This window comes from Pyrus communis, chromosome 12, assembly GCF_963583255.1.
Source record: "Pyrus communis chromosome 12, drPyrComm1.1, whole genome shotgun sequence".
Taxonomy (NCBI): Eukaryota; Viridiplantae; Streptophyta; class Magnoliopsida; order Rosales; family Rosaceae; genus Pyrus; species Pyrus communis.
Genome location: NC_084814.1, coordinates 16,743,418 through 16,815,506, shown reverse-complemented (window position 1 = coordinate 16,815,506; position 72,089 = coordinate 16,743,418). Strand labels below are relative to the sequence as shown.

The following is a 72,089-nucleotide window of genomic DNA, read 5'->3' as shown; positions in this document are numbered from 1 at the left end:
GGCTACCTCCTAGACTACTTGCGCAACTGCTACCAGTTCCTGGGCCTGGGCTTCGTCTTGCATTTGGGCTGCTTTAGTGGCAGAGCATAAGGCCATGGTCTACTGCCATGGAGCTAGCCTACTCCCCACTGCCACGGTGGTCCCCGTGGCTTTCATGATGGCAGTGATTCGTGGTGGCAAGGTTGCTCCTCTTGTCCCTGCGTTGAGCCATATAGGTCGTCGTGGTAGGGTTATGTCTCATCCTCCATGATTTGATCCGGATCTTTGAACGTAGGAAGTTTCGTTCGTCGTGGTTTCCGAATTTCTTGTTATTGTACTTTTCTTTTACGTTTATTCAAAGAATATTTATTAAAAATAATAAGAATGTATGAAAAATCTATGAATGAACAAAAAATGAGAAACCTTGAATGCGAGAGTCTTTTTTGAGCGTGTGAATCAAACCTTTAATGAAAGCACCAATTTGTGGATGCAAGATATTATGTAAAATAATATCTTGAAATTAGTTTGGCAATTAATCAATTAATTAGGAAATTAATCAATTGATTTTGACAATTAATCCTAATTTGGAATGGATGATTGGGAGTTACCTTGTGGGTGAGGATTTGATGAGGAGTGATAAGATGGTTTAAAAGAATAACATTTTGATCACCTTTGACCTCGATTGAGTCGTTATTGTCTGTTACATACGCGTGGGAATCCCGGTGTGCCTTGAGGATAATTTTGTCTTCTTAACCCAAAAGTCCACATGTCGCCTCTGTGAATTTCTTGATTATTTTTGGCTCCACAATTTGAAACATTAAAAAACAAAATGACAATGTTCCTACCATTCCCTATAATATTTTATGAACATGGTAACTGATAATATTTTACTTTGGTAAACAACATTTTTGCTTTCTTATATTATATGGAAGAGTTAATTACACTTTTGCAACCCCCTGAGATTTGAGATTAGGAACAATTTGATTCATGTCTTCTAAAAAAGTTCCACAATCACTCTGTAAGTTATAAAATGTTGCTTGATTAACCTCTATGTTTGTTCTTTTCTAACATGGCTCTCGCTAGACTCATTGAGGCCTAGAAATCCATCACATAGAACGGGTATATGTGAGATTGTTCAAGATCGTCATGTAAAGTTGGTATAATTTTTTACTTAAAAAAGGTGTTTAGCAATAATAAACATATTATGATATTTTGTTGCAGAGATCATCAGTGTTTATTATGTCATCATTATATCATTGTATTATCGTTATGTCATCGTTGTGTCATCGATAGATGATCACTATGTCGTCATTGTTGGAATAATGATTATTTTTTTTATCCAAATGTCAAAATATGACTATTGTAGCTAATAGAAAACCCAACCAGCTAAATATATAAATTGATGAGAAATGACGGCACAACACCAATTTAAGAGCATCTCCAAGAGACTCTTCAAATTAACATTAGTTAGCTATTTTAGCAAAAAACCCAACAAAACTTTGCTCCAAGTGGATTTTTAAACTAACATTGCGAATAGTTACTATAAAATTAGAGGAGGAGAAAGAATTTAACATTTTCTTTAAAAAAAAGGGTTATAGGATCAAGAACACACATTTTGACACACATTTTGAGGAAGCTCACTCGATAATGTATTTTAACGATCCAACCGTCTATCTTTATATCTTATCTCAAAGATCGTGTCTATCAAAATTCACTCCAATCCAAAACCATACCACTGTTAAATTAAATTTAGTGTTTCTCCATATTCGTCAATTTTCTTTACCACAAAAGAATATCTTAATAGTTTTGGATTTGTCTAATTTTTTTTTTTTGAAAGGATGATCCATGAATGATATACTAAAACATAGACAGTTCAAATTGTTGAAATACATTACAAAGTAGCCCTTACAAAATAGATGTCAAAATATGTGTAAAAAATGTCTTTTTGCCTAACTTTATTAAAAAATATTAAAACTATCTAACTGTTCAACTCTTTCTCTCTTCTCTTAAGGAAAGGGATCCTCTCCGGATCCCTTCCACCTAATCCACATAATCAACTCATCCGGACCCTTGAAATTTGATCCAACGGCTAAAGTTATTATAACTTTTAAAGGAAACCCGTGTTTTTAGCCATTGAATCATATTTCAAGGGTCCGGATGGGTTGATTATGTGGATTAGGTGGAAGGGATCTAGAGATGATCTCTTTCCTTCTCTTAAAGCTCTCTTTTGAAGAACTAATAAAATATTAAAGATATATTAAAATACAAAGAGTTGTTGGAGATGAGTAGCTAAAATAGTTTTTTGACACTATTTACTAGCTAATTTAGCAAAAATTAGAAAAGCTCTTAGAGATGCAAAAGAACAATCTCCCCGATTATCAAGTCAAAAAATAGTAACTAACTTGATAGCTAGATGGATGAGGAGCCAATAGTATAACATTTTGTAACTTAATTTTTTTTTTCTTTCTTCAATTTGTAAAGACAGTGACCTAACTATTATTGATCTCAAATCACATAATTGCTAAGTTTTAAGTACACACTTATTTTGAACAAATTAAAAGGTAATCAAGTCCATAGTTGAGAAAGGTATGCATTAATCATTTTCTCTATATACAATATTGTTAAATTTTATATTTTCCGGACAAAAAAAAAAAACGATAAGATATAGGGAATCTTTTCAAATAAAATTCTTATTTTATAGATATAGAGAGTAAGATAAAATACAACCTAAGTTACATCATCAAAGGTACATCTAAGTAAAATTTAGGGCAAGAAATTGTTGTATTTTTATGTGCAAGTGGAAACTAATTTTAATAAAGTACCAAAATTATTGTCGTAGGCAACATCTAAGAAACAAAAATCTCAAAATAAAAATACAAGAGACTAACATGGTTTGGCGTAAAATCTATCCACAAGCGAAGCACGGCAAGAAATTTCACTAAAAAAATGGAGATTCAAAAAGAGTGTATAACTCTCACAAACTCAAATCTCACAAATTACAAACCCTAAACCAAATGAGTAGAGAACCTAAACAAATGTAGAAGTCTCTCACAAATTGTTCCCCAACTCACAAATTCACAAATTGACTCTCACTAAATTGCTAAACGAATGAGTCATTTGTCACACACTCATGACTCCATATAGTGACTTCCATCCAAAACACAATTAAAGAAAACTCTCTAAACCAATGGTGATGACAAACAAAATAAAATAATCCTAAGATCCTATCTATCGAGTACAGGACTTAGGCTACAATGAGAATTCTAATCCAAATTAGAAGTAAATCCAAATCCTAATCAAATAGGTAATTAACAATATCTCTTCAACAAGTAAGAAACCCAACCAAGAAGTCAAATCCAAACCCAAATAGGACACCAAAACGAAATAGGTAACACAAGCCTAATTTATGTATCATCCTAATTGTGAGTCGTAAATCACAATATCTACCTCAGCAAGAAATTAGCAAACTTCTAAATCAAATAAAATTGGGATAACAAATACAAACGCAAACGTGCACCAAATTCTTGCGAAAACTGATATCCAGCAAGACTAAAAAATGAAAAAGTCTTCAAAACTTGAAATTTCTTCCATCTCCTTCTCCAACAAAATTCCATTATTAAAACTAACAAATACGAGCAAAAAAAAATCTATGCAAAGCTCGAACAAACGAACCAAAAATGCGAACTAGCACTTCAATAAAGTCTCGAACATCAAACTCTAGCTTAATACAATGCATAATTAACAAACATTGTAGAGTGAACAAACATTGCCTTAAAGAGAACCAAAGAATTTCGTATACAAACTCAAAAAATTATTCCTCTCGTCGAATTCTCCAAATTTCAAATTTCACCAACGACACAGAAAGGTTCATCATGAATAGCAAATAAAGCCCAAGTCAAAACCTAGGACTCTGATACCAGTTGTTGTACTTTTATGAGCAAGTGGAAGTGAATTGTAACAAAGTAAAAAATATCAACGTCGTAGGCGAAAGTGAAGAAACAAAAGAACACAAGAGACTGATGTGGTTGGGCATAATGCTACGCCTACAGGTGAAACACGACAAGGAATTTCATGCAATAAATAGAGATTACAACAAAATGTTTAACTCTCACAAAATCAATCCTGCAAACTACATCCCTAAACCAAACAAGTAAAGAACCCAAAACAAATGGAGAAGTCTCTCATAAATTATTCTCAAACTCATAAACTGACCCACCAAATTGCTAAACAAATGATCCATGAATTTTTCACATAATCATGGCTCCAAACAATGACCTCCACCCAAAACCCATTAGAAAACTCTTTAAACCAATGGTGACAACACACAAAATAAAACAACCCTAGGATCTTATTTATAAAGTATAGGACTTAGGTTACATTGAAAATCCTAATCCTAATTGGAAGTAAATTCTAATGCTAATCAAATAGGTAAGTAACAATATCTCTCCACCAAACAAGGAATCAACACCAAGAAGTCAAAACCAAACCCATATAGGGCACTAAACGAAATAGGTAACACAAACCTAATTTCTGCATCATCCTAATTTTAATTGACCATTGTTTAAAGAGACGAATGACTCATTATTTTCCCGTATCCTTATAGTACTCGACAATATGAACACGTAGGCAAACGAAATCGAATTTGGAGCTACAACGAAGATTTTATGGACTTACGAAGTTCAAGGGCATTTTGGTGAATTTATTATTCTGGATTAACACCCTTTATTATTTTATTAATTATTCTATGTAGATTTTCTGCATGGTGAGACCCACTCATGTGGGTTACCTATCACCTTTGTCCCTGTGTTCCTCCTTCCCATTCTCCCGTGTTCCATTTTCTCCTAAGCCACCATACATTGGCTACCACCTCACCTTACCACACTCTCACTCTAACTCTCCTCATCTCTCCCTCAACTCTCTCATCCGTGCTCCCTCTCTGCAAGTGCAAAGAAACCTGCAACTTGACCATCACTCGCTAACTCCGGTGAGCATCACAGCTTAGATCATCACCTCACACTGCTCCTTTTCTCTCAAAGACTCTTCTGCCCTCTCATCCCTCTCAGTTTGCTCCCTCTCACCTCTAAATCCATTTTAGTTCTCTCTTGTCCTTCTGGTGAAAACCCAAAAACCTAGCTAACACCATCGTCGTTTCGACGAGCTTCAACCACAAAGCAGCACACTACATTCTCTCCCTCGGATTTCACACTTTCTTGACTCTGTGCACACGGCATAGAAACACAATGGGGGATGTCGCTATGTTTTTCGGCGAATTTGCTCCACTTACGACCAAGGTGAGCTTTGAGACTCCTCAAACCTTTGTTACAGCTCGATCTAATCCTACTTAACCATAAATGTTGTCTTGGTGAAGCTGGGAATGCAGAACACATGGAGGAGGAACTTCTATATTTTTCGGCAGCTTTCGAATTGTTTTATGGCCAACTCCGGCCACGGTTGAGGAAACAAAATGTACATTTCGATTCCTTGTCCTTTGAGCTTCGATTTCATATGTTGGAAGGCTAGGTTTAGTGAAGCTTTAAGGAATTGGGTTTATTCCAGAGGTTGTAGCGGCAACCGGTTAGAGAAAAAGAAGAAGAGAGAAAGAAAAAAAAAGGGCCTAAGCCCAAACCTGGTCCAAACCTGGCCCAAACAATTGGCCACGATTCCTGCTCAGCCCGGCCCAATTTCCAAATGAGCTGAGAATAATCTAAGAATATTCTTTGGAATATTTTTGGAATATTCCTTATGTAGATTATTTTCAAAATTTCTCGAAAACCCTTATAGGCTAATTTCGACATCCCAAGTCTGTTTTTGACATCCATTTAGTGAAATTTCGAAGTCTTAATATAGTTGACCATCGGGGCATCGCGGTTGACTTTTTAGGGTTGACCGTTGACCTTTTACAAAAAATTTCATGGATCCTCCTTAGCGTATTTTGACGCCCTGATTTCAAATCCGCTGTACATTTTTGAAATTTGACCATTTTAAGATAGTTCCTATATTAGTTGTACTTTGTATGAAAATACGTAATTACATTACTACGTTATATTTACCAAAATGGTTTCGTTTCTAGGCAAAAGGCTTTTTTAAGGACTCTTGATGCTACGAGCCAGGTTCGACTTGACGACATGATCTATAAGTGGGTCTTTAGTTGATATATATTGGTTAGTTTCCATATATACAATTATTAATAAATTCTCTACGTGATTGCCATGATTAAACTTACATTTATAAGAAATACCTTATTGTTGGGAAATGATGAAATAATCCTACGGGATGCATATGTAAGCTTAATATAAAGGGATGCCTTAATTATATTTATGATCATGAATAGTATGATATTGACTAGAATTGTTGAATGGCTGTGGCATGATTATAATTATGTTATTTGCTCATCGTTTGCTGCACCGGTGTTAGTGCTCGCCTAGGGCCAGGCTAGTCTTTCACGTGTATGTTCACATCAGCACCACATACTCGCCTTGGATCCAAGTAGGTGCCAGTCCTGTCGTACAGGTTGCAATAAGCAACTCCGACTCGTATGTGACCTCGAATAGCGCCAGTCTTCATGTGATTGTAGCACTAGAGTGTATATTATTGTTACAACCAGTCTTGTTCATGTCAGAATACCTTTACATGAACTCATGTATTAGCATGTGTCGATAAGCACCTAATACGATATGTTTGCTTAGGCGAGATTATGTGTTATTGGTTGTTATATGTTCATTTACGCAATATTTCGACATATGGCAATCTTGTGATTTTGCAGGCTACGGTAGGTATTTTCTTACTACATGTAGTATGTATATTTTGAAAACTATACTTGTTTTACGGCGAGGGGTTATAATGTTTTTCAAAAGGTTTTTATTAAAACCTTATTTTCAGGCCCACTCACCCTTGTTTTGCGCCCCTCCAGGTCTTAGCAGCTTAGTTTTCATATCGACGAGGATTCTTGACAAATCTTGGTGTAGACGATTACCCCCGATGGTATAATTCTCACCCTATCTTACAGTAATGTACTTATGCTATGACATCACGTGTGAAATGAGTTCATTCCCGCTCACCAGCGCACTCTTATACTTAGGCACTTTTAGGTTTAAACTTATTCAGATTTTCCACATCACTACACTTTATGGCTTCATCACCACAGCTTGATTCGGAGTCCAAGTGGACATTTCAAGCCGGGATGTGTCACCCATAATGCGAATACACACGCCCATAAACTGAAGACCACTGCACCCTACTTTCTAGCACACAAAAAATCTACATTGGGTGGGATCCACCAATGACAGCTTTGTCTGCCACCTTATCTCATCCCAACGCTTATTTTGTAAGCCGATGGTAGTAAAGATTAGGCCGTTGGTTAATCCACCGGTTCAAATTCAAAGTTTTTTATTTTGAAATATAATATAAGTACATTAAATCCAATTGCTGAGATTCAATATGATCAAATCTAACGGTAAAAAAAAAAAAAAAAAAAAAGATTTAACAGTCCAAAATTAAATTCAATTTATTTATCGAAATTAATATTTTTAGGTTAAAATGTTCATAAAAATACATAAGGATGATCTACCTAAATTTTCTTAGCTAAAAGTTTAGGTTTTAGCCCCAACTTTATACTAAAATCTTGCTAAGTGGTTCTCATTCTTACACATGTCATATTGGAAGAAATATTTGTGGATGCAAATTTCCGCCGTCTTCTCCTTTGATGAAAATGCACCTGCAAAATAATAACACCTAAGATTACGGCCAAAAGCCTCAGGTGCCCACGATGAATAGGGGCTTTAGCCGAAGAATCTCCGATGCCAAAGTTAGAATTTGGAAGAGAATGTGTTTTAGAGTTTATGGGTAGCCAATGGGCTAGCTTTTTAGCTGGAAAATAGGGCTATTTCTAAGGGAGTGACCGGCCCTATTTGGAGAATAGGGACCGGCCATATATGGTCAAATTGTGAGTATAATTACAAGATATTATTTTTCCTTGTCTTCTACACTTCCCTATGCAAAAGATTGTCTTTCGTTGCTTTCTTCGTCTTCACTCTGCACCAAGGTAAGAAAAAAAATTAATTTTTCCTTGTCTTCGTAATTTTCTAGAGCCTCGAGGCTTGAAATTTGGCTTGACGAGGGTCAAGGATGTGTGAAAAGGTGGCTTGGAAAGGCCACGACAATGTTGTTGTGGGTGGCATGGTGCAATGGCGGCACGTTGGGCTAGGTGCGACACAGCTCGAGCTAAGCTGATTGGAGGGCTAGGGGCTCTGCGCTAGGCTTAGCGCGGGCCAGACATATGAGTAGCGGGTTGGGCTTTGGGCCTGGCTTGTTGAGGTGGGGTTAAGGAGGTGTGTGCCTCCTGGTTTGCTAAGTTCATGCTCGTGTGCAGAGACAGAATGTGGGAGAAGCGGGGGGAGCTTGCCTCTCATTCCAGCTAAATTGGGCCGAGGAAGAAGGGATCAGCCCGTAGAGTCTGGCATGACTTCTGGGCTCCTGCGGTCTTGGGCCTGTGGCAGGTTAGTCCTTAGGCCATGGGGCCTGGTGCGCTTGTGCTTTATTTTTTTATTTTTTTATTTTTTTGTGCAGCCGCCTAATGATCTTCCTTGTATCTTTGTAGAATTTCTTCGAGTATGTCTTCTTTAAGCCATAAGAGTGACAATGGTGTGTCGTCGTTGTATCGCCAAGAGGGATCTTTAAGTCAAGTGGGCTACTTCAAGGCTGCTCATTTCAAAATTAGCTCTGATGACTCGTTCAAAGATTTCCTTGAAACATATAGGTATGTCATTCTGTTTGGGGTGCGTGTGAAGCATGTCAAGGAAAGTAGCAGTCGTGAGCCATGTAGTGGGGCTCAAAGAGCCATTAAGTTTCACCTTTACTACTTCGTATCGGGATTTACTTTTCCCATGCCGCTTTTCTTCCAAGAAGTGCTTTGCTCCATAAAGTGTGCCCCCGCTCAATGTTCTCCAAATGCAGTCCGTGTGATGGTGGGATTCCTCAATCTAAGCCAATTCTTTGACTTGGATATGACCATTAATGAATTTTGGTACTTCTTTGGCATAAGCCACATTGATGGAGTTGGGCAGCTGCGATCCCGCCATAGGCTCTTCAACATTGATGGAGTTGGAAGACTGCACTAGTTATCGAGTCGTTACATCCGACTATCTTTGCCTTCTCTCCTTTGAACTTTTTCATATAGTTGCAGAACAACTTCTTTGGGTTCTTTTTCATGTTGAATAAGTGGTCGGACTTCTTTTTGATCGAGCAATAAGATGAATACTCATTGGTGAAAACCAAAGAAAGCTCATCGAAACTCTGGATGAATTGTGGCAGCAAGATGTGGAACCAATCTTACGCCTCGTCTTGTTCACCATTTGGGTTGGAAGAGCTTAGACGCTATGCGTCTCCTTGAGTAGTGGAAGTGTGATGGACTTTGGGTGTGAGATTTGAATTGGGACATGTCAAATCTGAGGAGAAATAGGGTGAAGTACCCCCGATTCAATCGTCGGTCCAAAAATTTGAAGCCGGGATGGTTGAACCGGTCTGGCCAGAGCGCCACGAGAATGGGTTGGACCTTGAATTGGACCACAAAAGCGGGTTGAGTCACCTGAGCAGGTTAGGCCGCTGGCATGGATTGCCCAGCGTGCGGTGCACATAGGCGCTGGGCCTAGGCTCGACTCATGAGCGTGTTGGGCTCACGCCTGCGAGCTCTTAGCTGCTTCTCCTGCCACAGTTGCCTAGGCTTGCGCTGCTAAGGAAGTGACTTGGGCCAGCTTGTGCTGGGCTTGGCTCGGCTGCCTTGCAGCGTGGGCTGGAGATTGGGTTGTGCGCCAAATGGATGAGGCTTAGGCCTGCGTTGCTGGGGCAGTGACTTGGGCTGCTTCTAACGCCTGGCCTTGCTGTTATAGAGCTGACCCACTCCTCACTGCCACGATAGTCCCCGTGGCTGCCATAGTGGTGGTGCACCTTGGTGGCAAAGTTGCTCATCTTGCCATCGTATTGAGCCTTGCGGATCGTTGTGGAGGGGCTACGTCTCGTCCTTTACCATTTGATCCGAATCTTTTAACGTAGGAAGTTCCATTCGTCGTGGTTTCCGAATTTCCCGCCATTGTATTTTTTTTCTTTACCTTTGTTCAAAGAATTAAATAATTCTAGCAATAAGATAGTATGAAAAATTTACGAACGAGAAATGAGAAACTTTGAATGTCAGAGTCTTCTTTTAGCGTGTGAATCAAACTCTCAATGAATGCACCAATTTGTGGATGCAAATTTTCACCGTCTTCTCCTTTGACGAAAATGCACCTACAAAATAATAACACCTAAGATTGAGGCCAAAAGCCTCACGCGCCCACAAGGAATGATGTGGCTTTGGCCGAAGAATCTCCAATGCTAAAGTTAGAATTTGGAAAAGGATGTGTTTTGGAGTTTGTGGGAAGCCAATTGTCTAGCTTTTTAGTGGGAAAATAGGGCTATTTGGAGAATAGAGGCCGGTCATATATGGTCAAATTGTGAGTATAATTGCAAGATATTATGTGAAATAATATCTTGCAATTAACTTGGCAATTAACCTAAATTGAATAGGAAATTTGTGAGTTACCTTTTGAATAAGGATTTGATGAGGAGCGATGAGAGGGATTTGAATAAATACCATTTTGATCACCTTTGACTCTTCCTTGATTGAGCCGTTATTGTCCGTTGCATGCGTGTGGGAAATCCGGTGTGCCTCGAGGGTACTTTTGTCCTTTCCACCCAAAAGTCCATGTGTCACCTCCATAATTTTCTTGATTATTTTTTGCTCCACAATATTTGTCTCCAAAGATAAATATTTTCAATACACATCTTAAAAAAAAAATAACAAAACATTATATTTAAATAGGTACAATAGTATTTTAATTAAGTTAAACAACACCTAGTAGTTGATGTGTGAGTGTTGTATTATATTATTTAATACAAAAGAAGAACATGATACCAATGAAAACACATAGTAGTTGATGTGCGAGTTTTGTGTGTATTGGAATTAGAATATAGTTCATTGTTTCTCAGCTTTTGTTTTAAGGAAAACACGATATATATTTCATTCCTAAAAGAGGAACATAAAAGATTCAATACAAATGAAGAACATGACACCAATAAGAGGGTACTTGCAGACAAAAATCTGAAACTATAACATATGCAAGAAACTGAAAGAGACGAAAGATTCGTAGAAACCAATAAATCTCGTACTACATGATCATATGAGAGATCCAAGCTCTCAGAGCCAATTAGTTGTTAGACAGAACAATGTTAGGTTTTTATTTGGACTCTACGAAGAAGAACATCAGCTTCATTGGCTTGGACACCAGACCGCTCGTGCCCGCCCATTATGTCTCGTCCTAAATGAAATGGCTCTCTTAGTTAGGCGCCCGAATCACCTTATGATTCCGAATTACCATTTATAGTCCATACCCAACAAAACTCAACCAGCTTACCTCAAGTACTATATACCATACTATAAATGAAATTATTACAAAAAAAAAACAAAAACTAGGGTATATGTAAACGAATAACTAAAAAAATATAGGTGATGGGCATTTCATGATGCAAGGGATTGGTGGTAGAAGTGTCAGTACATGGCAACATGAAAGGAAGAAAGAATATGAATAACGTCCTTTAAATTCTTTAAATAAATATAGTATATGTAATGTCTAATTAAATTATAGGGTTCTTTATATATAGACCCTTACAACTCTTATTTTCTAGATAAAAGTTCACCTAATTTTAAATATCCAAATAAAACTCAAATTTGGAAAGGACTGCCAAATAGAAAAGATAATTATTACACATACTATTACCCCTAACATATATATACATACATTCAAAAGAATACAGTACTACTATAAATATACATACGTTCAAAAGTATACCGTACTACTTTTTATAAATACATTCAAAAGTGTATTACTATAAATATACATACGTTCAATAGTATTTTGTACTACTAAAAGTTCTATATATATATATATATAATTTACCTATGTGTATATAGTACTACTATTGACACATGTTTCAGATCTGTCGCATGTGATATCTCCTCAACCATTGGAAATAAATCCGGATTTGACTTATGACGAGGAGCCAATGACTATTCTGGATTGGAAAGAAAAGGTTCTGAGGAATAAGACTGTGAGATTAGTGAAAGTTTTGTGGAGAAATCACTCAGTTGAGGAGGCTACTTGGGAGACAGAGGATCGGATGAAAGAAATGTATCCACACCTGTTTTATGATTACTAGTGATTTGTTTGTTGTTGTTGTGTAATTTCGGGGACGAAATTTTCTTAAGGGGGGTAGGTTGTGACAGCCCGTCCCGAATTATTTTATTGATGGCGTGGAATGATGATTTTGCCCTTGGACGTTAGTTGGTGTAGTGGGTGATTTGGTTTTGGTTGGTTGTTTTGTTGCCAACTAGGACCACACACACACACACACCCAAACAATCCCGTGGACTCTTTCTCTCCTTCCTCTCGGATTTTTCTACATTTACGTACAACCCGTACGGACAAACCTTCAATCAACCATTTCAGGCACGGATCGAGATCATTGTTGGTGTTTTTGAGTTCTTTGCAAGCTCAGGCACCCATTGATACCTTGGTTGGACGTGAAGCCTTCGTTTTCCCGAGAAACCAAGAATCCCAATTTGGTGCACTGTTCATGCAATTATGATCGCGAAGTTTTTAGAAGTTTTTAAGCTTCTAGGGAGCTTTAGAATGTCTTCACGAAGCTCGGAAAAGAAAAACAAAGTGTTTTGGACGTCGGGAAGTTGAGTTTGGCAAGTTTCAAGTTTGGCCGGATTATTGTGGGTTTTTCCGACGAAATTCCGTTGGATTTAAGTTCTAAAAGTGGTATGATTATGTTCTTCTCATTGTAAGCTTCATTTGGTACAAATTTCATGAATTTTGGTTGAAAATCAAGTGAGATATGAAGCTTTGAATATTTTTCCAGTTTCCGACGACGCAGACAGCGGCCAACGGCGGCTCCGGCGAGGATCACCAGAGAAGACGAAGAATATTCCGTCAACTCTGACGAAATATACTAATGGTGTTACTAACGATGTCAAGTATATATAACGGTATATTCTATTTTTGGATGGAATATTCCCTAATGCCGTTAGGGTTTCCGTACATGTGCCAGGCACGTGCCTACACGTGGCTGGCGCGTCTGGCCGTGCCTTGGCCGACGTGTGGGTGGTCGGAAAATTTTTCTAAAAATATGGGGATGTTCGTGGTGTTAAATAGATCACGTTGGTATATTCAAACACCCCATTTGAGCAATGTATGAGAAGTTATTAGCTAGTTTCATTTTTGTACTTTAAATTAACGTTTATATAGTTGTTTCGCATATAGGTAAGACCTATCCTCAGGACGAGGCCAGTTAATCGAGGCTCGGGGGCTACGACCCTTCCACATACCAGTAAGTGGGCTTTTGGTTTTCCGTATATACCTATATACTTGGTATTTTTCCCATAAAATGAATTTGAATGATTATACGTCTTGAAATGCCATGCAAAGTATATGCCTAATTTACTCATGCATTAGTAGTTGCATATATTTATGATTGGTGCTGCGGACGCACAGGTAAGTGCCAGGTAAATTTATAGATTATGGTTGTGAGATTGATGATTATGTGAGATGTGTTAAGAGTTCATAAACCTGCACCTCGGTGTTAGTGCTCTCGCCCGTGGTTAGGGCACAGTCCTTCACGTGATGTTCACCTCCCGCACCATACACTCATCTTGGATCCAAGTTAGGTGCACAGTCCTGTCGTACAGACCACTATAGGTGGTTCCGACTCGTAGGTGACCCGCGATTATTCGCACAGTCTTCACGTGATCGTAACACTTGAGCATATTTATTTACACTCAGTCCTGTTATACAAACCACTTTAGGTGGTTCCGACTCGTGTGCAGGTATATTTGTTGAGATGTGGATTTGAGCTGTACAGGTCACGTTAAGTGACTCCGGCTAGATGGATGAGCTCTAGATTCAGCCGTACAGGTCACGTTAGGTGACTCCAGCTGACATATCATTTGCGTTGATTTATATCACCTAGTTTACATATATTTTTATGCTGAGATATCTGACATGGCATATTGGTGAATTTTGCTATTCTGAGCATGGTTGTGATATAGATATATATATATATATATATATATATATATATATATATCCTATTTTCTGGGAAATTATACAGGTTTTACGGCGAAATGTTAGAACTTTTGAGAAATGTAATGATTTTGAAAAACTTTGTTTTTGCCCACTCACATTTTTTGTTTTGCGCCCCTCCAAGTTCTAGTTAAGAGTGCCTTTTTGGTGGCTTGCGAGGAATCCACGGCAGCTCTAACAGATTATCACCATTGTATGGTCACCTTTGGGTGTTGTATAATTAGTATTTGTCCTCCTGGACTACACTTAGGTTACTTATGCTCTAGTTGTGTATTTCACACTTAATCTCGCACTAACACCTTATTTTAGCCAGTACTTTTAGTAGTTGGTTTTTATTTATTTGTTTTTCCCTATATCATTTTGCTTCCGCACTGTGCACACGGTTACGTCATTCTCACGTGACGACCAGCACGCCCCTAATTAGGTCGTGGTTTGTCAACTATACGTTCATATATATATATATATATATATATATATATATATATATATATGCACAGTACTAACATATATTAAAAAATTATTATATGTAATTAATTTACCTACATGTAAATTTATGATTATCAAATAATATAATTTGTAAGTAAATTAATAATATTTTGTAGGTAAATTAGTATTAAATAAAATAATATTGTTTTATTATGTAGGTAAATTATTTTTCATGTATTTTACATAGATATATAGGGTAAATTATTTTGAGCAATCTAACATTTTAAAATTTTAATAGTAGGTGCACTATTTGAACCAAATAACATTATTTTTTAGGTAAATTATTTTGCATGAATTTTTACATATATTAGGCATTTTTTTATATATGTGTGTGAAATAATTTACCTACATTAATATGTCAAATATAATTTTAGTGCCTTAATTAAGCATGTACATATATTAGACATGTTCTATATTGTTATTATATATTAGACAATGAATTTATAACATTAAACATTATTGCTTTTTTAGTAAAATCATTCATTTTGCCTTATAATTCCCATGACATTAATTTTTTACATCAAACATTCAAATATGGGTATTTTAGGCATCCATAAAATTTTAAATTTGTTAAGTCAAACATAATTAATGAATTTGTTGATATGAAATCTAGTAAACGAGTTTTATTTGAGTAAAAACACTTATGTCGGGTTTTATTTGGAGAAAATTAAGTTTTAGGGGTTAAAGTTATATTTTCAGTTAAATATAGGGAACTTTAACGAAAAGCTCTCCGTATTGTTTACTTTAACGAAAAACCATATTTTTATTCTAAAAAGTCAATTCTAGTACTATTCACTTACAACACATTTTTATCATTTCCGTTAAAACTTAAAGTTTTAATTAGTTTTCCTTTAAATATATGATAAAATATTTCTACTCTGATTTCAGCCTTTCTTTTTGCTTATATAAAGCCATTCTCCTCCACCTGAAGATCTATGACTCTTTGCTTGAGGTGGCAAAAGTCGTAGTAGAAGAAATATCCACGACCCCTCAACCCTAGTCTTTACTCTCTCTCTCTCTCTCTCTCTCTCTCTCTGAAGTAGGGTTTTATGGGACATGGGCAATCTTCTATCCTCAGATTTCATTTTTTGGTTATATAGTGGTGAAGAGAGCTTTCTTTAGTCCATTCATGGGTGGCGACAGGATTTAATTAGCTGCCGAGTCATTCATCCAAATACTGGGTTATTAGCTCAGGACGACACCCAGTAAATGTGTGAATGAAGCGGGAGACAAATTGAATCTTGAGCTTCCTGTACTTGGACTGAAGGGAGCTCCCTTAATTAATTACTTCAGTTCCTCTTTCTTTAATTTTTATCATGCTTTAATTCGTATATATACTTAATTAATTGCTTCAATCTCTTTAATTTTTTTCGTTTACCTTATATTATTACTAATATATGAGTTATAAAATGTTTAATAACTCCATAAAAAGATTCATCTCAGTTCCATCTATCCCTATTTGATATGAGCTATGATTAATGAGCTTGAACTTATCCCTTGAGTATTTTTAGCCCATATCTAGATTAGCTTGACTTTTCGCTTATATGAGTTTATCTTGTCGGTTAACTAAAAAGGATCTATATATATATTACTGCCTTATATAAAATTAATTTAGTTAGCTATATATCTACTAATGTATATATCTATCTATTTCTATATTAGCTTTGGATATATGGATAAAGTAATTATTATCGTCAGTTTCAGCTAGGGTTATGCTATATATGATCCTCTTTCTAGGAGGATTTATCAAAACATGTCAGCTGGATTAGTTGAGTTCGATTTCCATTGCACCGAATCTTTTTTGTTCAGTTCTGCCTCTGCTTCCTCACTCACAGAATCCCAGCTGAAACTCTAAATTTATTTATTTTTCTTAACTTGAAATCCAACATATTGGTCGACAAAGAAGCACTTGTAATTTCTTTTTCCCCAAAAAGTCTATATATCTGTGAGTTCTATTGCAGCTAGGGTTTTGTGAATGATGCTGCTAATCTGTGGACTGCAGTTGAGAGGAATAAAATATTGAAGGCAAGGCATGAAGAAGAAGAGAGGAAGCCTACAAATTAAGCTCACACGCTCACACGCTTTACAACATTAGCTTCTTGGTTCTTGATCTCCCACAGCAACAAGTTCCCAGACATGTCTCCCACAGGCTCTGCTTCAATTACCAAAATGTCCTCTCATATATGCGTGGACACGTTTTTATTCATTTAGAGCTGGCTAAAAACTATTTATTGAGAAAAGATTTTGTTGTTGTTGTAGAGCTGACTAGAAAATTGTTAAAAATAATGTTCACTTAATTTCTTTGGGTTTTAATTTGTATATATATTTTCTTCAATGCCTATATTCTACTATACACGGTGCAGATTTAGTGTTCTTTTTTTTCTCTGTGTTGGAGTAGCTGAAATTGAAAGAAAGATGAGAGAAAATCGATTACGGCGGTCTGGACATGTGAAACGAAGGTCTACTGACGTTCCGATTAGAAGATGCGATTACGGAACACATGTTCAGGATCGAAAGGATAGAGAAAGATCGAGAAGGATTTTGAAAGACTCTAAGAAAAGACTTAGAGTACTTGGATCTAACGGAAGATGTGACATAGAACCGTGCGCAATGATATTCTAAGGTTCATATAACGGACCTCACTTAGTGAAAAAAGACTTTATTGTTGTCGTTGTCGTCAATAGTCAAGATCTATAATACAACTCTCTCTCTAAGCATAAATTCACGCATATGTTTTTTTTAAACAAGAAACTAATTACAAATCCAATTGTAATCGAAAAATAATATTGTTTGAAGAGAATCAGCAAATCATACACAAGAATGGTCGTATTAATGTGATTCATGTGTTTTTGTTAAATTTGGGCAAAAACATGTTTTGTTTCTTGTGTGGTAGCTAGAAAATCTCATGCATCTTACACCTAAAAGAAGGAACAATCGTATGGACTTCTTTACAACGCTTGTCACGCAGTGATCAGTTATTCGGCTAGTGCGGTGAATCTTATGTCCCCATTATTCTTATTAAGCGCGTGTGTATCTCCAAATCATAAACAAAAACCATAATTATGTTGTGCTCTATGTATGTTAATGTATACATGAGCGTGAGACTTGAGGGCTTAGTGTTTAATTTCATCAGGTACTTCATAACAGGGCCTGGCATAGTTACATGCAAATGAGTGACAGGTGCCTCACCTGCTTTTATATTTAATTACCTTCCCGAAAACGAATCTCTGAATAGAAAATAGGAAATTTTAAAGAAAAGCTTTCGGTACTGTTTATTTTAACGAAAAATCATATTTTTACATTAAAAAGTCAATCTTAATACTATTCACTTTACCCTTTATTTTGTACTTATCATTAAAACTCAAAATTTTCAAAGCTTTTTCATTAGTTTTTCTTATAAAATACTCCCTAAGTTCCAATCATAGATGTTTCTACCAGTACAACGGCTGCCTTTCATTTTATTTCTTACCTCTCCAACTCCACCAAATATGTATACAAGCTTTACCTCTCTCTCTCTCTCTCAAAATCCATCGGTTCTTCTCTCATGCTCTTGATTGATTATTGTACCATCTTTAACAAACATTACCAATGCCTTTTGTCATTTCAGTATATATGCAAGTGACAATTTATCACAGTGATGAAAAGAAATTGTACTCTTACATAACAGCATAGGTTCGAACCCCGTTAGTGGCTAATCTAAAATCTAATCTAACAAAATCTATCGTTTGACAAAAGAAAAATTTATATACTTTGTGAAAAGGTTGTTTTCACAAATCGTTTTTATGTTTTGGCAACGTATCGGTTTGGTCTTTTATGTTTTAACTCATCAGTTTGGTTATTTATTAGCTTGCACATCACTATTTTCCTTGCTGTCATTTTTTGTTAAAAAAATATGGTAGTGTGTTAATGTGGCATTATGTAGGGCCTACATAACTAATCATGTGTGATGCCATTTGTATTATATAAAAAAATATAAAACTTTTAAGAAATAGCGTTAAACCTTCAAACCATAAAATCATTGAACAAACTTCAAACAAAGGGTGGTCCAGATCAAAATCCCAATTCGAATATGGTAACGCAAATTCCGAATTAATCCCTTTTGGGACGGGATTCTAAAAACTTAAATGGAACTGAAATTTCGGTATTCTTGAATTTCAGGATTCTTGAAAAAATTTAGAAATTGCAATAGATTTGGGATCCAGAAGAACAAACAAAAATGTGACAGCCCGTTCCAAATTTTCGAACCGTAGGGGTGAAATGACGGTTTTGCCCCTAGTATGGTTGTTTCGTTGTGTGGTTGTTTTTGGGATTTTTGTTGGAAGGTTCTGGACCACACACATTCCCCCACACCTCCCTCACCCTTTCCCTGCCCTGCACCCCTGTCCCGAGCCCTTTCTCTCTCCCATTTCCATCCCCATTTGTACGGACACACCCCAAAACCCTCCAAATCTTCACAGATCGAGGAAACAAAGTACATATTCATGCTCGTGAGGTCCGTAGAAGTTCAACCATACCCATTTCAGGTAAGGATACCTTCGTTTTAACGTCGAACTCGGGATACCCCGATTTTGTCACTATTCATGCACACGTTAATTCTTGTGTTTTTTGGAATTTCAAGCTTGTAGGAAGCTTGGTGAGGTCCTTAGGAGGCTCGGGGTGGTTCGTTTGAAGGTTTTGGACGTCAGGATCGTGAGTTACAAGGTTGGCGAGAGTTGGTAGTGTTTTCCCGGTGAAATTCCGTGTGTTTTAGCACTTGAAAGTGGTATGGATTTGTTCCTCTTGTTGTAAGCTTCATTTTGGTACCAATTTTGTGAAATTTGGTTGAAAAACGAAGAAAATATGAAGACGACGGAGCCTCGCCGGAGAAGACGACGGAATATTCCATCAGTTTGGACGGAATATTCCTAACGGCATTAACGAAATCCGTTAAAGTTAACGGAATATTCCTGACGGTGTTAACTGACGCCATCAGTGTGCCAGGCACGTGCCTGCGCGTGGTCGGCACGTGTGGCCGTGCCTTGGCCGGCGCGTGGGGGCGCATGTGGCGGTGGAAAATTTTTCTAAAAATATGGGGATATTCCTGAGGTTGAGTAGATCACGTTGGTGTATTCATACACCCCATTTGAGCTTTGTATGAGAAGTTATTTCATAAGGTTGGTTATGTGTTTTAAAATTAACGTTTTTATAGTTGTTTCGCATATAGATGAGACCTATCCCGAGGACGAGCGCGGTCACTCAAGGTAAGGGGGTTACAACCCTTCTACATACCAGTGAGTGGGCTTTTGGTTTTCCGTATATACCTATATACTTATGTTTTTCCCAAAAATTGATTTGAAACATTATACGTTTATATGCCATGCTTATTGTTTGCCATTTATTTACGCATTATGAGTCGCATATGTTTATATATGTTTGGTGCTGCGGACGCACAGGTAAGCGCCAGGTGAGTTATGATTTATGTTTATGTTCAGTAGTGATTTGAGATGCATAGAGAGCTCGTAACCTGCACCCCCGGTGTTAGTGCTCCCGCCTAGAGTCGGGCATAGTCCTTCACGTGATGTTCACCTCCCGCACCACACGCTCATCTTGGATCCAAGTTAGGTGCATAGTCCTATCGTACAGACCACTTTAGGTGGTTCCGACTCATAGGTGACCTGCAATTATTCGCCCAGCCTTCACGTGATCGTAGCATTTGAGCGTACTTATATTACACCTAGTCCTGTCGTACATACCACTTTAGGTGGTTCCGACTCGTGTGCAGGTACAGTTAGTGAGATGGAGATCTGAGCTCTAGATTCAGCCGTACAGGTCACGTTAGGTGACTCCGGCTGACAGATTACATGGCATTGGTTTTGACATTACCTGAGCACTTGCATTTTACTTCGAGGCATTTGGCATGGCATATTTCTGAGCATGACTTATATATATATATATATATATGTATACTCTATTTTCTGTGAAGTATACAGGTTTTACGGCGAGGGGTTAGAACTTTGTTTATGAAATGGTTTTTGAAAAGCTTTGTTTTTGCCCACTCACACTTTTGTTTTGCGCCCCTCCAGGTTCTAGTTGGCTAGCACTTTTGGTGGCTTCCCAGAGGATTTCCCCGGCATATCTGACAGATTATTACCAGTGTAGGACCACCTTTGGGTGTGTTTTTGTAGCGTTATTTTCTTCCGGACTGCATTAGGTCTTCGAACTCTGAACTTTGTTTTCACACTTACGCTTGCATATGTATGTTCTTACGTTGTGTATAGCTGATTTTTATTTATTCGTACTTTTATTATTATTTTATTAGCTTCCGCACTGTGCACATGGTTACGTCACTTCCACGTGACGGCCAGCATGTCATGATCTCGATCAGGGTGTGTTAGTTTAAATTGTCACATCCCGGCCCGGGGTGGACCACTTCCCGAGCCCGCTCCACCACTATAGCACGATATTGTCCGCTTTGGGCCCCAACCACGCCCTCACGGTTTTGTTTTTGGGAACTCACGAGCAACTTCCCAGTGGGTCACCCATCATGGGATTGCTCTAGCCCTCTTCTTGCTTAACTTCGGAGTTCCTACGGAACCCAAAGCCAGTGAGCTCCCAAAAGGCCTGGTGCTAGGTAGGGATGAGAATATACATATAAGGATCACTCCCCTGGGCGATGTGGGATGTCACAATCCACCCCCCTTAGGGGCCCGACGTCCTCGTCGGCACACACGCGACCAGGGTTAGGCTCTGATACCAAATTGTCACATCCCAGCCCGGGGTGGACCACTTCCCGAGCCCGCTCCACCACCGTAGCACGATATTGTCCGCTTTGGGCCCCAACCACGCCCTCACGGTTTTGTTTTTGGGAACTCACGAGCAACTTCCCAGTGGGTCACCCATCATGGGATTGCTCTAGCCCTCATCTCGCTTAACTTCGGAGTTCCTACGGAACCCAAAGCCAGTGAGCTCCCAAAAGGCCTGGTGCTAGGTAGGGATGGGAATATACATATAAGGATCACTCCCCTGGGTGATGTGGGATGTCACAATCCACCCCCCCTTAGGGACCCGACGTCCTCGTCGGCACACACGCGACCAGGGTTAGGCTCTGATACCAAATTGTCACATCTCGGCCCGGGGTGGACCACTTCCCGAGCCCGCTCCACCACCGTAGCACGATATTGTCCGCTTTGGGCCCCAACCACGCCCTCACGGTTTTGTTTTTGGGAACTCACGAGTAACTTCCCAGTGGGTCACCCATCATGGGATTGCTCTAACCCTCATCTCGCTTAACTTCGGAGTTTCTACGGAACCCAAAGCCAGTGAGCTCCCAAAAGGCCTCGTGCTAGGTAGGGATGGGAATATACATATAAGGATCACTCCCCTGAGCGATGTGGGATGTCACAAAAAAGCACGAAAAAAGCCTCCCAAAAAACATGTAATTGTGGAGCCAAAAATAATTCTAAAAATCATGAGGGCAACATGTAAATTTTTGGACAAGAAAGACGAGATTATCCTCGTTAGATAGACGAGACACACCTGAATTCTCATGCGCATGCAACAGACAATAGCGGCTCAAGATTCCTCCATCCATGGAAAAGTCAAAGGCGATCATTATGGAATTTATTCAAATTCCACTCACCAATCCTTCATTGATTTCATTCAACAAGGTAACTCCAAAATTCTCCTATTTAATTTGAAATAATTACCATAATATTTCAAGTTATTATTATTTCTCATAATATCTTGAATTATTTCACCCATTTCCACCATATATGACCGGCCACCCTCCTATAAATATCTCACTTATTCCATTAAAATGCTAAGTTATTTGCTACTCACAAACTCTTAAAAATACATTTTTTTTCAAAATATTAACTTTGATATCGGAGATTCTTTTGCCAAAATCTCCCCCATTTTACTGTGCGCACGTGAGGCTTTTTGCTTTAGTACATTGTGTTATTATTATTTAGGTGCATTTTCGTCAAAACAAGAGAAGAAGAAAATTTGTATCCATAGTAATCTCTCCCGATTCTTGTCTGATTCGCCACCATAGGTGTTTAAAGAGGGACGGCGTAGCCTGGGTTTGATGCCTAATTGGAGAGGAAGCCAAACTCCTGGCCAAGATTGACAATGTTGTTAGTTGAGTTGCTGCCATTTCAGTAAGATCAGTCGAGAGAGAGATATAGTCGGTGACTCACTGATGTGATGTCGGCGTGGTGTGATCGGATTCGAAGACGTAAATAGGGTGCTTCATGATGGGTTGAAGCGTTTTCCTTCCTTCTATAAATTATGGTTGATGTTTGGACAGCTAGAGGAACGCCTTGGTCATTTGGAAAAGGTCAAGGAGGCTTGTGATTCAGGTCAAAGGCACTGCTCAAGTTCTATTCCACTGTGGTTTTCTCTTTCTAATCTTGAAGAGAAGATGAGTGGGCTGATTAAAGCTCGTGCAATTCTGACGATGGCTAGAAAGAAGGAAAGAGATAGAGAGAAATCGGCGGAGGATGAGAGTGATGAGTGAGGTTAGGTTGAGAGAAACCGAGGGTTTCATTTGGATTCAACGGTTGAAATTAAATGTCAACCAAATCCGACAGCTATTATAATTCCAAATATATATTTAAAATTATATATATATTTTTTTTCAGTTCAATTCAAGATTACTGAAAAATGAAAATGTGAGACCGATTTTCATACCGAACGGTCCAGGATCAGGTACCAAATTTTTCTAGATTTTTGGTTTGGGATTTTCTTGGTTAGGTTTTGGGATTTTTCGAGAGGTTCAGAATTTTTAGGATTTTTTTCTAGCTTTACTTCAAACCAAAAAAGAAAAGAGACACCATCTCTCCTTTCAATGGCAGATTCAGTATTTGAATCTTGGGGGTCCCAATGTTAAAAGTCCATGCTTTTTACATAGAAACATAGCGCAATACGCTCAAACAAAACTTCAATTCATTCATGGAGGTATTTCACCGAACACTTGGTGGGCTTATTATCATCAGTCAAACCATGTTAGGCATATGTCAACAGATATCAACATTATCGAGTGTTGTCGATGCAACTTATCAAGATATGTCTAGCAACCATTACATCAAACACTTAGTGGTACGAAAGAAACCCGTACCAAACTTTTGAAGGGTCCCTCGAAACCTTCACATACTTGTTTCCTAGTCTCTGAATCGTAATCAACCACCTTGGTCCTATTGTGCATCCGCCTTTGTCTCCATTTGTACTTGAATGTCACCCCCAACCCTCAAAAAAAAAAATCTCGGTGCATTTGTGTTGACTTCACACCCCAAATTTAGTTATGCAATTCATCGTAATTATTGTTGTCTTCGAAACGACATCGTTCAACTAGCCTTGGAAAAGGGAATGTACTTGTGCATGAGGACAGGAATTTTGGAAACTCCATGTTCTTTTTCTTCTTTTTCTTAGTTGATGCAACAATCACTAGTTAGTTTTAGCATTAATAATTGGGGTATGATATCCACACACCCTTTTTTACTTCTCACACACTTTTTTAATTTTCGGCCGTCGGATCAGATAAATTGAAGATGATCAACGGATAGAAATTAACAAGGATGTGTGAGAAGTAAAAGAGGGTGTGTGAATAGCACACCCCTAATAATTTTCACATTTGGGATAGGACTTTGCCGTTGCCAGTTGGTGGCCAGGCAATGGCGGAGCCACATAGAGGGTAATAATGGCCCAGGCCTATCCCAAAAGTTTAGGTCTTATAAATACTGTCTGCAAGGCTTTACAGAAATAAGCATGCAGCTCAATGCCCATTGCTGTTTTGCCATATCCAAATGGCCTTGCTTCGAGACTTTGGTTGTGTTTAACATTTTTTTTGATATTTTTTAAAACTGACAGAAAAAATAAAAAAAAAATTATAATAATAATAATCTTTATAATTTGCCTTATCTTTTAGCATAATAAGACTAAGCCCTCCATTTTTTTGTTATAATTAGCCTTATGTTTTAACATATAAAAATCATACTCTTTTTCTATGTGAGTTAATATAAATCAAATACTAGTAGTCGAGAGCAAAATCTAATTTTAAATTATATCTTAAATTTTTGTTCAAATCGTTTTTTTTTATTCTTTTTTTATCAAAGCTTGTAACACAAGTATTTTACTTATGATTGAATTTTCCACGTGTCAATTGCTGATTGATACTTCTTCAGGGTTCTAAATTGTGTGCTCATAGTTGGGATTAACGGGGAATTATGCATTAACTTATTAAAATCCCAAGTATTATAAAGTACTATCTTCCCTTTATTCTCTGGGTCCTGGATGTTCCAACCCCTTTGGAAAAGGATTAGTGTCGGTGAACAGGATTGATTTCTTAATCACAACTAATTGGTTGATTAGCATCTCTTAAGATTTGAAGCAAATTAAATATTTCTGGAAAAGAATGAGATAGTGATGCTTCTGTCTTTGTAATAGATGGGATGCCCAGCATATCTGATGAGGAGTCTCAAATATTAATATAGATATTTATTAGCTTTTTTTGTTCTAGTTAGTTCGCTCATAGGACATCGTAGTAGGTTTTTTTTTTTTTTTTTTCAACATGGTACATGCCTTATGAAAACTAGCCATATATGTTTTAATTCGGAGGTGCAAGAGCTATCCACTCATTGTACCTTGATATGTTAAGCACAATCTAATTTTCATTGAGTGCTCTCTAATTCGATCTCAGCCTTTTAATTCTTCATATTTTGCTGTCAAATCTTTAAAAATTTCATGGTATCAGAATAGACTATAGGTCAACATCATTTGATACGAGTGCTTCCAAGAACATACAAAAATCAACTGGCAATGTAGGAGACTAAATTTCTGGGCCCTTCAAGTAATTAATACTATATGCCACTAGAGAAGTATGACACCACCTTCACTTGCCAGCAATAAAAAAAAGAGAGCGTACATGCGAGAAAATACTGACTTTAAAGTATGTACCATGTTTGCCTTGGCCAAGAGGCCTTGGACATGAATTCGTGCATGCGTGATCCTGGGTAGATTGGTGAGTTTGTTGTTTGAGAGTAGTTCAACTTAATCGAGGGGCTCAAGATATCTTATACACTGGATACTTTTCTGCTTCTGAAACAAAGCCTTTGACTTGATCTTATTACTTCAAGAGTTCTCATGGGGTATTTCTTTTGAGGTGAAAAAAGAAACAAATCTTTTGATATTAGAATTAAGTTAATCAACTTATGCTTCAGGAAAACGTCGATGAAGGGATAATTTGGCAAGTAATACTAACTTTAGTTGAAGAGGAAAAATGTTGGTACCTAAATTGGTTCCCAGTTTTGAAGATTACTTCAAAAGAAAGTAATGGCCTCAGACCTCATTCTTCACAACCAGCTCCTTCCTTTTGCTCAAACCCCAGAGTTTCAGCCATTTTCTCCAATCTCTGACAGAAAATAACTGACAGATTTCCAAGATATTGTGATGAGCGCGTTCCTTGTTGGCACTGCAGATGGAAGTGGAGTTCCTGTTCTTGATGTAATAGCGATGCTCACTTCTGCGAGTTTTCAGGATAACAGTAGTTACTGAGGCTTCAAAATAGTCATAACACTTATTCTTGAACTGTTTAATCTCATTTTTCGCGGGGTAACTGTTACCGGTATTTTCATGGAAAGAAGAAAAAATGACTATTTTGGAATGCGGATAACATTTTAATTGTCCCATTAATTAATTATATCGGTGGCATTATGATTGTTTGATTATCATGTGTGCAGATAATTATAATCCACTTCAGGAAGGAGATTCTTCCGTTTCTTCCAAAGAGGACGCAAATGCTGTAGTGATTCCGTGGCGGTGGTTGCACCCAATGAGGACGCAAATGTTGCCCACGCTCACTTCTGCATTTGATTCTGCGTCAAAAGAATTGGGCAAACTATTTATACAAAAAGAAAAAGAAATTGCAAAAACTTGTGACGATAATTCACATTTTTTTAACCATTTTGCAGCTATTTGATAAAGGGGACTCTGTCAAATGGGATATCATTCATTGCCTACACTTGCGCAGGAGAGCTACCTAGCTGTGCATTTGGACCCAACACTCGTGGACTGGTAAGAAATGGCCAAAACAAATTGTTCCAACCACTTAAATCAAATTGTGCTTAAAAAATACGAATGCTTAAACTGTAGGCTTTTACACTGAATTAAGTACCCCAATTAGAAAATGAGATTGGTGCCGTGTATTATTATCCGAGAGGTAGGCCAAAAACTCACTTCTGACAACACCGATATTATCTCCAATTTGGTAATTACCAACTATGCAATTCATCAAGTGTGAGGTTTTTTTCACAAAATGCCTCGGTATTAGTTGGAGTTGGGTTAGGATATTTAAATTCTTCTTTTCTCAAATATACGGTCCATGTGAGATATTTCAACATGCCACCTCACGTGGGACCCAATTAGTGGGTCTCACGTGGGGGATTCATACATCAACAACCACGTGGAACCAAGGAGACTCACCCTATACGAGGGGCCAAGGGACACACCATCATCGCGCAGGGCCAAAGGGATCCACCCATCACCTGATAATACGGGCCCGCTCCCTGGCTCTGATACCATGTAGAATCATTAGACAGACGGGTCAAAGATCCACTTCCAACAACACCAATATTATCCCCAACTTGGTAATTACCACATACACAATCCGTCAGGTGTGGGGTTTTAGCACAAAAGGCCTCGGTATTAGTTGGAGTGAGGTTATGATGTTTAAACTCTTTTTTTCTTATAGATACGATTGATGTGGGATATTTCAACATGCCGAAGACATTGGGAGGAACTTCGTTTCATGAGACCTCCTTGAAGCATCAAGCATCGACCACACATTATGTGTTAAGACCCAGTAGTCTAAGTACTCTTTTATTGACCCATGTTTGCTTGATTATTGGCGGTTATAATAGAGTGGATTTAACTTTCAGAGAATTAAATCATCAAAAGTACTGTCGGACATAGGTACAATCTGATCGACACAAAGACGCGCAGAATATTAAACGTAGAAACTGCTTCCAAACAATGCGTTTCGGTTATGAGGTTGGAGCAACACCATTCTTCCATGCAGATATGTATCTTCTGATAACCATTCAGCAATTATGCAAAAAACACAAAAATGTAGAAGAAAATTGAAGAAAAGATATGAGAGAAATGTGATCTTTTGTATTGATGAATCTTGAGTGAATTACATTTACGTAGCTTGGTTTGTTATATGGAGCTGTGGAGACTTAGCAGTCAAGCTACAGTTCTAACTAACACAACCAACTTCTAACAAACTCTCTTAAGTCTTAACAGCCTATGCTGACATGGCACTCAACACTAATAGCCTAATTCAATTATATTCAACATCCCCCCTCAATCTCAACTAGGATTTCCTAGCTTGAGATTGTAGAAGTGTTTAACAAAGGAAGGATGCGTAATCCTTTTGTTAAGATATTTGCAATTTGATCTTCAGTGGGAATATACAAGACCTCCAAATCTCCTTGTTGTACACATTCCTTTACAAAGTGGTAATCTGTGTCAATATGCTTTATTCTTGAATGAAACACTGGATTGGCACTGAGGGAAATGGCAAACATTACCACAGTGAATGCTTGCTGGATTAGACAGAAAAACTCCCAAATCCTTCAATATCTTTCTCACCCAATCTATATCAACATCAGTGTGAGCTAGAGCTTTGTACTTAGCCTTTGTCGAGAAACTGAGGTTTGCCTTTTAGACTACTGTGAGATGGGATTGTTACCTAAAAACACTATATAACCAGTGACTGACCTTCTTGTGTTCAAGTCAGCTGCCCAATTAGTATCTGAGAAAGCATTCAACTGAGGTAAAGTATCTGCAGAATACAGAACACTAGTAGTCATTGTCCTAAAATGAAATTCAGTTGATGAAGACATGAATTGACTGCATAAGCAATATTTGGCCAACAAACCTCCTTAGAAATGTGGGATTCATTCTCATCACGCATCCTCATGTGTGGCGAATTAACACAACGGGATGACGTAGAGCGCGTGTGACTGTTTGACTTTACACATGGGATAACCTGCTTTGATACCATGATAACATTCTGCAATTATGCAAAAAACACAGAAATGCAGAAGAAAACTGAAGAACAAATGAGAGAGAACAGATGAGAGAAATGTGATCTTTTGTATTGATGAATCTTGAGTGAATTACATCTACATAGCTTGGTTTGTTATATAGAGCTGTGGAGACTCAACAGCCAAGCTACAATTTGAACTAACACAACCAACTTCTAACAAACTCTCTTCATAGCCTAATGCTAACATGGCACTCCAAATACTAACAACCTATGATGACATGGCACTCAACTCTAGCGGCCTAATTCGATTATATTCAACATCTCCATCTCCAAGTTAATCAAGTGAGTATATTCCACAAGAAAAATCATCAAATATTATAAAAGGGTAAATTACACTTTCACACCTCAGGTTTAGGATCTATTTCAATTCCTTACAACATCTTCAAAACATTTCACTTTCATACCTTTAGTACTATTTTATTTGAAAATAATACACTACCGAAACCCTATCCCTTTCATCATCATCCCCATTCGTTGTCCCTCCCTGCAACCCAAATCCAAAACCACTCCCACCCATCATCCACATCCTCCTCCGCACCTATCCTCCGCGCACCCATCTTCCCATCCCCCCCAACCTGCAACCCAGAAGAAGGGAAAAAAAAAAAAACCCACCCCTTTCTTCTCCCTCCCGTCTTCCCCAAACCCACTGTGCACCCATCCTCCACGTCCTCCTCGGCACCCACTACCTGCAACCCAGAAAAGAAAAGGAAAAAAAAAAAACATATCATTTCCCTACAATAGAACGTTTACGGAATCAATTAAATTCTATTACTTGTTTAGAAATATATATACATCAGTACTATTATAGTTTTACAAGGAAACAAATAACATATACACAAACCTACTTAATAAAGGACTCCTATTATTTACATTCCCTATTTTTCCTAATATTGACTCACGCTAACACTCCCCCTCAAGTTGGTGCATAGATATCACACATGCCCAACTTGACAAATGAGTCATCAAACCTTCGACTACATACTGCATGAGTTAGAACGTCTGCAAGTTGCTCCTCTGACTTCACAAAAGGTATTGACACAATCTTCCTTTCAAGCTTCTCTTTAATAAAATGTCGATCAACTTCCACATGTTTTGTCCTATCATGCTGTACCGGATTATCAGCTATATCTCTTGCTGACTTATTATCACAGTATAGTCTCATGGTTTCCTTTGGCTTGAACCCAAGCCCCTCAAGAAGCTTTCGAAGCCAGAGGATCTCACAAATGCCGTGAGCCATCCCTCGATACTCGGCCTCAGCCGAGGATCTTGATACTACCTTCTGTTTCTTACTTCTCCATGTAACCAAATTTCCTCCTACAAACGTAAAGTATCCCGAAGTAGATCGTCTGTCACCTACACTTCCTGCCCAATCAGCATCCGTGAACCCCTCAATTCTCAAATGTCCATACTTCCGATATAGAACTCCTTTCCCAGGTGCAGACTTTAAATATGCTAAGATACGCATAACAGCAGCCATATGATCTAGACTTGGTGAATGCATAAATTGACTTACTACACTTACTGCATAGGCAATATCAGGCCGTGTATGAGCCAAATAAATTAGTCTCCCTACAAGTCTCTGATATCTCCCCTTATCAACTGATTTCTGATTCGGATCCACACATAGATGATGTTTTTCAACAATAGGTGTATCTACTGGCTTGCATCCCAGCATACCAGTTTCTTTTAGCAAATCCAAAACATACTTACGTTGTGACAAGAAAATACCTTTCGAAGATCGAGCAACTTCAACTCCAAGAAAATATTTCAAATCCCCCAAGTTCTTCATTTCAAACTCAGCCGCAAGATTCTTCTGTAATCTTGAAATCTCATCACAATCATCTCCAGTAATAATCATGTCATCTACATAGATGATTAAAGCTGTCACTTTTTTCTGTCTCCGTTTAACGAACAATGTATGATCAGAATGACTCTGATAATACCCAATCTTTTTCATAACTTGAGTAAACCTATCAAACCATGCACGAGGCGATTGCTTCAGCCCATAAAGAGACTTACGCAACCGGCATACTTCAGTACTTCTACCAGCACTGTACCCAGGAGGAAAATCCATATATACTTTTTCCTCCAAGTTCCCATGGAGAAAAGCGTTTTTCACATCAAACTGTTTTAATGGCCAGTCCATATTAGCAGCTAAAGAAATCAGAACACGTACCGTATTCATCTTGGCAACCGGAGAGAACGTCTCTTGATAATCTACACCATATGTTTGGGTGTATCCTTTAGCTACCAACCTTGCTTTGTACCTGTCTATTGATCCATCGGCTTTGTATTTGACGGTAAACACCCACCGGCATCCAACTGTTTTTTTTCCCTCCGGCAAGGACGTCACCTCCCAGGTATTATTCTTCTGTAACGCCAACATTTCTTCATCCATTGCATTTGCCCACTTTGGATCCTTTAGAGCCTCATCCACACGAGTTGGTACTCGAATAGCCTCCATATTGTTTATCAAGGTCTTACGCTCTGGTGCAAGACCATTGCATGAGACATAGTTGGCTATCGGATACTTTACTTTGCCTTCCGGAGAAAACCTGTCAGGTGGCACACCCCGATTTTGTCTCGGTGGCAGCTTATATGTATTTACATCAGTACTTGCATTAGTTACATAATCATCCACAATACTTACCTCAGGTTTATTCAGAGAAGAATCATTGGGCATCACCGTGGAGCTAGAGAGAGAGGGGGTTACACAAGTAGGCTCGACAATGAACTGTCCTGACTGCGGATCACTCTCGGCATCTTTTGCTTCTGACTGCATGCTAGCATCTTTTGCTTCTGACGGCATGCTGCTCTCGGCAGCAACTTCTGGCACGGCATGTATGATCACTGCCGCATTAGGCACGGCACCAGCATGCACGGCCTCAACATCAACCACAGTATTTTCTCCCAAGTTCAACCATTCCAGATCACCACTAGAGCTATCCCCCTGGTGATCTGAAGATGAAGATACGGGGGCATAAAAAAACTCCGATTCAGAAAAGGTCACATCCATAGTAACATACATATGCCGAGTCTCAGGGTGATAACATTTATATCCTTTTTGGTGAGATGAGAAACCAACAAACACACATCGAAGGGCACACGGATCCAACTTAGTGCGATGAATTTTCGGAATATGCACATAAGCCACACAACCAAATACCCGGGGCTTGAGAGTATGAGTAGACATCACCTGAACATGTTGAGTGAGAACTTGAAGAGGAATTCGAAAGTCAATCACCCGAGAGGCCATACGATTAATCACGTAGACCGCATAAGTAACTGCTTCAGGCCAAAAAATCTTAGGAACAGACGCGCCCAGAAGTAGAGCACGTGCCGTTTCTAAGATATGGCAATTTTTCCGTTCAGCCACTCCATTTTGCTGTGGAGTATAGGGACAGGTTGTTTCATGGAGAATGCCTTGATCACAAAGAAACTCCGACAACTCACAATTAAGATACTCACCACCATTATCAGAACGAAGAACTTTAATTACAGATAAGTATTGTGTCCGAATCATTTGAGAAAAGGTTCGGAATACCATACCAACATCACTCTTATTTTTCACCACATATAACCACGTCATACGAGTGCAATCATCAACAAACGTAACAAACCACTTAATCCCAGAAGAAGTAACAACAGGAGATGGTCCCCAAACATCAGAGTGCACAAGTTCAAACGGTAAAGCTCTTTTATTCATACTAGGAGGAAACGAAGCCCGATGGCTTTTAGCAAGAATACATACTTCACAATGTAAGTCTGATTCATTTATTCCACTAAATAGACTAGGTAACATATGCCGTAAATACCCAAAAGATGCATGCCCTAACCGACGATGCAACAACCACACTTCTTGTAAATTACTAGACCGGGACGCTCGAACCGCATTAGCTCTGCCAGAAACGACGTCGTCCACATAGTACAACCCCTCTCTCTTAGTGACACGCCCAATTATCTCCTTGGTCTGAATATCCTGAAGGAGACAAAATGATGGATACATTAGAACAACACAATCCAATTGTTCAGTAACCTGTGGTATGGATAACAGATGATGGGATAAAGAAGGAACAAGCAAGCAATGATGTAGGGGAAGTGTAGGGGTAAGATGCACAGTGCCGGCACCACACACGGGTGCCAAAGTACCATTGGCAGTTGATATATTTTTCCTGTGAGATGTGGTCATGTATTGAAACATATTTTTATCATATGTCATATGATCCGTTGCACCAGAATCTAAAATCCAACCTGTATTTGCCATTTAATAATACGCAAAATGACAATCACAAGTACACGGCAATCACAGCACCCTACCAATTACGGAACCACAATTTGCAAGAACAAACAAGCAGCAGCCACTCACGGCAATTACCCACGGCAAAACAGACAGCAAGCAGATTGCAATAGTAGAGCAATATTTCCACGAGGCACAATACGAAATATAATACACGACACACTTACTGCAATAAATACAGCAGCAAAGACACAATACGCTGCAACAAAAACACACAGCACACACGCAGCAGTTGTCTCTTCCTGCAGTCTTTGTTCTCCTTCGTTCCTCACGACACCAGCAGCACGCAATACACAGTAGCACGCAGCAAGTAACAGACATGGTACAATTGCAGAAAAACACAGCAATTTGTACACAACCCTCACGGCAGCAGCAAGGTATTGTGCTGCACAGCAATATACAGCAACAGACTGTTTTTGCAGAAAAATTGCAGAAAAAACCACAGCAGAATCGCAGCAATACCACACACACAGCAACATTGTTTGCTGCAGAAAAATTGCAGAAAAAACACTGCAGAAAACCACACTGCACTGCTGCACACGCAGCAAGATTACACACACACACGGTACCACTGTTTTCTGCAGAAAATTTGCAGAAAAACAGTCACCCAAGCACAGCGGAAAACAACTAGGGTTTCGGCGCTCTTGATACCAAATAGAACGTTTACGGAATCAATTAAATTCTATTACTTGTTTAGAAATATATATACATCAGTACTATTATAGTTTTACAAGGAAACAAATAACATATACACAAACCTACTTAATAAAGGACTCCTATTATTTACATTCCCTATTTTTCCTAATATTGACTCACGCTAACACCTACAACCCAAATCCTCCCAATAGGTGTGGATTTAAGGAGTGGAATGTGTAGAAGAGGGTGGGTTTCTGGGTGAGGTGGGTCATGGAAGAAGGTGGGTTTGAGTGGGTCGTTTGTGCGCCCCGCCGGGGGGGGTGGGGTGTGGGGTGGCGTGGGGGAAGGAATAATGGGCGGGGTGGTTGATGGGGGGATTAATGGGTTTTGGTTTTGGGGGGGGGGGAGGAATAATGGGCGGGGGCGGGTTGCAGCTTTTGAATTTTTTTTTTTTTGTTTTTTTGTTTTTTTGAAGATTAAGGTTTTTTAAAAGAAAATTAATATTTTTTTTTGCCATTTTGCAACCACGTGGCAGCCACATCAGCACTTAATGAATCAATTGATGAAAAATGTAACGGATGTATTATTTTGAAATAAAATAGTATTTAAGGTATGAAAGTGAAATGTTTTGAAGATGTTGTAAGAAATTGAAATAGACCCCAAACCTGAGGTATGAAAGTGTAATTTACCCATTATAAAACTGATGGTTCAATTTCTTCAATTCTTACAAAGTAAAAATGTAAAATCATGTTGTTTTAATGAAGGTACAAGATGAGAAATCAATAACAAGGCAAAGCAGAGTAACCGTGCTACCTAAAAGATCAAACACGATGTCTACATGATACGTAATCTAACGCAAACTAAAACCTTGATTATGTTTCCCACCAAAACACTAGTGGTAACCGTGTAGGCCGTGCTTCCAGGTCCATTGCTTCACGCTCTGTGCACAGCCGTGATAGATTTGGACGAACAAACACTGCCAATTATGCCATAACAAAAGCTCCAAGCAGAATACAATCTTCATCTAGTTGCAATACAAGAAATTTTGTCACGGTTTGATTCATGTCTGTCACTGTGAAAGACACAAGTGAAGGGTACCGTATATCCCATTTCCTTCTACGTTACGTGATCACTGTAAAACTTGATTAGCAGCTGCCATTTTTTAAAAGAAACCTAATAAAAAGGATTTGAAAACTCTGAGTTTTAGTCAAAATGACAAAAAGATGTTGTAAGTGAATAGTAACAGGAGTGACTTTTTAGAGTAAAAATGTTCTTTTCGTTAAAAATGAACAGTACCGGAAGTGTTTCATTAAAACTCCCTTTCTTAAAATTATAGATAAATTAAAGGGGTTTTTGAACATTAGTCCTTCCAAAAGATTAAAATTTAAAAAACAAATCTGGTGCTAGATTACATATTCAATTTAATCCCTTGAAGTGTACTTTTATCAAAATTTATATTCAATTTTTTTTATTTAATGTGTATTTTTATTTACTCTCTCCACATTAAATTTTAATTTTATTAACATATTTAGTTCTTTAATTATAAATGAACATAAATGAGAAAATATTAAAAGAAATTTGTGATACAAAAATATATAAATACACAAGTGTACAAAAATGATTGTGCTAAAATATATATAATTAATTTTTTTTGTACCAAAATATTTGTAACTACATGATTGTACCGAAATATATTATAATGAACCTAAATGTATGTACTAAAATGTATTATATTAAATTAATGTACCTAAATGTCAATACCAAAATGTATGTACCGAAATATAGTATATTGAATTAATGTACCTAAAAGTCAATATTCAAATGTGTGTACCCCAAAATGTAGGTACAAAAATTTGAATTAATGTGCCTATGTATCGATGGATATACCGAAATATTCAAATATATTAATGTACCTAAATGAAGAACATTACAAAAAAATTTCGGCATATATCTTCTTAAAAAATTAGTTGCCTAAATGTAGACATTTAAATATATGAAAAGGGATATTCTCCGGATGCCTTCCACCAAATCATACCAATCAATACATCCAGGCCCTTAAAAATTGATCCAACAGCTAAAGTTATTATAACTTGTAAAGGGGTCTCCTGTTTTTAGCCGTTGGATCAAATTTTAAGGGTCCGGATTTGTTGATTGGTAGCTAGGCTTTGGTGGAAGGGATTCGGAGAGATTCCTTTCCTAAATATATTATGATGAATGAAATAAAAATTAAATTTAAATGTAATTAATACATTAAAATAAAAATAAAAAGATAAATAAAACATCAAAATATAACAAATAAATGAGATGATTAAATGTACTAGGGACTAAAATTGGATTTTAATCTTACACAAAGTTATAGTCTAAAACTCGTCTTTTTTAAGGATTAAATTGAAGTTTTCTATAGAATGACAAAAATTTAAAACATTTTTCAAGGCCATGGTGAGTAAACAAGCTAGCTCAGCCCAGCAATCAGTACAGACATCGACGGTGAAGTCCAAGCCTTGTGCTTAGAATTGGGCAGCTTTCAGTACATCCGTGTGCAGCCGCAGTATCTACCTGGATGACACGGTTGCTGCCATCTCTCTCACAATGAGGTAATTTAACGTAAAATATTATACTGTTAGTGAATCAATAGGATGAAAATATTGAGGTAATTATATCATTTTAGGCATATTTTTGTGATAACAAACTTATAAAACAAAGAGGAATATTTAACACATAATGTGTATCAAAAAGTTATATAAGTATGGTAGGGTTGGATAAAGAGAGTATTTGAATTGAACCAACTCGAATTGTAATTAATTTGCTCGTAAGTTTGGCATTTTCTTATAAGCTAGTATTATGTCTCACAAGTCACAACGCAACGATATCACCATCTAAGAGCATTTGCTCGTAAGTTGGATATAGTGGTGGAGGATTACATATGCGATTAGGCCTGGCAATTTCTGACACGACCCGATAACCCGACACGACACGACACGAAATTAACAGGTGTTTGGGTCGACACGATAACGAATCGGGTCTTATCGGGTAACCCGATAAGCACCTGTTAAGATAACGGGTTGGGTCGGGTATACACGTGGGTAAACACGATACACGATAAGCAGAATATTATTTTTATAATTTTATAACCCTAAAAAAATACTGTAATAATTATATACATTAATTTTACAATTTTATACCCCTAAAAATTATAATAAATAAATATATATATATATATATATATATTAAATTAACTATAAAATTTATAATAATTATAATTATTATATATACTATAATAATTATACCCCCAAAATATTAAGTCTATCTATACTAATTATATATATATATATATATATATTAAATTTTATAAAAACTATAATGCATATTAATTAATAATTTAATATGCATGAATCATGATCATGCATTTGCCAACTTGCCGCCTTTTTGAAAAAAAAAATGGAGGGAAAATGAAAATGTTAAGAAAAGTTGAAAATAAAACAAAAAAGTGAGGGAATTAGGGAAAGATGTTGGAGGGAAAAGTGAAAATGATAAGAAAAAGTTGAAAAGGAAACAAAAAAAAGAGGGAAAAATGAAAATTAATAGAAGTGGTGAGAAATTTTTTTTTTTTTTTTAAGTTATTAACTTTTTATCACACACATGACTGTCATGACATATCTCACTATTTTTATAATGACACGTGATGTATGTACTATTCCGTATACCAATCAATTATAATTTATACGTACAAAATAAATAGATTTAAATCTACTTAATAAATATATATATATATACACACACACACACGGAACTTGATTGATGGCATACGAATTCTCCAAAACTAATTTCAACGATCCCAACCGTCAAACTTGTTTGTATATGCTTTGAGATCACATCAACAAAAAATCATAAAAAAAAAACATTCAGAGATCAAGTAACGGGACAAAGCTTTTCAACGGTTATAAACGAAAAATCACGATTTAACGGTTATTTTAACTCCGATTTTGATGATTTTTTATAACTACACTCCTTGACCCTATATGAATACAATGAATGAATTCGATCTTCAATTTAAAATATTTACACAAGTGGATACCACAAAATCTTTTGTTATACTTAATGAAAGTATAAATAAACTCTAAGTGTTAGTCAATCTATCGTTTTACGAATTCTCCAAAACTAATTTCAACGATCCAAACCGTCAAAATTGTTTGTATATACTTGGAGATCACATCAGCAAAAAATCACAAAAAAAAAACATTCAGAGATCAAGTAACGGGACAAAGCTTTTCAACGGTTATAAACGAAAAATCACGATTTAACGGTTATTTTAACTCCGATTTTGATGATTTTTTATAACTACACTCCTTGACCCTATATGAATATAATGAATGAATTCGATCTTCAATTTAAAATATTTACACAAGTGGATACCACAAAATCTTATGTTATACTTAATAAAAGTATAAATAAACTCTAAGTGTTAGTCAATCTATCGTTTTACAAATTCTCCAAAACTAATTTCAACGATCCAAACCGTCAAAATTGTTTGTATATGCTTGGAGATCACATCACCAAAAAATCACAAAAAAAACATTCAAAGATCAAGTAACGGGACAAAGCTTTTCAACGGTTATAAACGAAAAATCATGATTTAACGGTTATTTTAACTCCGATTTTGATGATGTTTTATAACTACACTCCTTGACCCTATATGAATACAATGAATGAATTCGATCTTCAATTTAAAATATTTACACAAGTGGATACCACAAAATCTTATGTTATACTTAATGAAAGTATAAATAAACTCTAAGTGTTAGTCAATCTATCGTTTTACGAATTCTCCAAAACTAATTTCAACGATCCAAACCGTCAAAATTGTTTGTATATGCTTGGAGATCACATCAGCAAAAAATCACAAAAAAAAAAACATTCAGAGATCAAGTAACGGGACAAAGCTTTTCAACGGTTATAAACGAAAAATCACGATTTAACGGTTATTTTAACTCCGATTTTGATGATTTTTTATAACTACACTCCTTGACCCTATATGAATACAATGAATGAATTCGATCTTCAATTTAAAATATTTACACAAGTGGATACCACAAAATCTTATGTTATACTTAATGAAAGTATAAATAAACTCTAAGTGTTAGTCAATCTATCATTTTACGAATTCTCCAAAACTAATTTCAACGATCCAAACCGTCAAAATTGTTTGTATATGCTTGGAGATCACATCAGCAAAAAATCACAAAAAAAAAAACATTCAGAGATCAAGTAACGGGACAAAGCTTTTCGACGGTTATAAACGAAAAATCACGATTTAATGGTTATTTTAACTCTGATTTTGATGAATTTTAACAGCTACACTCCTTGACCCTATATGAATACAAAGAATGAATTTGATCTTCAATTTAAAATATTTATACTAGTGGAATTTATATACTTAATAAAAGTATGAATCAACTATAATATTAATAATTATATACATTTAATATTTGTAATAGATTAGTAGTGTATGTATTATTTTTTTTATTAGGCTTTCATTTTCGAGTGTAGATATAGTACTTGAACGAGAAATGTTTTAATGTTTTCAAGTAATATTTATGTCGCAATGTGTGGTATGTGCAAATTGTAAAAAAATATATATTTTTCTTAACGGGTCATAACGGGTCATAACGGGTCGGGTCACTTTACCCGTTGGGTAAAGTGACACGACCTGTTAAGGACCTGTTAAGATAACGGGTGTGACACGACACGACCCGTTAAGATAACAGGTGTTACACGAAAACGACACGAACACGACAGACACGACCCGTTTGCCAGGCCTATATGCGATGGTGGTAGTGCTCTAATACAATCAAATTGCGTTTTGTCGCTTGGATTATTATAGAGATTTAGAAACTAAGAGATGCAGTACTAAAGTTTTTGCTTGAAACTGGTATTGTTACGTTAATGATTTTGTTTGTCCGGCGTTGCTAGTGAAATCAAACCAAACCAAAGGGTGACGATAATTACACTCCGAATTTGGTTCCTATTGAGTCCCAAAACACTTGCAAAAACATACAATTTGGAGCGAAGAGGCTACAATTACTAGAAAATGACTACTTTCCTTAACTCTTTCCAAACTACAAACATGGCACGTCAGGCGGCCCGAAATTGTTGGGTCTTTCACCTCTTAACATTACACTCATTTACAAACATTCTTTTCAAAAACTACCAGAGAGAGAGAGAAACAGACTAGTGAAGGCATAGATTTTCATACCCCGAGATTGTGCGGCGGCAATATTCACAAGGGTTATGAAAACTCCCACCGGCAGGTGACGCAGGATCAGTTTACCCTTTCAGAGGATTTAGACGTGTTTTTGGAAGCTTTTGGACGTGTCCGTTGTCCCCTGGACCTTGCTTCAAGAAGCTTTGCCTTCAAGGTGTTCTCCCTTGTCCGTGGAGGCAACTTTGAAGAAGACTCGGGCATGTCACGAGCAGGAGATGCTAGTCTCGCCATCCACTGTCTTACTGGACTTGCCTGATTCCTCCAGCCAGTATTACTGCAGGAAGCCTCATTGTAATTGTTTTCGGAATGTACATTCCCCCCACCATCCGGCATCAGTAGTTGACTTCTTATAAGGTTTTCAGCCATGTGATTCGAATTCGAAACATGGGTTTCATCTTGTTTATTTCCTTTTCTGTAAGCATTATCTTCAGTGGCTTCACAATGCTCAGATTTTTGGGATGTGCTTATTTCGGGCGGCTTCCCTTCGATTTTCTCCTGTTCTGGATTCTCCATCTGGGACTTCTTATTTCCATTACAAGACACGGCCCAAGACATCTGTTCTTCAAACTTCACTTGCAAGCTGGAGGGACTCCGACTTCTTACCCTTTCAGAAGAGACCGGCTTTTTCTTTGAGGGATCTGATTTCACCTTTTTCCCAATATGATTTTTGGCAGCTTCATCACCAACCAATTTGAAGTCACCGTTGGTAGGTTTATTGAGCTCAAAACAATTTGAATCACTGCCAAAAGAATCATCTTCTTCTTCACCCGCGTCTTGAGGCGCACTCACAACCTCATTCAGAGGGACAGATTCCATTGAATTCCTACGATTTCTTGTCATCAGATTTTCAGTATGCTTTGGAGAGTTCATATGTTTAGCTCTAAGGAAAGCCTCTATTTCAAGGCTTAACTTATCCGCTATTGAGTTATTTCCTGAAACGCCACACTCGGCTTCATCTAGCTGCATCTGCATCCGCTCATCCAGCCACGATTCAGATACATGGAGAATCAATCTACCATGATCAGATCTTCCTGTCCAATCCTTGTCAGTCTTCTGTTTCAAAGAATGCACCTCTTGTTCATATTCTTTTATTCCCGTAGCAAACTCGTCGCACAGGTCTTCTAACAACCTCCTCGATTTTCTCTCTCTTTCAAGCTCTTTCACAGAATTAGCAAGAGAAGATTTCACCTCAGCAAGCTCCCTCGCCAACTTCCTGTGCAGACTTTCTGATCGTTTTCTTAACTTTCTCTCATCTTCTAGCTCATCCCTCATGGACTGAACTGCAGCATGGATTCGATCCTGTTCTTTGCTCTTTCTAACTAGTTTATCTTCTGAAATTTGTTTCACCAAATCATCTAGCTCATGTCGATCAGCTTGCCGAACCCGTAGCAACTCTTTGATCTTAACACGGGCATGATCTAACTCTGTTTTCAACGCCTTTATCAATGCTATATTAGATGTATGTTGTTCCTCCAAGCTCCAAATCCGGTTCAAAACTTTTAGCAGTTCTGTAGATGTTTTAAGATTATAGTGTGAATCGCCAACCCTTCCCTTAAAGTCTAAAGAACTGCTAGGGGTGACTGCAGGGTTATACGGAGCCACCTGAAAAAAAGGAAGTGGATGAAATTTGAGATCATATCATCGAACGATATGTTGTACATGGTGCACGGAATGACAAAATTTTCAAAACCGTAGATATTAAGACAGGACTTCCATCATGGTAAAAACTTTATAGACCAATGACGATACAAGATATCCTAGAATAGTGTAATGCAATTTGAAAATTTTGAAAATTTTGAAAACAGTTTTTATGGGGAATGACTACAGCACAACACACATCGGTCATTTGTGCCTAAATAATGTTTGTTTTGATTACTGGATCAATAAATTGAGGATGCAGTTTCTTGAAATTTCGAGAATAATAAGTCCATTGTTTTCCAAAAAACTAGGAAAACAGTCAATCTCAGGTAATAACGTATTACCCTAGCGAGTATTACGCAAATAAAGAGTACACATTTGCAGAAAAAATAATTTTTGTCGATGTTAGAATTGACTTTGTTTATGGTCTCAATTTATATCTTCTTGGAAATAATGGGGAAAAGAAAAAACATCTTGACTAAGTGTAAACAGATGCTTACCTCCAGTGAACTACCGTAGCTTGCAGGAGATGCAGGCTGCATAATGTGATTGTTCAATTTGTTCCTTTCAATTGTCCGATGATGTTGCATCAACGATGCTGCAATCTGCCTTCTTAAACTGCTTGCACTTTCTGGCTGGCATAATTAATCCGATAAAAATCAGCGAAGAGAAGGAGACATCCTCCAATTAGGCAACTTCAAAATCAATTATTTCTGAGGACGGAAAATATGTGAAGGTACTTCATCCTCCATAATATGTGCAGAGCTCCGTGGATAGGCATGATCATTGATAGGAATCTCATTTGAATGCAATAACGCCAAACAAAAACCATGATACGATGACAGAGCCGCGTGCTCGCCCCCTCTGCACCCAAGTTCGAATCCCCCCCTCCCCGTTGTTTAAGGTTATTCGAATATTGCTCGAATCAAAAGAATACAACTTAAATGGAATTCCTTCTGGCTATTATGATAAATTGAAGAACAATAACATCTATAATGCTAGTGACTTGATTTCTATTACGAAAAAAACAAAGTGAAGGTCCAAACTTAGAACACCAAAACAAAAGCTTGAAATTACATCTGAAATAATACAATAAGGAAGAAATAATAACAAGAAATATAATAGGCAGTGACCATCACTCACAAGCAACCCTCATCGAGGCTCCAAAAATTTCATAAAAATCGCAATAAATTAATTTAAACACACAGAAAAAGACAGGAAGTAGGCATCAACAAGACACAATTAAACAACAAAATATAAAAAATACCTAATGAACCAGATATGAAGGAACAAAATTGCAAAAACCCAATAAGCCAATTGATGAATACAAAAATCTCCACAAAAATAGAAAAAAAGGAAATTCAGAAGCAGTACCTGGTCAGGAGAACTGGGAGAATTATCAGCCAAAAAATGAGAAAGATCAAGAGCCTTCTTGTCTCTGCTGAGGTGGTGGTGTTGGAGCTGAAGGTGTCTCAGCCTAGGAGGTGGAGCACCGCCGCCGCCGCCGCCGCCATTAGTGTGAGGACCTCTGTGCATCTTTGGAAGGAATTGGAAGTGTTGAAACTCCCAAAGAGCAGCAGCTAGCTTTCTAACAGAGACAGAGTAGGAGGAGGAGGAGCTGGTATTAATGGTAAAGTGGGAGTCTTTATTGATGATGGGATCAAGGCCAAAAGGGCAACAAGGTCTCCAACTCCATGAGGACACTGGAGTGGTTGGGCCACCACCAGTGCTTTTTCTAATCAATACTCCTCTCCTCCTCCTTCCTCTCAACTTTTCTCCCAAATTTTCCTCCTTTTCTTCTCCCCCTTCCCCACTTTCTCCTACCCTTTTCATCTCTTGCCTCTCTAGGCTTCCTTTCCCCAATGCTTCTTTCTCTCTCATCTTTCTTTTTCCTATATATAAAAATATTCCTTTTGGATTTGGAACTACAGTTGGAACAGTGATGTTTATAAAATGTGTTCAGAGTGTTGTTCTATTTTTCAAAATACTTGTTCTTTATAAGTATGGACTTGTATGGACTTATTTCCATACCATTCGTGTAGGAATGAAGCGTCAGTTTTACATCGGAGTCATACAACCTAAATGATTCGAATCACTACTGATTGCACCGATACCTCCCCTAATTAAGAGAAAAAGATGGAGGAAGGCTATAAGGAAATCTTACGAGCGGTGTGACCATGTCACTCTTGAAAAGTGTGAGGGTTGCGAATACACCGAAGTCATTTGAGATAAAATCATGCACTTGAGGTCCATTAGGTCTCTTCCAACTTAAGGTACTGGATCTACGCATTGAGGGAAATATTAGAATGTCTCCAACCGAAAAGACCAAACATAGTCCCGTCAAAAATTATAGCATTACAAAAAATTATTTTTACATGAATAGTGCCAGACAATATTTATATAGCATCTCCAACCGAAAAGAGGCTATGTTTTAGCCCCTCAATAATTTATTATTTTGAAGTTTGTTCTTTACCGTATTGGTTGATTGAATTAAATTACTATATTAAAAGTCCAACAACTTTGACATTAATTCAACAATTGAATTAAGTTTCTTCTTTAACTTATTGGTTACTGGTTAACTACTTAGACATTAATTTAAAGATCGCAATTTAATCGAAATACAACTTAATTGAAATACAACATCTTAAATATTAAAACTACAACAACTTAAATATTAAATATTACAACAACTTAAATATTAAAACTATAACAACTTAAATATTAAAACTATAACAACTTAAATTTAGATTATTGGAACAGTTACAATGTGGCCTTTCCTTTGGTTGAAGATGTGGCCATTTGAAAGAATATTGAAATTTTAATTTAGATTATTGGAAGAGGTAAGAGAGGAGTATGTCAAAAGAGTGTTTGAGGTGAATAGAATGTGAAGAATTGAAATAAAATGAGGTAAGATAGTATGGAATGGTAAAAAAGATGTGAGAATTGGTGTATAAGAAAAAAAATTTTAATTTTAATTTTTTTTTTAATTTCAACCTTAAAAAAGTAAAATAAAATTAAAACAGCTACATTACATCAGCTAACATTATCTAGCAGTTGGGTGCTGATAGCATGAGCCCAGCAAACAGGCGAGCTGGCTGGCTAACAATGCCCAACCCGATGGCCAAAGGATTGAAAATTGGCCTAGTGGGTCTCCTATTTTTCGGCTCAGCTCTCCATAAGAGTTAGGTTTGTCTCAATTCGGGCTAAAACATGATCCATGACCGTATGACCTAATCCATTAAAGATGGCCTGAGTCTATATAATTTAAGTAGTGGAGTCAGACGCTTATAGATCCTGTGACACAATACACTTCACCTTACAAGAAAATTACGGTTCGATAAATGTATACAAATTTTTCACCTTGTATTTAGAATATTGTGGCACGTACGTTTAAGCTTTCGTTGAAAGTTAAAATCTCTAGTCATCAATGAAAATCTCTATTTCACAGTCATCCCATTTAGATGACCTGGGATTTCAGAATGATCTCAGCCACCTAGCGGATGATTCTAGCTAGTCTAGCTAGTCTGAATCTTGTCATCATTTTTCAATATATAAAGAAAAAGAAAATATATTCTTCGACTGGTTTCTGTTCATCTCAAATCATCTTCGATCTGGTTCCTATTCATCTCAAATCAAGACGGCGACGACTCTACGAATGAGGATGGTTTTGTAGTTTTATGCGAATAAAAAGGATAGTGTATTATTATGAAACTTTCAGATCGTTTTTTTTTTGTAATTTTGGGAATTCATTAGGAGTTTTTTCTTCTCTAGAGTTTTTCTCTAGTGTACTTTCGGTATAGAGATGTCCTGCTATGTCGATTCACAGTCGATCTGTATTGGTGACAAATATAATTTTGGTGACTGAACGTTAGTTTTTATTCGTGATTTCTTCAAATCAACAATGTGTCGTGTTTAGAATATGTTTTCTTTTGAGGTGAGAACTAGAATATATCTTGTGTTTTTCCCATGACCAACAGGAAAGAGTTTGATTGATTGTACCCATAGCTCCCAATAATTTTTCATGTACAACTTTGTTTGCAGAAAAGTTTTGTAACACTATTTTGTTACTGTAGTCATCCTTGACAAAAGAAAAGGAAAGGAACATAAAGACTCAAAACCTTATTTGTATGACATTTAATTATTTACACAACAATTGCAGCTTAAATTTACCAACAAAATACATTATTTTTTAGCTTAATTTTAGCTATGACACGTGTACTCACCACCAAACTTCACTTTATTTTCTATAATGTATATTATCTCACTTTATTACATGCACTCTTTCTTCGTCTTTTACTTTGCCCCCTACACTCTATATCGTCTCACTTTAAAACATGCATTCTTCCTCAATTTTCCACTTTATCCTACTCCATCAAATAAGTTAAAAAAGTACTAATTGCATTGATGTGGCATGCACAATTTCTTCCTTTCAACTACGTTGGTTATGTGGCATGCTAGTGAAACCCATAAGTAATGAGAAGTGGGTTAAATTCAAACTAGGTTAAGAGAAAAATATAAAACGAGAAGGTTGAATTTTAAGATTCATAAATCAATTTCAATGTTTTCGAATCCCTTTGCAAAGACTCTTAGGGTTCTGTTATGAGAATCTCTACCTCTATCGCTCTTTTCTTCTTTATTTTTTTAATATGGAGAAATCAAACTCTAGTTTGAGTTTAAGCCACGTCCCTTCACTGATGGATCTTTATAACGTGGTTGAAAAGACTAAAATGTTTATGCCACATCAGCACAATTAATGACCCTTTTTTGTAATTATTTGACGAAATAAGGTAAAGTGAGACATTGAACAAGAATGCAAGTGTTAAAGTGAGATGATATAGAGTATATGGGGCAAAGTGGTATATGGAGGAGTGCAAATGATAAAGTGAGTCAATATAGAATGAAAGGCTAAAGTGAAATTTAGTGAAGAATATAGGTGTTTTACCCAAAAATAAGTTTGGTCTTTTACATGATTTTCTTTCTCTCAAATCTAAATTCCAAAATGGTTTTATCACAGATAGTCCTTGAAATTGTCTCATCGTATCAAGATGACCCTTGAAATTGAAAATAGATGGTTCCTAAAATTGAAAATCGATCAATATAGTTCCTGAAAATGGGTACGCAAATCAATTTAGTCATCTTTTATCACAATTCTGTCAAACATTATGTTATGTGCTGATGTGGCACATAACTAATTCTACAAGTCTAATTAAATATTGTCGTATGGATTCAAAAAAATTTAATGATGAAAAAAAAAAAACTAATGAAAAGGGTTTAAAAACTTTGAGTTTTAATGATAAAGACAAAATAAAGAGTAAAGTAAATAATACCATGATTGACTTTTTAAGATAAAAATATGGTTTTTCGTTAAAATAAACAGTATCAAAAGTTTTTTTTTGTTAAAGTTCAAAAAAAAAAAAAGGATAATGATCTAGGAACTCTATAGAGCTCGACGTCCTCGACAACCATGCGGAAATCACAGAACCTCTCCTCTCCCCAAAATAATTCTAGAAATTTCCAAATCAAAGAGCAAGCATCAGATTTCAATTCTGAAACGACGCGTAAAACAAAACCACGACTCCAGCGCGTCATTCCCGTTTCAGGAAATCAAGTCCCTCCAACTGAAATCGGTTCGAATTCCTTTCAATTTCCATGTCTTTCCAAGAAATCTTCATCGGCTTCGACTGGAAATTCTCTGTTACGTCTATAAAATCTTTCATCCTAAAAAAAATGATTACTTTGATCTCCCAAACCCCCCAATGGGGCACCTTTAGCTCTAACTACACCGCCCCGGTAGTCCTAGACTCCAATAAACGTGACGCCTTTGGGCCGCCGGAAATGAGATAGTAGATGAGGCTCTGGAGTCTGTGTTTGGAGGTGGACGAGTGTATAGTTGTTATGAATCAGCAAGTGGATAGTTTTGTAATTATCTTAAAAGAAAAATTAGGATCTGATCCTTAGTTACTAATATTCATTGACTGAAACTTTATTAGTTTTTAGATTTTGATCCAAATCTCTAACATTAATGTAATAATGAATTTACATGTCAGTTACATAATTTTTTAAAATAAAAGTTAATAATTGATTTATGATTTTAATACTCACACATTTATTAAACTCCTAACTAATTTTTAATTCAAAACATTTCCAAAATAAAAAAAAAAATTAGAATAAGTTTGTACCCATTATCTTTTAAAAAATGTTTTCAACTTTTTAATCTTATATATACCTCATTCATGTAATTTTTTCAAATTCTTTATCTTAAAATGTACCTATTCTTAAATATACCAATTTGTTATATGTAAAATGTACCCTTTTTTATATAAAATCTATTCAATTTTTTTTTTAATCCATTTTTAAACTTATATGGCTACATTCTTTTTCTTTGATTTGAGAATGCATCCATGTCAAGTTTTATCGAAGAAATTTACTAATGTTATTAAGCCTAATATATATATATATATATATATATATATATTGTTTTTTTTTGTTTTTTTTGTGTGTGGGGTTTTGAAGAATGTACCCATGTTTATTTATATGTACACATAATAGTATAATTTATATTTTAACATTTTTAATCCCACAAATTATGGGTTTTAATTTAAAATTTCATTAATAAAAACAACTACAAAATTTCAATTTTTAATTTAAAAAATATAGTAAAATAAATAAATAAATAAATAAAAATTATGACATTAATTTCAGGGACTTTGATCAAAAATTAAAAACCAACAAAGTTTCAGTCAAAGAATATTGATAGATAGGGACCGCATCCAAAGTCTCCTGTACCTTAATTACAGTAGAGTTAAGTAATTAGTAGCTTAACAGTTTTACTATTAAGTGACTGTAATTGTCACCAGCAAGTAGTGTTTGGGATATGTATATCACAGAGTTCCACTCCGATGGCTGGACATGAAGGAGCTTTAAAAACATACCACAGAGTTCAAAGAAGTTCCTATTGGGTGGGAATGAAGAAGGACATCAAAATTTGGGTGGCAGAATGTGGAGTTTGTCAGCAAAAACAAATATGAAACATTTTTCCCTCCAGGCCTATTGCAACCACTCCCAATACCCACCCTCTCAGGTGTGGACAGATATAAGTATGGATTCGTAATTGGATTACCACTTTGTAAAGGAAAATGTGTGATTATGGTTGTAGTGGACATGTTATCAAAGTACGCTTATTTCATTGCCCTAAGTCATCCTTATAGTACTGTGATAGTTGCTCAGGAGTTTATTGATAAGGTATTCAAATTGCATGGCATACCAGCCACCATTGTAAGTGATAGGGGCACTGTGGTCCTTAGCGCATTTTGGAAGGAATTTTTTAAGTTGCATGGCTCCAAACTATGCATGAGCTCTTAAAGTGATGGGCAGGCTGAGGTAATGAATAGATGCTTGGAGACTTACTTGAGGTATTTTACCGGCAGGCAACCCAAGAAATGGCTTGAATGGATAGCATAGACTAAATGAAGTTACAATACATCCTATCGTACCTCTGCCAAATTCAGTCCCTTTGAAATCATGTATGGTTACCCTCCTCCTCGAATAATGGCCTATGAACTGGGATCTGTTAAACTAGAAGTGGTGGAGCAAAGCCTCATTGCCAGAGATAAGATGCTTTCTATGTTAAAGACCAATTTATTGGTGGCACAAAAAAAAAAAATTGAAAGTGCAATCTGATAAATACAGGAGTGAAAAGGAGTTTGTTGTGGGAGAATTAGTGTATCTCAAGTTGATTCTTTATCAACTTTAGTCACTAGCTTCACATGCATATCACAAGCTGCATCCAAAAGTTTATGGTTCATTTGAGGTACTGGAAAGAATTTGTAAGGTGGCATATAAGCTGAGATTGCCTGAGGAGGGTTTCAAGATTCATCATGTGTTCCATCTCAGTTGTTTAAAGAAACACTTGGAACAAAATGTGGGTCTAGTCCCTAAACTACATGTGGTCACAGACGAAGGTTTACTTCCACATGAACCCACGAAGGTGATGCAAATGAAATGAGGATGAATAGAAAGGGTAATGCTGCTGAAGTTCAATTACTTATTCATGCAGCTTGGAGGATTCAATCTGGGAAGACAAAGAAGAATTTATTGCATGTACAATTGTTATTAAGCTACTAATTACTTTACTCTACTGTGATTAAGATAATCACAAAACTATCCAACTAGCTAACTCAATTTGAGTAATGCTATGAAGACTAAATTTGTAGATTAATTTTGCAAACTAAATAATGTGTCATCAATAAGAAATGAGCACGTTTATCAACGTTTAAGTAATAATTCAATCATCAACTTCCATGTCATTTAGTTTACAAAGTCTACAAATTTAATCTTCCTGGCATTACTCTAATAGTTTTATTATTAATTGATTGTAATTGCCATCTGTCAAGTAGGGTTTGGAGTATTATAATAGTGCTAATGGTGTGAATTGTTGAGTAACGGTCATTTTGTTATTAAAAAACTATTATTACAAAAACAATTCTCAGCTCTCTCTCTCTCCCTCTTCTTCTTCCTTCCTTCATTTCCATTGCTCCTTCTCAACTATCTCTTGTGGTGGTGGTGAATCAGAAGATGGAGTGGAAGTGAGGGCAGAGTGGAATCAGAAGATGAGGCGGAGTGGAAGTGAGGGCCACGGAGGTGGTGGAGGTGGAGGGCAGGGAATCGTCGTCGACATCGGGATCATCGGTCTTGGAGTTGGAATTGGAATCTCGTGCGTATCGGATGAGGAGGTCTCTTTTCCTGTATGGAAGTGAAGGAGTTCTGTCTAAAAGTGAAGGATTTCTGCCATTGTTGCCGAGGCAGTCGAGCTCTGTAGATTTCCTAATCTATTTTTTTTTTTCATTATACAAAAATAAAAAATAATTTATTATTTAAATATTTTTAATCCACATGACAATATTGGGACGTTTTGATATAAGTGTCTGAGTTTTCAACTCTATAGACTAAACATTTGTTGGTTTTTGAGATTTAATTAAACATTTTCCCTACAAATTTGGAGTTTCATCTATCATAACTATCCTTTATTTATACCAAAATTACAGATCTTACCACTGCTTAAAGTCTTCACGTCAGGAAAAAAATGCAGAGATATTGAAACAAATTTCCTACAATCTAGCTCATTTGATTCCCTCTAAAGATAATTATACAAAAAAAAAATGATTATCTACAATTTATTAAGGAATAAAATACCCTGCGGTTTGATTTTTTTTTTCCTTTCAATGAAGAAATAAAATACCATTTAAGATATTTGTAGTAATCCATATATAAATTTTTGTAGTAATAATTCATATAAGAAAATAACATCGAGAATAATACAAATATATCAATAAAATATATATGTATGAAAACAAACCTACTAAAACCAGAAATAAACGTACTAGTAAACAATGTTGAAGAACAAAAGTAAATGTACCAATCAACAATATGTATAATATTAATCGTACCCATATGATACTAAATGGTACAATCCATAATGTATACAAAAACAATCGTAACAAAATCATGAGGAAAAAAAACCTATCAATCAATGAGAACAAAACAAAACGTACCAAAAGCTAAAACTAAATGTATCAATCAACGATATGTACACCCAAAAATTAAAAATAACATACCAATCAATACAGAACCAATATATGATAACCAACAATAAACGTACCATTATCACTAATCAACAATATGTACAAATTCAAATGTATACAAAATAATTATCTAACAAAAAGTATACTAAATAATAAACAAACAAAAAAATCTAAACGTCCATCATTTCAATGATTTTTTCAATTTTAGGATAAACAAATGTTTGAACGAAAACAAAAATTAAAAGAGATGATCGGATATATATGTTGAGCGAAAAAATCAAAATTATCTCCTAAAAAAGAGTCCACAACTCCTAAAATACATGAATAAAAAAAATGGCCGGATAAAAAAAAAAATCTCTCAACTAATTAAAAGGACAAATTTACAAATCAATATGTAAAATTTTAATTTAAAAAATAAAATTATTATTTTTAATTTAAAAAAAATAAGAAATGCTGATGTAGCCTAATGTACCAAAGTGCCTTGATCAAAATTCTAAAAGGCATGGATGTTTAATAAAAGAAATTCAAATTTTGAGCGTTTAAATCTAATTAACGACTTATGGGACCTAATCATGTGCCATATCAACACATAACCAAATTTTTAGAATTGTGACAGAATGATCGTCTTGATTCACATCACCCATTTTTCATAAACTACATTATTGATTTTTAATTTCAAAAATTATTTTGATGGGATTGATCATTTTCAATGAAAAACTCTTTCAAAAACATTAATTGCAAATAAGACCCGCGGACTATTTTTTTTACCGATGCGTACATCCAATATATACGGATCCGTGTCTTTGAAAATGGCCATCGCATTCATTTTCCTACCTTCTTGTGTAAAAGTTGCATTCGTTAGTGTTACTTGTATTCATTGAATCACCTTAATCAATATTAGATTCTTAACTATTTTTTCGTAAAGTACGTTCTTAAATCCATCAAAAGCTGCTAATTTCATTCATATTATTATATTCAAAGTTATTTATTTAATTTTTTGTCAACTTAAGTCATATGATTTACACTTGACACATTTTAAAAGATAATATCATATTTCTCAGTTATAAATTCTTAATATCGCATATTGGTTGCAAATTTAATTTCTAACTTACCCTCTAAAATAAGTCCCCCAACTCATGAAAAACTACCAATCTTTCCTTTAAAGTGTATCATATGCAAGTCACATGAGTTAAATTAACAAAAAAATTAAACCTAGTAGCTTCGAATCTAACAGTAGAGATGTAATTAGCAGATTTAATTAGTTTAAGGACTGAATTTTCGGAAAGAATAGTTTGAAAACCTATAACTTGAGTAATAATTTAGAGACTAAATTGGCACATTAATAAATATATTTGGTCATGAATATTCTTTGCATTTTTCTTTGTAAAATTGGCTACAATGATTAATAACAAAATCTTAATTGTTAAACCTATCCAAATATAATGTTTAAGACACATTCAAGTTTTGGGCATTTCAGTTACAGGAGTAGGAGATGAAATTTGTTCATGTTTTCCGTCTTTGTAAAAATGTTTTTTAGCCAAAATGGTCCCTGATATTGGCATACACATCACCTTGGTCCCTAAAATGGAAAACAATAGAAATGGTCCTTGAGATTGTCCACCATCCATTATTTTGGTTAGTTCGTTAAAAACTCCGTTAAGTGATCCCAAAGCTCATACCGAAAACTGAGATTTTTTGCCAGAAGTTTGGGCAATTTTCAAAACTTCGTAACTCAATTGTTTCTTAACCAAATTTGACCCATAATATATCAAAATGAAGATAGGAAAGTGTTGAACAATATTATACCTATTTGGAAGTCCAATAGTTGCCGAAGATGGCCGAAAAATAGCCTGAAACGTGACTAGTATGCGGGAAAACTGAAAAACTTGCCGAAAACAGGGTAAACTTTAAACATTCATAATTTCTTCAATACTCAACGAAATCGAGTGATTCAAAAATGAAAATCATAATTCTCGACAAGACGAAGAGAATGGTTCCTTTTTCGATGGCTAACTCACCATGGTTTGGTAGGAAAACAGCTCGAAAGTGGCTAACTCTATGAGACCAAGACAACCACTTTCGAACTGTTTTTCGGCCAAACCACAACAAGTTAGCCATCAAGAAAGCTACCATTCTCTTCGTCTCATTGAGAATTATGATTTTTGGAATCACTCGATTTCGTTGATTATTGAAGAACTTATGAACGTTTAAAATTTACCCAGTTTCTGGCAAGTTTTCCAGTTTTCTCGCAGACCAATCACCTTTCAGGATATTTTCTGCCAAACCACAACACGTTAGCCATCTAGAAAAGTATCATTCTCTTCGTCTCGTCGAGAAGTATGATTTTCGTTTTTGAATCACTCGATTTCGTTGAGTATTGAAGAAGTTATGAATGTTTAAATTTTACCTAGTTTCCGGCGAGTTTTCCAGTTTTCCTGCGAACTAGTTACCTTTCAGGCTATTTTTCAGCAAAAACACGGCAAGTTAGCCATATTGAAAGGTACCATTCTCTTCGTCTTGTCAAGAAGTATGATTTTTGTTTTTGAATCACTAGATTTCGTAGAGTATTGAAGAAGTTATGAACATTTAAAGTTTACCCAGTTTCCTGCGAGTTTTTCAATTTTCCCGCGGACCAGTCACCTTTCAGGCTATTTTTAGACCATCTTCAGTAACCATTGGGCTCCCAAATAGGTATAATCTTGTTCAACACTTTCCTATCTTCATTTTGATATATTATGAGTCGAATTTGGTTAAGAAACGATTGAGTTACGAAGCATTGAAAATTGCTCAAATTTTCAACCAAAAATATCAGTTTCCGGTACGAGCTCCGGGACCGCTTAATGGAGATTTTTAACGGAATGACCAAAATAATAGATGGTGAACAATCTCAGAGATCATTTTTATTGATTTTCAATCTCAAAGACCAAAGTGATGTGTTATGCATATCATGGGGACCATTTTGGCTAAAAAGCATTGTAAAAATATTGCTCATTGTCTAGCTAAGTTTACTTTATCTATTGATTGTGACGTAGTTTGAAAGGATAATTCTCACATTTCATGACGTCCTTCTCTAAAATTTCAAGTATAATCAATCGTAATCTATTGAATTATTAATCGTTTTTCCGTTAAAACCATATTAATCAAACATAAAAAACAAAACTATCGAAATTATACTAAAATATGAACGATATACTAATCAAAATTTAATGAATTTTCAATTAGCATATACTGAAAGAAAAAAAAAACTCAATAAATTGATCATTTTAGTAATTTAAATTTGTAAGATGATCAAAAGAGTTTCACTTTTATGTTAGGTAGCATTAAATATTACAAGTATTGATGGTCTACACTCGTGAAAACACAGTAAAAACAATAATTTAAGAGAAACGCAAAAGAGACTCCTTTAAAAGTAAGATTTTATATGAACTATTTGATGCCGTATGTGTTTGGCATAACATTCTATAATATTTACACAAAAATTACATTAATTATGAGTACAAAAAAAAATTATTGAGAATCATACTTTAAAAAAGTATGTTTAACATTTCCCGTAATAATTCAAACGAGTCTATGTTAATGCAATGTTCTTAGCTTTATTGGCGTGGAAGAATTACCCCCATTTTGACTTATTTTCTGTTTCTTTTGTTCATTTAATTTAATTTTAGGTCTGAAAATCACAAACTTCAACATCAGAAGTGGAAAATTCTGCAGGAACAGTAAAATGACGTCGAATCAATTTCTAATTCCAAGCGGTGCAGAGTGCGGAGAGTGGCAGAAAAAAGATATGTTGCGTTGCGTGCGTTTGTATATCTTTCCGTGGCGTGTTGGAGTTTTCACTGTACTGTATACTGACTGACCTATAGTACTACTATACCTGAAATTCTGCACTCAAAGTTAACCAAGAACAAAACAAACTGAGGCCTCGCCTTCAAGGGCCACGAAGATCTTGCAGGATTCTCTATGTGATGATTTTATAAATCTTTTAATCACATTTATTTATCGTATATCGTATGTAAAAGTTTTATTTAAAATTAAATATAAACAGTACTTGACAAAAATTGAACACATAAAATACGATGAACGAATATAATTGAATAATTTTCAAAATTCTCACAAAGAGAATCCGACAAGGATCCTCTCTCGACAAGAATCCGACAAGGGTCCTCTTCGTCTTAATCTATTGTTGCTCGGACGTAGTTTTTCTTTCTTTTCAACAAATTCTATATTTTTATTATATCCTGCAATACTGGTGGGGTTAATTATATTTAGTTTCGATTCTATCTCGTAGTTCATAAGATAAATTGATATTTTCTCAGTTTCCTGCTTATGTATATAAGATCTTAAAAATGCTATTAGCAAATTTTTTTTTTTTTTTTCTGAAAAGATTAATATTTCATTAACTTATGTTACTGAGAAAATATTTCATGAATCTAAGGCTATATTTGGGTGTAGGATTTCCAAGACTCAAGGCTTCGAGATGAAGATAATAATACATAGAATACAAACCGTTAGATAACTTAGATTAATAGGATTAGAAAAGCCTTTTATGAGCATTCAAAGACGTAATTTCAAATAACTAATCGGAACGAGACATTTACAAATATGTCTCACGCCCATTTGCAAACCCAGAAAAATGTACCTTTCAGTTTTTAGTTTTTCAATTTTTATTTTTTTTAAATAAAAATTAAAATAGTTGTCAAACAGCCCAAGTTGATACATAGTAAATGAATTGACGACCGGAAAGCGGAAAATATGGACTTCACGTGAAGAAGTTAATTATCTATTAGGCTTATCGGTTAAGGGAATCAGAACGATAAGCCCATAATCGTCTGATTTGGCCTACAGGCCCACAACAATTGCGTGATACCAAGAACTTACTTTCGGTCTGAGCCCAAGAGACTTCAACTATGGCTCCAAAACTTAAGAACAAAAAACAAAGTGTCCAAAAACTTTTCAACTTGACACTAAACAAGTAGTTGGGACATCGCACTGAATTAGGACTAGCACTGAATCCTAAAGCATTTGGGATAACTGTCCAATTTAATAATCCAATTACATCTGGCATTCGTATCGTGTTTTTCGTGCTCGTGTTGTTTTTATAACATATCCGTTATCTTAACAGGTTGTGTCATGTAACACTCGTCAAAGTAATCGGGTAATATGATCCGACCAAAATCGACCAGTTAATCTATCAGGTAATATGACCCGACTCGTTACCCGTTTAAAATTTTTTTTTTTTTTAAATCAATAAATAATGAAAATCTAAAAAATAAAACTCGGTGAGAGAATAAAGTGTCAAAGACAATGGACGGTTAAATTAAATCTAAGGTTTATATGGATTATGGTGTCAGATTTCGTCGTTGACCCCTTCACGAAAGTTGTAAAACTTGTCATTACGAGTGATTGTGTATATTTTTTTTACATTTTTCACACTACTACAATAATTATTATTAATTTTATTAATTTTGCATTCAAATAAAAAACACTATTCATGAGATTTGTAGGGTATTAAAAATCTAAATGATCATGTAACCATCGTCTAAGCATAGAGTATGCAATCACGAGCATTTATATATGCTTTCACATTTTTTCAGACTAGTACATAACTGATTATGAATTTTATTTATTTTGAACTCCCTTAAAAGTACTATTCATGAGGGTTTGCATGGTTTTAAAAATTCAAACGATGATGTAACCATCCTCAAAGCATAGAGGATACAATCACAAGTGTTTGCATATTTTTTTCACATTTTTCGCACTTGTAAGTAGGGGTGGGTTCAAAAAACTGAAAAAGGAAAAAAAATTGAACTGAACATCGAATCGAAACCGAAAAAAACTGAACCGAAAAAAAAGAGAACCGAATTAAGCAAAACTTAACCGAACCGAAATGATTTGATTTGGTTTTGGTTTTAGTGGTTCAAAAACCAAACCACACCGAACCAAAACGAATTAAATATAATTACTTTTATTTGGGTTGAATATTTATTTTAAGCCCAATTTCAAATCAATCATTAATACAGTTTTAGTCCCAAATATGTTGAGAACTTCAAGCCAAATAGAAATCCCAAGACTAGCTTGGTGGTTGTGGAGTTAGCACAAATCCAATCCAATCCAACGGCAGAGACAGAGAGGAAGAGGGATTGAGAGGTCAGAAACTAAAACAGAGTTATTTTAGAATACCTCATTTTGTTGAAAGATTATATATGCATGTTTCCTTGGTGGATCATCATCATCATCACACTCACCATCTCAATGACGAGCCGCATCTTCCTTCTTGTGAATTTTCAAATTAAAAGAAATTATTTTAAATTTTTATAAAAATTAAAAAACTGAATCGAACCAAAACCGAACCGAAACTAAACTGAACCAAAAATAACTGAATTGATTGAAACCGAAACCAAACTCACTCTTACTTGTAAGTTAATTATTATAATTTTTTAAAGGGTAAATTACTTTTTCATACCTCAAGTTTGGGGTCTATTTCAATTCCTTACAACATCTTCAAAACATTTCACTTTCATACCTTAAATACTATTTTATTTCAAAATAATACATCCGTTACATTTTTCATCCATGGATCCGTTAAGTGCTGACGTGGCTGCCAAATATATGCCACGTGGCAGCCAAATGTGTGCCACATGGCAAAAAAAAAAAAAATTTTAAATTTTTTTTAAAAACCTAAATCTTCTTAAAAAAAAAAAAGAAAAAGAAAAAAACTCAACCCCCACTTTATCTTCCCTAAGAAGAAGTAGGAGTAAAAAAAAAAAAAAATAAACAAACCATCTTCATCCTCCACGTCCTCCTCCGCACCCACCCTCGCACCTCCTCTACACACCCCACTCCTTAAATCCACACCCATTGGGAAGACGGGATATGGATTACAGGGAAAGGGAGATGGGTTTTTTTTTTGCCTTCTTTTTTTTTCTGGTTCCCCTTCTTTTCTGGGTTGCAGATAGGATGGGTTATTTTTTTTTTTGTTCCCCTTCTTTTCTGGGGGGACACATGGGGAGGGGGGTTTAAAAAAAAAAAAAAATTTTGCCACGTGGCATATATGTGGCTGCCACGTTAGCACTTAACGGATCCATGTCTGAAAAATGTAACAGATATATTATTTTGAAATAAAATAGTACTTAAGGTATGAAAGTGAAATGTTTTGAAGATGTTGTAAGGAATTGAAATAGACCCCAAACCTGAGGTATGAAAATGTAATTTACCCTTTTTGAAATGTGTTTGGTATTTTTAAATGGGGCACTTTGATTCAGGTCCAAAAAATTCAGCTGTTTTTGAATTGGGTCCAATTTTATTTCATTTTCTATTACACCTGTTTTGCCCCTGGATTTTTTTTTTTTATTTCTTTAAATTTGAATTTTTAAAATTTGAATCTTCAAATACCTTTATCTACCCGTTTTTTAATTAAAAAGACATTATTACAAATCTTATAAGTTTATCAAAAATTAAAAGAAACATTGCTAGAGGTAGATAAAAAATTTGTGATGTAGGTAGAATCTATGATAGAGGTAGCCTATGAACAAAAACCTATTGTATAGATAGATAATACAAAATAATCTATGATACAGATAGACTATGAACAAAAACTTATTGTATAGGTAGATAACACAATTAATTTGTGATATATAGGTAGATAAACACAATTAATCTTATATAGATTATCAACAAAATATGTAATATATAGGTAGATAAATACAATTATTCATGATACAGGCACAGTATAATATAAAAAGATAAAAAAATAAAAAAATAAAAAAAGGACAAGTGATATAGGTAGATAAAAACCAAAAAAAATCGTGAAGAAAAATGATATTGAGGGAGGAAACACTAGAGAAAATGCTAATTCGATAGAACTTCAAAGTTAAAAAAAAAAAATATATATATATATATATGTGTGTGTGTATATATATATATATATATGAAACGAAGAACCCAAAACACAAGATTGACTAATACAAATTTTTTTTTTTTTTTTTTAAAACCAATCAAATGTATATTGATCATCCTTATGAAAGGAGGAGCAAAAGAATTATATTATGGTAGAAGACTATTGGGAAAAATAACAGAGGAATAAAAAGATATTGTGAGGGAGAAACAAGAAAAGAGAAATGAACGATTTGGGGAAGGAGAAGAAAAAAAAGGAGATTTAAATCCCTAATCCTATAATTAAGGATACGATTAACATTAATCACAAACTTAAAAAAACAGTAATTACTTAATTGGTCAATTTAAGGGTAAATTTGGCAAGAGAATACAAATAAGCTTATGTAGACAATGAATCACTGGACCTAACCTAAAAATTAAATAAAATTGGACTATAACTAATAATGGCTCATAAAATTGGACTCATATTAAGTTTTCCCTTTTTAAATTACTTGATATTTTTATTTTTTATGTGTTTTATAATTTTTTAATCTCACTCTTTGCCTATAGTGTACTATAAAAATAAATAAATACATAAAACTTAATTTTTTAAAATTTATTTAGAATTATAATACAATAATATATATTTCATATACAATATATACATATATACTATGGCCATTGTGTTTTATAGTAATTTTATTTTAGTAGTTTAAAATATAAAAAAATCAAAATAACTTTTTTTTTAACGTGTCGAAATGAATTATCCACGTGTCACCCTCGTGTAAACATGTTAAGGACCAGTTATAAACAGGTTTTTATCGTGTGACCCGATTAGTTATCGTGTTGTCCTGAAACCCATTATTTTCATGTCGTTTACGTGTCATGTTAACTGATTGTGTAAAAATTTGTCAGTTCTAACTCCAATGATAAGTCATCATCCGAAGTGCATTTTTGCTCACCACCTTAAAGTGGTGATGTTACTCCCAATTTTTCTTGGTCAGATTTCATGCTTAACCAAACAGCCTTGGTTGCGACATTGATTCATTGTTCCTCATCCTTTTCAAAACCAGTGCAATGGTGGCGCAGCCAATTCAACCCTGAACCCTAATTCAGTATCTCGTCATCTATATCTATCTATATAAAGGGAGAAGGCTAGTTTGGTGAAGCATTCAGAAATGCCAAGAAAGCCACTTTGTTTTCTTCACAATTGAAATCCAAAAAATAGATAAAAATGAGGACAAACTGGGCAAAAAAAAAAAAAAATTAATAATAAAATAAAATAAAAAACTAAATAAAAAAACTGTATTTCTGTAAACACGAAAAATTCCTGAAACAAGAAACAAGAATACGTGTACAAAATATATTTTTGTGTTTAATGATTTTGGGGTTACAATCTCTTTGTAATTTGATCCTCTGATTCTATCTTCGTAGGGTGTAGGTTTGTGGATGAGCTGTTGATCCAAAGGGCCGTCGGGTCTTGATCTAAGGATGAACAGTTGATGAACGGATCTTCAAGGGGCGTTGGGCTTGATCTTGAAGAATGGGTGTATGGGTTTGTTGAGGTTGTTGATCCAAAGGGCCGTTGGGGCTTGATCTTAGGATGAACGGATGATGAACACTTTCTTCAAGGGGCCGTCGGGGCTTGATCTTGAGTCGGTGGAAGTTCTTCAAGGGCCGTTGGGGCTTGGCCTTGAAGGAGGATTTGACGAAGAACGAAGAGTGTTTTCTTGATCCTTCGGGATTTGCTTGAGAGCTTTAGAGTTTCAAGGCTTCAAGGTTTTGGTGTGATGTAAATTCCCTTCTTTCTTTTCTTTTTCCAAAATGAATGCCTTGGCTTCCTATTTATAGAATTCCAAAACTTGATTTTTGGATTTAAATAATCAGATGAAATAAATCATTTCTGCCAGGTATTGACACGTGTCCTATTTGATGACTTTTCCAATTTATTTCAATTTTTCGTTGAGTCACACGCTACATGTAAAATTTATGTGACACGTGAGCGTTGAAATTTTAATTATTGGTCAACATTCATTTCACCGAAATTTCGATGTCTACAAATGCCCCCACTTTAAGGCGCGTCGTAGACATGTGCTTGTCACGTGTAGAAGATGCGTTTTGAAGTCCCTTAATGTAGATGTCAACCCAAGGGCTGTCGGGGCTTGATCTTGAATTGGGCTGGAAATTTCTTCAAGGGCCATCGAGACTTGATCTTGAGTTCGACTGGAAGATTTTCTGGTTTCCTCCAATCGTTGATTTTCCTTTGTGCTACTCTTGAACTGGGCAGCAGGATTCTTTTGGTTTCCCCCGAAGGTCTGAGCTTACTCCTTTTTTTCTGTTTCTTTGTTCAATCTCTCCAATTCGTATTGAAGAGGGTTAGAGGATAGCTCAGCATATGCAGTTGTTGCTTGTCTTCACATGCTTCAATGTATCATTTTCACTTGCCTTACTTGCTCCTCTTTGCAGAAGTGGTCCCTTCTCTGGAAGTGTATCAACCGTTGAAGATGACTACTCGAGAGCAACGCTAGGTAAGCAACCAGGGAATAGATTCCAGGCAGTCGGTTCCAGATCGGAAGACTGACTCCAAGTGCCGGCTGATTGCTTCTTTCACTTTGCCATGCGAGTAAGAACAAGGACAAAGAAAAAAACAAGGAAAGAGCATGATATGAGATACCTTTGCTTTCGAAGAAGCAGCGAATGAATCAGCACATATATTTGTTGTGCTTGTCTCCACATGCTTCGATGTATCATTTTCACTTGCCTTACTTGCTCCCTTTGCAGAAGTGGTATTTCCTTATGCAGGTTTTGTTGGAAATATGCCCTGAAAGTCAATCTTTGGAAGAAACCTTTCAGGACAATGAATTGATGTATATATATATGACTCTTATACATCGGAAGGCAAAGATACTAATTAGGACTATCTCAATGAACAAAATATGTCCTAAATAGTGAATCCATGAACAATGGATCGATGGAAGAAGTAACCTAATGATGTTAGATTACAGAGACCTTCTTCTCATAACCATCATGTCCAAAAAGGTTCCTGGTCATAGGATTGTCGGAGGGATACTGACAATCCATAGACCGGTACATACTATGTCCGCTTCAATTGGAAGGATGGAAAGTCCCATCCCATTCGTGTAGCGACACTAAGACAAGTATGTAGGTGCTCATTAAGGGAATGAGTTCACTGAACACAATCGAACGAGAGTACTTGCATGGAGGTCTACTCACATGTCAAGCAAGTAACTCTAATGGTTGGAATAATGTAAGTAATCCTTTGACCTGAGGCATCGTCGTTGTCTTGTGGTTAAGTACTTAATCTTTGATTATGTTAAAGTCATTCCGTTCGCGAGTGTCCAAGGCATCGTTGGGGTTAAGCCACTTAGCCATGAAGGCAAGTGAATGCGCAATAAGGAATCTCTAATCCTCGATAAGAGAGGATGAATACTCTAAGATATGATTCGGGAATCTTCGGCCGAAGTATCGAGCGTAATAAAGGAAAGCGTTCCTATACGTCTCAAATGAATCATATAAGAAGGAATAATCACATTAGGGGTTTGACATTATAAATCCATACCCTAGTAATGTGATTGAGAGTATTGTTTTAGAGAAGGATCGAATTACATTGTAATTCCAACTGAATAGGTTCTCCGAATAACTTCTACATTAGCTTGGGTAGCCATGATATATGGTTAGATGTCACTCATGGCTTGTGAATTCTTCTAGATGATTAAATGTAGTCATCAAAAGGAAGGTGAATTAAAAGTAAGTTTTAATTCACTAAGTGATTGGATAATCAATTGGATTGGTGCCAATCAACTCACTGCCTTGCTAATTAGAACCTAAAAGATTGTTCACCAATACACTCTTGTAGTGAGTAACTAATGGATGAAGGAAATAATTAATTGGATTAATTAAGTGTTTTGATTAATTTAGAAAGTCTAAAGAAATCATAAAAGCGATAAAGATCGTTTTGGGCTTAAAGAAACGTTCGGGTTTAATTAGGCCCATTGGGCCAAAACCCATTGGGCTTTTATTCAAGCATTGGATGACTTGAAATAATTAAAAGCCCAAAGCCCAAACCAAACACATATGGCTGGCCACCAAGGGAGAGATAGGTTAAAATGTTGACTTGTTTCTTTTGTCTATAAAAGGAACTTTATAACACAAAGTTCATTAGGGTTTTTATGTGTTCTAAAACAACAAAAGAGAAAAGAAAAGCTCTCTCTCTTGAACACAAAGGGCCGGCCACCGAGGGGTGATTTAACTAATCATCTATACACCCTTTTGGTAATTCCTTCATCTTTCTCATTACAAAGTGGGTGAGGATCTTTAGAGGTTTTCATATCTTTGGAAACTTGAAGAGAACCTAGGAGCACTTACTTTACAAAGTGGAGGAAGCAAGGAGGGAGGCTAGGCTCAAGGAGTTTGAGGAGCAAAGATCTTGAAGGTGATCCATCCTTGGTCTAAGATCTACATCAAGAGGTATAAAACTAAACCTCTAGTTTGTTCTTCTTCTAAATTTTGTTTTGATGCATCTTATATAAACCTATGCATCTTGAAGGGGATTTGCATGACTATAGCTTTGATAAAATGTATGACATGCTTCCGTTGCTTTCGTATATAAATTTTGAATTGTATATGCATGCTAGTCACTAGAAATCCCACATGAATCTCATAGATTTCCCTTCAAGTGGTATCAAGAGCCAAAGGTTTATGTATGATGTGTCCTTTTAGATTTTATGCATATGGGTTTTAATTTTATGTATGTCATATTATTGCTTCATTCAAAATATGTTTATCTTTTGTTTTTTCAAAGTGTTGAAAAATTGTAAATCAAAAGTTGAAAAGGATATGCAAGAAAAGTGTTTTTGATGCATGAATGAAGTTTGAGTTTAAATTGTTTTTCATTCAAAATATGTTTATCTTTTGTCTTTTCAAATGTTGAAAAAGGTGTATCAATAATTGAGAAAGATATGTATGCAAAAATGTTTTGGATGCATGAATGAAAAGAGGGTTTAGAAACAAAAATTTTGGGGTTTTATTCCTTAAAGGGGGTTCGGCTAAATGGGGATTTTTTTGTTAGTGTTTGTGTTTTGTTTTGAACCTCACACACACACTTTGAAGCTAGAAAGTAGTGATCTTGTCACTTTTGTTTTTTGGGTTTGAAAAATCACCAAGAACATACAAATCTTGAAAATATGTTCATGGTTTTGTTCTTGGTGTTCATGGTTTGGTTTTTGGTGAAAATGGTTTTACATGCATTGTTTTGTGGTTATGGATGATGTACATACCATCCATAGCCTACACCAAAATTTAAATTAATACCTAGACTTGTCTAGATATATATTTCCATCACCCTTTTCCTTAAAGTCCTTAAAGCAAAACTAAGTGACAAACAAGATATATTTTTTCTTCTACTTTATGTTGGTTCAATGCAAAATTGGGTGAGATATCCCATCCCTTAAATTGTGGCCGGCCACCCTTAGTGGATTTCCCACTTGTGGGGTTTTTTGTAATTTAAAAAGTTGTTTTTACTTTTGAGTATTTACGGTTTAACCCCTAACTTTTTCATATTTGCATTTAGGCCCTTACTATTTGTTAAAGTTAAAATGTTTGATTTTAATAGTTTGAACTCAACATAATATTATGCCCATATGCACTAAATCTAATTGTTTATATGTTGCATTCCATTTGATTATTTAATATGATTAAGTAGTTAGAAAATGGGTGACTATGGACTTATGCCTTAAACGATAATTGAGCTATGAGATAAGGCGCTAAAATCAAATTGTTTGAACATTGGGAATGTGTTTTAATTACTGTTTCAATTGGACCTTGTCACGTTTCGACATTAATCTATCTCTCCCTCTTAGTATGTGTAATTTGTAGGAATTTGTACAAATCGGTTTGTAATTCTTATTACTTCTTAATCTCTTTTAGTTAGTTGATTCCCTCTAGTGCTAGACTAGAGTTTCTTTAACTATTGGTAAGGAGACATAACTAAAAGAGGGTTTTGACATGAGATTCAAGATTAAATGGGTCCAACGCCCGAATAAGCAATGAATGATTGTCTTTCATTTCTAATGGCTCAATGAAAATGTTTTAATTGGATTGAAAAGCACGTAATTAAAATGACACAACCTCCCCGAGATCTTATTCAACAATGTTGGCTCGTTGTTGCAATAACCCAATAAGTCCATGGTCATCCAAGAGCCTAAGATAACTATAAAGTCCAATTTCAAAGGATTGCAAAAACCGTAGTAGTAGTAGTTACTTCCAATATTTGAAAAATTCGTTTTTGATATTGATTTGTTTTTCTCAAAACAAATAGTGGGAGTATCATACGCTACTAAACTATAATGACTTCAATTAGTAGTTATATATATCTCCAATATTTTGAAAAATGTTTTGATATTGATTTGTTTTATGAAAACGAATAGTGGGGATATCATATGCTACTAATTTCATTAACTTTGGACTAGTAGTTGTAATAGGACAATTTATTTGAATATGTTTAAATAAATAAAATTGATGAGACCTTAAAATCCCTCAACCAACAAAGAATATTAAGTTGATAAACGAGAGATGTTTTGAACATTTCTTCGTAGGCCTTCCACCGTGGTGGGCTCCAATCGTTTGTGACTCATGCACCAGCTTCACCCTATAATGGGGAAGTACAAAGTATGTGCTTACATCCAGGAGGAGTCCATAAACATATGATGAGGTGAGTGTAGACAACAAGTATGACCAACATGATATAATTCTGAGGTTGTGCTTGAACCTCTACATAAACTAAGCATGGTGGGAATAACTTAACTAAGTGAAATGGTGCCAACATGATATAATTATGAGGCATTCATTCTCTAGAGGCCAAACTAGATGGGTAATTACAAGAGTTGTAAATGACTAAAGTGTTATTCTCTCATCATTATTTTTGCTAACCAACATGATATAATTCTGAGGTGGGCTTGGTAATGGTGAGTCTCCCATACCCCACTAAGAGTTCAACATAACTCTCGGATTCTATTGAGGGATATGGAATTTGCCAAAAATGGTGGGTGGTGTCATTCGGTTTAAAGACCCGAATCGTGTGACTTAATCAACAATCAAACTAATTTATTTTATTGTTTATGTATTTAGATATGGTTGGAAGCACGTTCGCAAAAATACTCGACAAACATTGCCTAGAGGGGCATAATTTCCCAACCTGGTATCGTAATGTCAAGATTCTCCTAACATTGGAGAAGATCATTTACGTACTTGACAAGCCTCTTCCTGACATACCTCTTGGCCCTGAGGCCACAGAGGATGAACGTGCTAAGTATGACAAGCACGTTGAGGATGATACACAAGCCAAGTGCTATCTGTTGGCTTCCATGAATGAGGAGCTACAGAGACAGCACGAGGGCATGGACAGTGCATTTTCCATAATACTCCATCTTACGGAGTTATATGGTGAAGGGACGCGCAACCGTCGCTTTAACACTGTTTGTGAACTTGTGAAGACCAAGATGGTCAAAGGGGCTCCAGTGCATCAACATGTACTGAAGATGATAGGATTCATAGAACAACTGGAGAACCTAGGTACTCCACTTGACGGGGAATTGGCCCAGGACTTTATATTGGCTTCTCTTCCTGATTCATTTTCGCAGTTCGTAATGAACTACAACATGAATAAGATGGATCATACTCTCTCTGAGTTACTAAATATGTTAGTAACTGCTGAGAAGACTATGAAAGAGAACGTTGTAGGGACTGTTGCAGTAGCCTACAACAAGCCATCCTCTTCCAATCCTAAGCCGTATGGCAAAGGAAAGGGGAAGGAGATAAAGTCTCCCACTCCTAAGCCGAAAGGAGGAGTGAAGAAAAAGAAAAAGGAAATGGAGCCCAAGGGGACTTGCCACCACTGTGGAAAGGAGGGGCATTGGAGGAGGAATTGCAGGTTTTACCTTGCAACTCTTAAGGACAAACCAAAAGGTATGGTTTATGTTCTTATCTTCAATTCTAAATGTTAGATCTTCTAAATATTTATATTTGATATAAAAGGCTAATCACTTGTATAATTGTATATAGGTGGAGAAGCCAAGTAGAAGAGGAACAAGCAAAGGAAAAGTGGAGAAGGGTTCGATCACCATGTTTTTGCTTACTACTTCGGAAGTTTGTTAGGCATTTAAAGATTGTCTTTAAACTCTCTTATTTTGTTAAGAACTTATTATGTGGCTTCATATGATGGATGATCACTAATATTGCCTAAATGTATGAAGGTATTTTAATTAGTCTCTAAAAGTATAGAGCTAATGTCTTTTGTATTAAACATTATGAATGTTTGAATTATCATATTAATGTAATGTGAAGAATGCCTTCTAATATATTATTTCCTGAAAGTAGTATTATGAATTGAATATTGTCTTGTTGTATCCTAGTTGAGATACAAGAATTATATCACATTATAATGATATAAGTAATAAGAAAAACGTTTCTTATATGGTTATCACTTAAACCACAATAATCAAGGTCACTCTTGATTCAATTAGCAGTTTTGAACAACTAATTGGGCATTCTTAAAATTGTTAAGTGTGTTAGTGATTAAAACCAAGAAAGAAGTGTCTAAATCTATAAAAAGTTTAAAGATTTTAAAATCACTTAATAACAAGGCATCAACTTAATGAAGGTTGAAACAAATGAGCTTGAAAGGTTTTAAAGCTACTACACAATGTCCTCTACCCGTATATTCCACGTTTATACATTTTTGAATGTATGAAATAATTTCTCATTAAAGTCATGAGAAATAGTGGGAGGTGTAAAAATGGATATAAACTTGAAAATGATTGGTTTATAGTTGTCTAAATAATAATAGTATTTGACTATTATTAAGAGTTTGTAATTTTAATTGTTAAAAGACTCAAGCTCTTCAAAACGTTAAATTCTATGTCGTGTAACATTCTAAAGAATAGTCTTTGAATGTTGGTTTCGTCAACCTAGCATAAAATGGTTATATGTTGGAAGTTGTCCATCATTCTCTTTTATGAGAACAAGCTAATAACAAAGCATATGGACAAGTTGATGAAACAAAAGGGAATAGTTTCAAAATGAGTCACAAGACAATCCAAATTCGTCACCTCATGGTTCAAATCATAAAATGAAGATTTAAGAAAGCATTTTCCTATATGATAGAAAATCATTTTCATATCCCTTATAGTGAATGTGTCATAAAATCACAAAAGGGACACATGTATGGACTTGTGAGTAGATATCCAAAAGTGAAAAACCATGGGTTATCACTTTAAAATATTACTATATCCCAGGATCAGAACCAAAGCAACTGATAGAGTATTATTGCCTTTAAGAAAGGAACATCAGAGTGGGACTCTGGAAGCGTGCATTCACTTAGGTTACGAACCAAAGTGAAAATAACCCATTTTAACAAATGGAACTTCATAATGGATGAAGTACTAATCATATGAATGTATTGTTAGTATCGTACTACAATGGTCTCAAGGTTGGAGCAAAGTTTGTATAAAGTATACAAACAAAATATATGTCGATATATTGTTTTAAAAACTGCTTCAAAAGGTGTTTTGAAAGGAAGGGGTTCTTTTAGAACCAATGATTGAATCCAAACCATAAGGTCGTTAGTAGGATACTACGACGTAATGGGGCGATAGCTCAAGCCATGGAATCAAGGTCTCATCAAAGTATTCGAACACAAGAAAGAGACATCATCAAAATGTTTTAGAAACATTTGATAAGTAAATCACTTTTAAATTAAAAGGTGATTAATACATAACCAAGTTAACCTACGAGCATAAGCTCACTCAACTAGCATGTATAAGATACACTAGTGATTGACTTTAGTGCAAGTGGGAGATTGTTGGAAATATGCCCTGAAAGTCAATCTTTGGAAGAAACCTTTCAGGACAATGAATTGATGTATATATTTATGACTCTTATACATCGGAAGGCAAAGATACTAATTAGGACTATCTCAATGAACAAAATATGTCCTAAATAGTGAATCCATGGACAATGGATCGATGGAAGAAGTAACCTAATGATGTTAGATTACAGAGACCTTCTTCTCATAACCATCATGTCCAAAAAGGTTCCTGGTCATAGGATTGTCGGAGGGATACTGACAATCCATAGACCAGTACATACTATGTCCGCTTCAATTGGAAGGATGGAAAGTCTCATCCCATTCGTGTAGCGACACTAAGACAAGTATGTAGGTGCTCATTAAGGGAATGAGTTCACTGAACACAATCGAACGAGAGTACTTGCATGGAGGTCTACTCACATGTCAAGCAAGTAACTCTAATGGTTGGAATAATGTAAGTAATCCTTTGACCTGAGGCATCGTCGTTGTCTTGTGGTTAAGTACTTAATCTTTGATTATGTTAAAGTCATTCCGTTCGCGAGTGTCCAAGGCATCGTTGGGGTTAAGCCACTTAGCCATGAAGGCAAGTGAATGCGCAACAAGGAATCTCTAATCCTCGATAAGAGAGGATGAATACTCTAAGATATGATTCGGGAATCTTCGGCCGAAGTATCGAGCGTAATAAAGGAAAGCGTTCCTATACGTCTCAAATGAATCATATAAGAAAGAATAATCACATTAGGGGTTTGAAATTATAAATCCATACCCTAGTAATGTGATTGAGAGTATTGTTTTAGAGAAGGATCGAATTACATTGTAATTCCAACTGAATAGGTTCTCCGAATAACTTCTACATTAGCTTGGGTAGCCATGATATATGGTTAGATGTCACTCATGGCTTGTGAGTTCTTCTAGATGATTAAATGTAGTCATCAAAAGGAAGGTGAATTAAAAGTAAGTTTTAATTCACTAAGTGATTGGATAATCAATTGGATTGGTGCCAATCACCTCACTGCCTTGCTAATTAGAACCTAAAAGATTGTTCACCAATACACTATTGTAGTAAGTAACTAATGGATGAAGGAAATAATTAATTGGATTAATTAAGTGTTTTGATTAATTTAGAAAGTCTAAAGAAATCATAAAAGCGATAAAGATCGTTTTGGGCTTAAAGAAATGTTCGGGTTTAATTAGGCCCATTGGGCCAAAACCCATTAGGCTTTTATTCAAGCATTGGATGACTTGAAATAATTAAAAGCCCAAAGCCCAAACCAAACACATATGGCTGGCCACCAAGGGAGAGATAGGTTAAAATGTTGACTTGTTTCTTTTGTCTATAAAAGGAACTTTATAACACAAAGTTCATTAGGGTTTTTATGTGTTCTAAAACAACAAAAGAGAAAAGAAAAGCTCTCTCTCTTGAACACAAAGGGCCGGCCACCAAGGGGGTGATTTAACTAATCATCTATACACCATTTTGGTAATTCCTTCATCTTTCTCATTACAAAGTGGGTGAGGATCTTTAGAGGTTTTCATATCTTTGGAAACTTGAAGAGAACCTAGGAGCACTTACTTTACAAAGTGGAGGAAGCAAGGAGGGAGGCTAGGCTCAAGGAGTTTGAGGAGCAAAGATCTTGAAGGTGATCCATCCTTGGTCTAAGATCTACATCAAGAGGTATAAAACTAAACCTCTAGTTTGTTCTTCTTCTAAATTTTGTTTTGATGCATCTTATATAAACCTATGCATCTTGAAGGGGATTTGCATGACTATGGCTTTGATAAAATGTATGACATGCTTCCGTTGCTTTCGTATATAAATTTTGAATTGTATATGCATGCTAGTCACTAGAAATCCCACATGAATCTCATAGATTTCCCTTCAGGTTTAACATCTTCTCTTGTAGTATTTGTCCTCTGATGCAGGAGTGGAATGCAAACCTTGCATTTGAATGGACCATCACTTCTTGGTGGCAACGCAAGTTTGAGTGGAGGTTCCGACATATTGCTTTCTCTGTCCTTGTCTTGGCAGGTGAGAACAAGGGCAAAGGAAAAGACAGGGAAAAAGCATGATATGAGATACCTTTGCTTTCGCCCTTGATGATATGAGATACTTTTGCTTTTGAAGAAGCAGCGAATGAATCAGCACATATCTTTGTTGTGCTTGTCTCCACATGCTTCGATCTACCGTTTCCTTCTGCCTCATCTGTACTCCAGGCATCTGGTGTCTTCTTCGGGGAAGAAGAAAAAATTGAGTATTTCGAGAGGCTTTGCTGGGAGTGCGCCCTCAGAGGTGAGGAAGAGTTGGGCATTTTTTTTTTTTTTTTTTTTGCAGGTCTGTCTTGCCATAAAAGATGAAGGTCGACATATATAGGGATAGCAAATGGTGGTACTGTTCTTTTACCATTGTCGACAAAAGTTTTGATCCAGCAAATCAGAGTGATGACTCTTCGATTTCTGAACGAACGCCTCTTTGATTTCTGAGCTAGCGCCTCTTCGATTTCTGAAGAAACGCCTCTTCGATTTCTGAACAGCAAGGAGTAGTGCGGATGCGGCTCTGTCAGAGATCTTTTGACAAAGTTGCACGCGTTTTCTGAAAAGCAGAGAAAGCGTCGCCGAACTTCACGCTTGTCGGCAAAAGTGTGTAGTTGCGATGATGACCTCCACGTGTTTTCAACTTTGTCAGAGATCTTTTGACAAAGTTGAATGCGTTTTCTGAAAAGCCGAGAGAGCGTCGCCGAACTTTACGCAGGAAATTCTGGTTTTTTGAATCGGTGGTCGTGTCGCCTTGGCTTTTTATAGAGGTATCGATCACCTCTAACATGCACACTTTGAAGATTGCCCATTCTTGAAAATCGTCTCCGGCCCTTTGAGATTTAACTCCATCCACCCTTCTCTTTGAACACCTTTGAAAAATGGCTAACCCATCTAACCTTTGCTTAGATTTGAGTCTCAACAGCGATCCGGTTGCGCCGCGTCAGGCTAAGGTATGGTGCCCGTCTTTCTTATCTTCTAATGGTCCTCTTACAGGTGAAGACTCCATGATAACGGATGCAACAACAGCTACGATAGTAGCTAGGAACCTCCTCACTCCTAAAGATAGTAGGCTGCTTTCAGGACGGTCCGATGAGTTGGCCGTTCAAGAGTCCCTAGCTCTCAGCGTTCAGTGTGCGGGCTTTGTGTCCAACATGGGCCAAC

At 36.0% G+C, this 72,089-nt stretch overlaps 1 protein-coding gene across 1 annotated transcript; it reads right to left on the bottom strand.

Moving 5' to 3' along the window:
• Window positions 1–39,736: 39,736 nt before the first annotated feature.
• LOC137710691 (uncharacterized protein At5g41620-like) lies at window positions 39,737–43,439 on the bottom strand. Its single transcript, XM_068449793.1, has 3 exons — window positions 42,933–43,439; window positions 42,059–42,193; window positions 39,737–41,522 (listed from the first exon to the last, which is right to left on the bottom strand). The coding sequence occupies exons 1-3, from the start codon at window positions 43,437–43,439 to the stop codon at window positions 39,978–39,980; spliced, it is 2,187 nt and encodes a 728-aa protein (XP_068305894.1). The 3' UTR covers window positions 39,737–39,977.
• Window positions 43,440–72,089: the final 28,650 nt, after the last annotated feature.

Excerpts from the sequence above, each read along its gene's own strand:
- LOC137710691 (XM_068449793.1), bottom strand. The coding sequence starts at position 43,439 with ATGAGAGAGAAAGAAGCATTGGGGAAAGGAAGCCTAGAGAGGCAAGAG. Across the intron at positions 42,194-42,932 it reads CTCCCAGTTCTCCTGACCAG|CCAGAAAGTGCAAGCAGTTT; the intron begins GTACTGCTTCTG and ends TAATTATGCCAG. Across the intron at positions 41,523-42,058 it reads GCTACGGTAGTTCACTGGAG|GTGGCTCCGTATAACCCTGC; the intron begins GTAAGCATCTGT and ends CCTTTTTTTCAG.